This window comes from Apium graveolens, chromosome 9, assembly GCF_009905375.1.
Source record: "Apium graveolens cultivar Ventura chromosome 9, ASM990537v1, whole genome shotgun sequence".
NCBI lineage: Eukaryota > Viridiplantae > Streptophyta > Magnoliopsida > Apiales > Apiaceae > Apium > Apium graveolens.
The window spans coordinates 210,047,545-210,119,633 of NC_133655.1; the positions used below are offsets into that span (position 1 = coordinate 210,047,545).

Consider the following 72,089-nt stretch of genomic DNA (forward strand, 5'->3'; position numbering starts at 1 on the left):
ATGCGCTATCAAAGTTTGCTTCATCTGAGATTGAAGAAAGTTCAGGAAGTGTGTACTTCCGTGTTTTGAAGACACGAAGCATAGATGTTAAGCTTGTGGCTCCCGTAGGCTTGGGGATGTCATGGATTGATCCCATCAAGGCTCACATTCAGACCGGTTGGTTGCCAAGCGATACAATTGAGGCACGGAAGTTAACTGTTCGAGCACTAAGGTACTCTTTGATAGATGGGATTCTATATAAAAGATCTTTCGTGGTTCCTTACTTGAGGTGTCTCAGGCCCGATGAGGCACGCTTGGCTCTTGAGGAAGTGCATGAAGGCATTTGTGGGCAACACTTGGGGGGCAGGGCCTTGGCTCATAAGATAACTCGTTTAGGCTTCTATTGGCCAGAAATGATGGCTGATGCCAAAGAATATGTAAAGAAGTGTGATCGTTGTCAGAAGCATGCACCAGTCGCCAGACAACCCCCCGAGATGCTGACCTCCATCAACTCACCTATTCCCTTTGCTATGTGGGGGATGGATATTCTAGGGCCTTTTCCTATGGCCACAGCACAAAGGAAGTTTCTGATTGTAGCCATTGATTATTTCACCAAGTGGATCGAAGCCAAACCTTTGGCCAAAATCACAACTAAGCAGGTTGCACAATTCCTGTGGGAAAACATTATGTGCCGATATGGAATTCCCCGTATCCTCGTCACTGACAATGGAACGCAATTCAACAATGAGGAATTCAAGAAGTATTGTGAAGAAAATGAAATTGAGTTACGATTCACCTCTGTGGCTCACCCGCAAGCCAATGGGCAAGCGGAAGTAGCAAATCGGATAATCCTGGATGGACTAAAGAAGAGGATCGAAAAGTCGAGAAATAATTGGGTAGATGAGATACTTCCCATATTATGGGCTTATAGGACTACCTGTAGAGTCACGACAGATGCAACTCCTTTCATGTTGGCATATGGGGCGGAAGCAGTAGTTCCCGTGGAGATATCACATTCTTCTCCAAGGATTCAGGCTTTTGATGAAAAAGAAAATGAGGAAGGGCAGAAGTTAGCCCTGGATTTAATCGATGAAGTACGAGATAAAGCACACGCAAAGATAGTAGAATATCAGAAAAAGGCTTCGTTCTACTACAACCTAAGGGTTAAAGAGAGGTTTTTCAAACAAGGTGACCTAGTCTTGAGAAAAATAGAGGCTTCTGGTGTCGGACAGAAAGGAAAGCTTGCCCCAAACTGGGAAGGGCCGTATAGAGTCAAGAGCGTTCAGGGTAGAGGAACCTACAAGCTGGAGACTATGGATGGTTTTGAAGTCCCGAGAACCTGGCACGCACAAAACCTGAAGGTTTACTACGTGTAAGATGGTCGAAGTACGATTCTCACTCGTCAGGATGGCGAGTAGGTTAAAAAGCACCTTGAAGCTTTGCTTGCTTAGGATTTATATGTTTTAGTTTTATTACGAAATTTATTAAGACTTGTGTAAGGGACGAATCCCAGACAATTTTATGAAATTCATAAGTTCTTCAAAGTATGTTTGTGGCCTAACAAATAAAAATCAAATGCATGGATGCAAAGCATAAAAGGTGATAAATGAGATAGATCTGATAGATGTTACAAAAGTTTGATAAATAAAGTCTCGAAAATAAAAAAAGCCACGCAGGGCTGAAAAAGCTCTAAGGAGCTGAGGTGCCCTCGGCGTCCATATCATCGTCTTCTCCGCTCTCGCTAGATGTCTCCGTCGTCTCGGAGGAGGAAGAGCTGTCATCCTCAGCGGGTCTGGAAGAGGACTCGGGAGGAGGAAGAAGTGGATCCTGAGGAACATGATCCGAGACGACTACTCGGGTACGAAACCTCTGTAGCAAAGCCTCATCGTCAGGGCAGATATAGTCCGCCGGGTTAATATCAGGACAAGCCTCGTTCACGGTCCCAAGGGCCGTGTCCCAACCAGTCCTAAAAAACTCGGGAAAGACTGAATCATCCCTAATCCTCATGGATTGGGCAAACTCCTCCGAGTCCAGATAATTGTCTATAGCTTTATCCTTCTCCGCCCGAAGTACCACCAGCTCGGCGTTAGACTCTCCGAGTTCTTCCTCCTTGCGCTTGAGCTTCTTCTCCAGGGTAGCATACTTCTTCTGCTGCCTCCTGAGGGCGTTATCGGCCTTATCAGAAGCCCGCTTCCATGATTCGGCTTGCCTCACAGCGCCTTGAAAGTAGGCGTTAGACTGAAACAAAACAATTAACAAAGTGTAAGGCAAGAAAGTGCTACAAGAACGAGAAATAAGTTTAAAAAAAGAGAAGGCATACCGAAGCCAGAGATTGGGCTCCCATGAGCTTAATCCTCTCAAGGTCAGGAGTGGCCACTACATCAGTAAAGTCCTTTGGAGTCACGCTATGGTAGGACCAATCCCAAGCATGCTTCGTGGAACCAACCACGGTATCCCCTCGGCGGAATCCCCAGAGAGGCTGAAAGGCGCCTGTAGCAGCAGCAGCAGGGGCAGCAGCAGTGATAGGAGCATTATGGCCCTCGGCTCCTTCAGTTGAGGCCTCCCCCATAGGCTCCTTGTGCTTTCTCAAGAAGATAGGCTCTGTCGCCTTTCCTCGGGTGTCTAGGCCTGCTAACCGAGCTTTCTTCATCCTAGCTGTTTCCTCGACCAAGGGGACATTGTCCTCGTTAATCTCCTTAGCAGCTGAAACAAAGCAAAAGACAAAATAAGTGATGTTAATAATGCGTGAAAGAAAGAAAAATTGAGAAGGGAAGAGAAATACCCTGTTGAGAAACAGAGGATAGTCCCACATGAATCAGGGAAAACTCTTCTAAAAGAGTCCAGCTGGTGGTGGTGCCATCATCCTGAGTGAGCCCATTATAAATGATAGTTTCTTCAGGAGTTAAGTGAATGGATTTGAGGCTAACATCACTGACCTTCCCGAAGGAAGATCGAAAGAGCGTGCCCCAATCGCCATTCTCCCAACGTAACCCGACGAAACTATTCCTCCAATTTGGATTATTATCCGGAATAGAGGCGCTGTTAAAGATATGTTTGCTTTTGGGCCTTTGTTTGACATAAACCCAGCCACAAATATTGGAAGAACTATTGTAACATTGAAAGACTTTCCTAAAAACGGCTACAGAAAGAGGAAAGCCCTCCCTAAGACAACAAACCATAAAACATAGAATATTCCTCCAGGCGTTTGGAGGAAGCTGACACGGGTTAATTTGTAAGTCAGCCAAAAGATGAGGGATAAAAGGATGGAAAGGGAACCTAAGCCCAGCATTAAGGGCGTCGGTGTAGATGAAGAGAGTATCAGGCCTCCAGTGGCAAGTACGGTCACCACCAGAGACTGGAACTAGTCTAAAGGGAGGAGGGACGTTATAACGAGCATTTAGTTTATTGAAATCTATGTTATGCCAAGTATTACAGTGATTAAAGGAGTCGAGATGTGCAGTGGAAGGATATTCATCCCCCCTAGTGTTAATCATATCGATCAAAGACATATACGAAGAACGAATATCGATATCCTTACCTCGTTTTGAAGCCGAGGCTATCTTTGCCGCCCTCTCGGAATTCTTGTCAGCCATTAGAAAGCTAGAAAAAGCCTGAAGGAGAGGTTGGAAAACTAAAGGAGGGATTTGAGAGAGGAAAGGCTAGAAAGTTGGAGGAAGGATGAGAAGAAATTTGTTGGAAGATTGAAGAAATGAAATGAGAGGTGTGAGGAATCACACTCTCATCCCACCTCTTTATAGCCAAGAAGAAGGGGATTTGGGCCTCAAAAAAGCCCATATGGGCCCAAAAATGGAAGGATCTGGAATGTTCCAGAATATTTTAGAAAGTCTTAGAAAAGTATGGAAAAATCTGGAATGATATGGAAGATTCCAGAATATTCTGGAAGTCAGGCTTAAGAGTTCAAGCCCAACCCAAGTTTGAACGGGCTTTGGAATTAAAGCATGATAGAGGCCCAGTCCAAGAAAGCCCAGAAAGAGGGCCCGATTAGTTGACAAATAAGGCCCAGATTTAAGAAATAAGCCCGTGAGCTAAAAGCCCAGTTAAAAAACAATGGGCCCAAAGGATAGCCCCATAAAATCCAGGCCCAAATCAAGGGCCCAATAGAGTCCAGCCCAGACGTATGACCCTAAGAAAATATATGCATTAACATGTTCTTGACCCAATTCGATCAAGGCACAAACTGTATTTTTCCTTGAATGAGTTATGGTCGAAAGGGCATCGACCAGGGCTGAGAGAAAGATTAATTCGGTCAAAATATTATTTCCTGACCGAAAGGGTCAGGATTCTGATCGAGAAAGCCATGCCTGAAACCTTGTCGACTAGAAACCAAGGGAAAATCCTGGTCGAACTAGCCCTGCCCGAAATAGCTTCGACCAAGGCAAGGAAGATGGTTTATTCGGTCAGAAGAACAGGACTCCTGACCAAAAGGAACAAAATTTCTGGTCGAAAATTTTCTGGTCGAAAATTGTAAAAAAAAAAAAAAAAAAAAGAGAGGAAGGGGTGAAAATCCTGGCCGAAATTCGACCAGGATTCCTGATCGAATGAGCCCTGCCCGAATTTGCATCGACCTGGGCAACAAATGAAGGTTAATTCGGTCAAAAAACAGGACTCCTGACCGAAAGGAACAAAATTTCTGGTCGAAAATTGTAAAAAAAAAAAAAAAAAAAAAAAAAAAAAAAAGGGTTAAGAGAAAAATCCTGGCCGAAATTCGACCAGGATTCCTGATCGAAAGCATCCTGCCCGAAAAGTTGTCGACCAGGGCAATATGGGGGTTAATTCGACCAGGATCCTGGTCGAATGGATTCCTGGTCGAAAACTGTATTAAAAAAAAAAAAAAAAAAAAAAGGAAAATTCCTTAAATAATTTCTGAAAAATATTAATATTTTCAGAAATAAGGAATAAATCCAGAAAAATTAGGATAAATCCCAGAAATTAAGGGAAAATCCAGAAAAAATAAGGAAAATTCCTTAAATAATTTCTGAAAAATATTAATATTTTCAGAAATAAGGAATAAATCCAGAAAAATTAGGATAAATCCCAGAAATTAAGGGAAAATCTAGAAAAAATAAGAAAAATTCCTTAAATAATTTCTGAAAAATATTAATATTTTCAGAAATAAGGAATAAATCCAGAAAAATTAGGATAAATCCCAGAAATTAAGGGAAAATCCAAAAAAAATAAGGAAATTCCTTAAATAATTTCTGAAAAATATTAATATTTTCAGAAATAAGGAATAAATCCAGAAAAATTAGGATAAATCCCAGAAATTAAGGGAAAATCCAGAAAAAATAAGGAAATTCCTTAAATAATTTCTGAAAAATATTAATATTTTCAGAAATAAGGAATAAATCCAGAAAATTAGGATAAATCCCAGAAATTAAGGGAAAAATCCAGAAAAATTGGGATAAAACCCAGAAATTAAGGGAAAAATCCAGAAAAATTGGGATAAAACCCAGAAATTAAGGGAAAAATCCAGAAAATTAGGAAAAATCCCAGAAAATTAGGGAAAATTCCAGAAAATTAGGGAAAAATTCCTGGAAATTAAGATAATTTCTGAATAAAAGGAAGATTCGTTGTAAATGTGTAGGTCGCTCCACACTTTACGCAAAAACGAAACCCTGTAAGGGAACGAATAGATTTAACTTCTGCGAAACCTAATCAATGTTTCCCAAAAGTTGGGGGGCAAATGATAGGGATAAATAAGTCCTGATTTTATAATTAATGGGCTGCTAGGCCCAATAATAATAAGATGTATAATATTCAGACCAGAAAGGTTAAGTCTGACGGACCAGATTAGGCCTGGTGGAATAAAAAAGGCCCAAAAAGCCCTGATTATTAATTAATTTCGTAATTAATTAATAAGGGAGAAATCAGATGTTGAAAAGAGTCCCGATGAGGATATAAATCCTTAGAGATTAGCCTCAAGGGGACCTGAAAGGATAAGGAATCAGCTTCCTACTTCCTAGGACTCCTAAATCTATCCTAATTCAGAGGCTTATCCACCAAGCCTCCTATACCAAGTCCAATTCAAGGACTCCCACATCTATATAAGGGGTCTCCCCCCACCCATCAGAACTACGTTTTTTGACTTGATCCTTGGCAATCAGCAAGGTACGTAGGCATCTTGTTAAGGCAGATTGAGTCACGAAACACAAGAGCAGTCAAATCGAGCCTCGAAGCTCACGTTCCTTAGTATTAAATACAGCAATTATATATAGTAGTTTTAATCCATAACAATCACAAATCATTATCAGGATCTCATAGGATCTTTCACATGGAAAGCAAGAATCTATTCATCTCTGGGAATCAATTATATGATTAATAACAATATCAGAATAGAATCAGGATTCTCAAAACTGAAAATCAAATAATATCTCAATCAACTCATCATGAATCATTTTAAACATGGCATTATTAAAGAATCAATTTTTGAATAAAGAATTCAATTTCTCTTTATTAAATGGTATGGAACCCTTGATTGGACTATTTCAACTTTCAATTCATAATAATAATACGGGTGATCAGTCCGTACCGACCTCCATCTGGTCTTTAAGGTACCTATGACTTAATTTCAGCCTTAAATTGGACTAGCCCCGCTAGTCTCTTATATGACTAGACTAGTCCCCCTAGTCTCTTATGTCTCAATCCAATCCATCAGGAATTCATTTGGAAAACCTTTTGTTGGAAAAGAAAGGTTTTACTAAGTTCATTTTAACATTACCAAGAATATGAAATCATTCAGACTCTTTCAAGTCGAAACTTATTCTTAAGTTCAATTTCAAGAATTCAAAGATTCGAATGAATCAAAGGTAAACAAGGTTCAACACTAAGGATCTTGATCAAATGATCATAAGGTATATAAGTTAGGGAATCAAAACAGTTCCGAGGATTATCATGGAATAAGATAAACAAAGGAATGCAAGATCATTACGCAAGGGGGTTCTAATAGGGTTCACAAGAATTCAAGGTATCAACAGGTGAGCGAGATATGAATAAAAAAGGTTATTATAAAGGTTTGAACACTAATCATATCAATAATAGGTCCACAAGAACAATAACAGGGTATCTTAAGAATCAATAATAGGTTCACAAGGAACAAGTGCTATAAAAGTTCAATACTCTATCATGGCATGAACAATATCCTCTCTATAAATAATTTGTACAAGTAAGCAGAGTTACTTGCCTGAATTCACTTTCTTATTTCACAAGGGTTAAACTACTGCCACCTAGTACACTTCTCCCTTTCCTAGCCCGAATGCTTTCACGCTCGGAATCTACAATCCAACAATCAAAACCCTAATTAGATTCTCACTCGACGTTCCCAGAACGCTTAACAATTAACCCTTATCGAGAAACCCTAAGAGTATATATATATACTCAATTATAACACAAAGCACGCTATACCATGACCCGTATACTTTAACCAAATAGTCATCGAATCACATATAACGACACAATTACGGCACATAGCATATAATCCTTGTATCCAAACTCTATACTCGAGTTATAATGGCAAGTATACAATCTCATATCAAAACGACTCAATCCTTCCTTTTATATCATCTAAGTCGAACCAAAATAAACCAATAAATCACATAACTCTTAGAAATCTCACATGCAATCACTTGGCAAGGTATTGGAATCAAATCTATCACTTTTATACTTAAAAACCATTCAGATTTAACACAAAACACAATCAAACATCAAGCAATGACATGCAAGTAATAAAATCACATATAAACTTGAGATCAAGCCTTCATTCATCCTTTTACATCATTTTTAGCTCAAATCTTAACATGCAAAACTATAACTTAACATGCATTTTATACTTCTTCCAAAACCAAAATCAAAATTATATCTACAATCCATTTAAATACATAAATCAACTTAATTCCTTAAGAACCATCAAGTACATTCGAAAATTTTAAAAATCAAGACATGCATGCATCATTTGGGATTCTTAAACCACAATTCCATCTATTTATTCATTAATCTCCCCGATCAATCAACAATAACCCATTTACATCATCAAAAATCAACTTAATAATCAAGAACCACTCGGGTTTCAAGAAAAACAACATATGCAACTTTTAATTCGATTTTTTAAATCATCAACTAATCTAATTTCTCAATTATTTCTAAGAATAAACATCAACAAGTCATTTTCATCAATGAACAATCAATTTTATTTTCTCAAAATCAAGAACGCATTCGGGTTTTAGGAAATCAACACATGCATCTATATATCTAAATAGATGAAGCAAAATCTCACATAACTATGTTCTCACAATCGAAAAATGATGAAGAACAAGGGGAGGATCGAAGAGAGAGGGAATACCGAGAGTGAGAGAGAAGACCCGAGAGAGAGAGAAGGAAATGAGAGAATGAGAGAAAAGAGAGAGTTCGGGTGAGGAAAAGAAATAAAGGGAGTGGGGTGGGGTTTATATACTACCAAGGAAGGGTAGTTTAGTAATTAGGTAATTACATTCCCGAATCTTCTTTTATCCTTTTCCAAAAACGAATTTGATTAATAAATATCTCTCTCGGAAAAGATGGATATGATACGAATAATAATTTTGGGATGTAGATCTTTAAATTAGCTTTTCAGCAAAATTTTTAAAATAATTTTTGAGCGAACGGTTGATTTAATACGAATTTTACAAGATTATGCTGAAAATAGCATTTTAACTCCATAAAATCATTTTAAAATGCACTGATCACAAAATAAATCTGTCTATCATTTTTAGAAAGTCTCTAGGACTATTTTGAAGATAACAAAACAAATTTCACGCCTTGACCATACTCGGATAATTTTATAAAAACATATAAAGGTTCAATAAACCTCATTTAAATCAAATAAATCCCTTAAAATCATTGAAAAATCAACAAAGCACATAATCATGCATACAGACAAGCAAACACATATATTCACACATCACATATCACAAAATTTCCCTTTTCAATTATTATGATTATTTTCTTTTTTCGCGTAGCGGGTTGCGTTCTGCTTGACGGCCCGACCCTGAGCGTTTCAATTACGCTTCACAATCAATCCTTATACTAACTGACACACCACTGAAAGACTTACTTAAACATTTCCATTTCACATAACAAAATATAGTTCACATTAAATACTTTTATTCTCTTTTAAAATGAGTCCCGTTCTACATGACGGCCCGACAACACAACTTATCCCCTAAGCTGACTCATCAAACTGGAATGCGTCATTTTACGTTCCTAGTTACTAATATACAATAAGAAAATTAACCATCAAAATCACTTAATCCCTTTATTAAATCACATAAATTATAATTACACCACAGAATCATACGTTATTCACTTAATTACATCACGAAATTCCCAGTCGTTACAATCTACCCCCTTAAAAGGATTCCGTCCCCAGAATCTAGTCTAAGCAAATAGATGGGGATACTTTTCTTGCATTTTACTTTCTAATTCCCAAGTTGACTCCTCTACTAAAGGATTTCTCCACAACACTCTAACTAAAGTTACAACTTTATTTCTGAGCGTCCTCTCTTTTCGATCTAAGATTCGAACTGGTTGTTCCACATAAGACAAATCTTGTTGTATTTCCACTAGTTCTAATTCGATCACATGGCTGGCATCAGCATCATATTTCTTTAGAAGAGATACGTGAAACACGTTATGAAGATGTTGCATCTGCGGGGTAACGTTAATTCATAAGCCACTTTTCGAACTTGTCGTAGTATTTCGAATGGTCCAATATACCTAGGACTCAACTTCCCTTTCTTTCTGAATCTGGATAAACCATTCCACGGAGATATTTTTAACAACACTTTGTCCCCGGGCTCGAATTGTATATCCTTTCATTCTCGATCCGCATACTTCTTTTCTCGATCTTGAGCAGCAATTAACCTTTTACGAATCATTCTCACTTTCTCTTTCATTTATTGAACTAGCTCTGGGCCAATTAATTTTCCCTCACCAACTTCGTCCCAATATGTAGGGGATCTATATTTTCTTCCATACAATGCTTCATAAGGCGGCATGCCAATACTCGCGTGATAACTGTTGTTGTAGGAAAACTCAATCAATGGCAAATGATCGTCCCAATTTCCTTTGAAATCTATTACACAGGTTCGCAACATATCCTCAATCATCTGATTGTCCTTTTACTTTTTCCGTCAATTTGCGGATGATATGCCGTACTCATTTTTAGCTTAGTTCCCAAATGATCATGAAGTTATCGCCAAAATCTCGAGTTAAACCTCGGGTCTCTATCAGACACGATAGACACTGGAACTCCGTGACGCATCACGATCTCATCCAAGATACACTTTGACCAACTTTTCTAATGAAAATCTTTCGTTTATCGATAAGAAATGTGCTGATTTCATCAATTAATTGATTATTACCCAAATCGCATCATGATTAGTCTTGGTCTTTGGCAATCCTACCACGAAATCCATCGCGATATGTTCCCATTTCCATTGTGGTATGTCCAGTGGTTGAAGCAATCCACTTGGTCGTTGATGTTCCGCCTTTACTCTTTGGCACGTATAAGACTTACTTATCCATTCTGCGATTTCCTTTTTCATGTTTGGCCACCAAATAACTCTCTTTTAAGTCCCTGTACATTTTCATACTTCCAAGGTGAATTAAAAATCTTGAGTTATGCGCTTCATGCAAAATCTAATGCTTTAGCTCCACAATGTTAAGTATCCAAATACGCGAATCAACGCCATATATTACTTTTTCATCCTTTTGAGCTTTAACCTCCTCTCCTGACAACTTATCTTTCTCGCGGTTCATCACTTGCTCTTAACAACATCGAATCTTTTCCAAAATTTCGGGTTGAAATGACATCGCATACATTGCTTCACCTCCAAATTCCGGAGTCTGCACCTCTATTTCCATCTTTTCAAAATCCTTGATCAAAATCTCTGACGAAGTTGACATATTCAATCTTTGCTTGCAACTTAAAGCATCTGCTACCATATTCGCCTTTTCAGGATGATAATTTATCGCACAGTCGTAATCTTTGATCAATTCTAACCATCTTGTTTGTCTCATATTCAACTCCTTCTGAGTGAAAATATACTTTAAACTCTTATGATCTGTATAGATCTAGCACTTTTCCCCACACAAATAATGCCTCCAAATTTTAAGGGCAAAGATAATTGCTGCCAATTCCAAATCATGCGTGGGATACTTCTGTTCATGCGGCTTTAGCTGCCTTGACGCATACACTATTACTTTCCCGTGTTGCATTAATACGCATCCTAATCCTTATACGAAGCATCATTGAAGATCACAAACTTTCCTTTTTCATCTGGTAATACCAAGACTAGGGCGATTACCAATCACTTCTTCAATTCCTGAAAACTTTCCTCGCACTTATCCGTCCACACAAACTTCTCGTTCTTTCTTGTAGTCAATGGAACAACAATCTTAGAGAAATCTTGCACAAACTTTCTATAGTATCTTGCTAATTCCAGAAAACTTTTGACCTCCATAGGAGTCTTGGGCCTTTCCCAATTCATCACAGCTTCTATCTTGGCTGGATCTACTTTGATTCCTTCTTTATTGACTACATGTCCAACAAACTATACTTCCTTCAGCCAAAACTCACACTTTGAAAACTTGACATATAACTTTTCTTTTTCTCAATATTTCTAAGGAAATCCTTAAATGCTCCATATGGTCTTCCTCCGCCTTGGAATACATCGATATATCATCAATAAACACTATAATGAACTTATCCAAATATTGCTTGAACACTCTGTTCATAAGATCCATAAATGCGGCTAGCGCGTTCGTCAACCCAAACCCCATTACCAAAAACTCATAGTGTCCATATCTCGTTCGAAACGCTCTCTTGGGTGTATCTTCTGCTTTAATCTTTAGCTGATGATACCCAGATCTTAAATCAATCTTGGAAAAACAAGTAGCTCCTTTTAACTGATCAAAGAAGTCGTCAATCCGCGGTAGAGGGAACTTATTCTTAACCGTGAACTTATTCAATTTGCGATAGTCAATGCACAACCTCATACTTCCATCTTTCTTTTTCACAAATAACACTGGTGCACCTTACGGGGATACATTTGGGCATATTACTCCTTTTATCCAATAGTTCTTGCAATTACATTGTTAATTCCTTCATCTCAACCGGCGCCATTCGATAGAGAGCTTTCGATACTGGTTCTGTTCCAGGAGCCAAATCAATCGTAAACTCTATCTCTCTATCTGGAGGTAATCCAGGAAATTCATCTGGAAACACATCTACTACCGGTCAATTCTCATTGATTCTTTCTCCACATATTTAACTTGAGCCAAAAAAGCTTCGCATCCTTGTCGTAACAATCTCTTTGTCTGAATAGCCGTTAAAAAATTCCTCTCTTGTCTTTTCCCCTTGAATATCACTTCAATGCCATCCTTGGTCTTTAACTTCACCTTCTTTATTTTACACTCTATTTGTGCCTCGTGGTCTAACAACCAATCCATTCCTAATATAACGTCAAATTCTCCTAACTTATAAGGAATTAAGTCAGCTGAAAAGTTCCGGCCTCCTATAACCACATTACAATCGGGACAAACCCTATTAACAGTGACTTTCTCTTGATTTGCTACTTCTATAATTAAATTGGGTTCAAGAGGGTACGCAACACATTTTAATCCATCAAGAATACTTTCAGCAATGAAGGATCTATTTGCTCCAGAATCCATTAATACTTTTACTTCTACTGAGTTTATAACGAGCATACCTGCCACCACATCCACATCTTGCACAACATCTTTCATTTTCATGTTAATGGTTCTTCCTCTAGGTTGAGCTGATGGTGCTGGGAGGAGCGGTGGTCCAGCAATCCTAAGAACATTTGCCTTTTGAACAGGCTCCTTGCAGTTTCCGGCCATATGGCCCACTTTTCCAGACTTGTAAAAAGGTTAAGTCAGGCTTCTTTGCTCCACTTGGGCATTTGGATGAATAAAATTCAAAGTATAATATATATAATTACTTTCTCAATAACACAGACCACCCTCCCTCCCCCCCAGTAAAAACATTTAGAATTATAATAATTACCCAATTCAATTAAAAGTGGAATCCACAAAAACCATAAAATTGAAAGGCTTTACATTCTGTGAAGCTAAACCCTTCCCCCTCTCGAACCAACAAAAGAAAAAAATGAATTAACAAATTGACAAGCTTTGGAAAAAAATAAATCAAATATCCAATTCAGGAAGAACACAAACAAGTAATTAAGTTATTAGTAGCTATTGTCCACAAGTTTGAGGAACCCCTGAACGACCTTAACAAGGTATATGTTTGGAAGACAGAATACTTAATCAGAAATGTGGCATGTATACGATACAGGGTTAGAATTTTTTTTATAACAAAATGGTTTAACGATTTCATGCAGGAAAAAGTTCATCTCAAGCAAGCAAAATTATTGGAATTGGCACTAACCTGAAGGGTAATAAATTCAAGGTTATGCAAACAATGGTGCAACGTGAGGCAGTAAAGGAAAAACGAATGTTTGGTTTTAAAATAAGGAATGGCTTGCACTTACATCAGAATAACAAAACAAATAGAAGAGATAAACACCGTGGGCAAATTCAATTTGTTTTGTAAAAGAGCCATTGAATGCTGCTGAGGTGGTACCTTTCAGAAATTACTATACTGGCGAATCTTAGAGGTGAGATTAAAGAGTAATGTACACTTGAGATATGTAGAGTGAGGGAGAAAAAGTCAAGAACCTAGAGATTAGATTATGTATTACATCTTCTGCTGAGTTGGAAATTTGGTAATATCTAAGATGATGTCGTAAACGAAAAACCGAAAAAGAAGACACTGTAAACAAAAACTCATAGAGAATAAACAAACTACAAAAACCAAAGGCGCACACATAAACCAGATCAGATGTTCAGTCGTATCAAAACTATAATTTACATTGTTACATATTACCTAAAGCTAAACTTCTGTTGCCAATTTTTTTTGAAAATAACATAAAAACATTTCACCGGGAACACATAGACATTAAAGTTCTTTTTGGATGCTAAAGTTAGACATTTTTCTAGTTTCTTTTTTCAAATAAATAAAGATATTATTTAATTATGTGGCGAAAATAATTTGGATTTTGAGTTGTTATTGTCAAATGCCAATTTGAACTTAAAATTCAATATGAGTACCCAGCTAATATATTCACGAAATAAAATCATAAACCTCCAAATTTTCAAAAGTAATCAAGTTATTCAAAAGTATATATGCTATAAATGACATGATATTGAAATTTATTTTGTTGATAACATTTCATTATTAAGTGAAAAAGTTATTGGGCCACCTTTATTAGTGATATTCAAATCTTATAGTAGATAATATTAAAGTAAAAGAATATTCTAATAAGAATACGATGCCAAGATTCCACTAAAAAAATCATATTTCCTAAAAAGAATGGCATACTTAAAAATTTAATTGCTATTTAAATCAAACTTAACTTGATTGAATATATATATATAGATATTTTAGGATGTCATATTTATAATATAATATCATTAATTCGATATTATTACATAGAGTTTAGTGATTTATGACGGGAAACAAATAATCCCCGAATTTATATGAATTTGAGCTTATTTGGACTTAAATCATAATAAACTCGGATTTATTGGGAAGCAGATGCATACATCATTGTTTGGACACTAATTTGAGTTCTACAAATCAGATTTGGGTGATTTTACAGCCCATACAAAGAAAACCGAATTACCTACAATCCTGAAGTGGTCCAACATCAAGATTCCAACTGAACCCGCCCATAATTAGGCCTGGAAGACAGATTACAAATTTCACATTCAGGATCCAATTTATATTGGGAAAATCATTAAAACTCTTTGATATATTAGGTTTTACATATATGGTAACTATAAATTATTGATATAAGTATTTATGTTTTGATTTGTTCTAAATTTTTAACAAAAATTATTTATATTGGAATTCTTTGTCTTTGTTATTCTGTTTCTTTTAGATAATTGGAATAATATATTAAAAACTCATATCATTACAATTTATTCGAAAATTATGCAAGAACACAAACTAATGAAATCGATAAATAGTTTAGCTTGAAACATAACAAAGAAATAAAACAAGACACTAAATAAAAATCCATAAAATGCTAGGAATTTCTTCCAGGCTTCATCATGCAAAAACTTAACACATCACTCATACTTTTTTGCGGGCTTAACATCAAAATTCTCCCCCTACACTTGATCAAAGTCTTTGTTAATATATTCGAAACCAAAATTTTCAATATTAGACCTTATTGCTCGTAATTAAATTTTGTAATGTAAATATTCCATATTAATATGTCGATGAGAGTTGAAAATTAAATATATATTTGTATTTTAGAAGTTATGAATATTATATATTAATATATTATTAATAAAATTCAAACTTTTAATCTTTGTTGATATGATGTTATACATATTAGATTTAAATGTGTTAGTACTGAGTATCCAACCTTTGACCTTCGGTAATACTTTCATATATCCCTCTTACACTTATGATAAATATGATATAATATAATTAAACGTTTTTAAAATTTTGAAAAATTATTGAGATGTAGATTAAAAAATAAAAAACTAGTTTATATTAAATATATATTTAATAAGTAGTACATATATGCAATTATACTAAATAAGTTTTTACTCTAAATAATCCAGCTTTTTTTTCATTAAACTGTATACTTTTTTAATCTAAACATGTTTATATAGTATTCATGATCTTATTTTTACCACGACTTTTTTTAAGTAGATTATATAATTATTATAATCAAAAGTTCATACATATATCATTTCAATCCATTATAAAATAATGATTAATCCATATTATTACTACTAAAAATTAAATTATTAGAACTTTAACTGGGCCCAAAAGGCCAACATATCCACCCTTTAGTTATTTAAACCCGGTCTGAAAGCCAACATATATCATTTCATTTTAATTCGCCAAATTATTATGAATTAATCAATCATGGTTGGTTAATTAAACACCCAACTTTTTATGACCTAATTGTCATTTTGAAGGTTGTCTTTAAATCATTTAACTATGATGCTATCACTACTTCATCTATTTTTTATCTTATCTTAAATATGGCCCGCGTCAAAAAGGGCATTGGCCCAATTTAGATCTCCCTCTCGTGATCATACAAGTTGAGGGTTCAGGACTCCCTAATAGTTAAAAGCAAAAATATACGACTATACATTGCACCAAAAAAAGATCCAAAATTCAAGTCACATTAATGGCGATGACCAAGGTGCATGATTATTAGAAATATGTGAGATCTAGAATTGTTCCTTTTTCTTATCATCAAGAACCAAGTATTGTACCTCTTCCGGTAATATAAATTAATCGCATAATCCAGTAATCTAATATAATTTGTTATAGTACCATATATCAAATGTACAATTTGATAGTTCATTTGTACGTCATAGATGAATTAAAGGGTAAGCTTTCATTGTGAAAATTAGGTAATTGTCAACATATACTTTCTTGCAATTATATACTATTTTCCTTGAAGGACTACCAAAATTATGTCGTTCCAAATTACTATTTATTTTAAGTCCCTTTAACTTTCATTTAATCACATCAGTATGATTACCAATGAATACTTGTTTAAAATACTCTCTTTTAATTCTCACATTCAGCTTATACACATGTAAAGTCTAAGAATAATACACTGACTATACATAAATTTTAAAAAATATAACAAATAGTCGAACACCCAAACTACGTATTCTTTCATTGGTAAACTAAGGCAACACACTGATTAAGAAAGATATATGGAGCTGAATATACATACAAAATTATTTAACCACCGCAAAAACTATCAAATAAATGTTTTCAATTTACGTGTGACTTAAAGAACTATTAAGATAATACTAAGTTTATTGAAAAAAGAGGACTAAAGTAAACTCTAATAACAAACGCCAAAAATTAGCATGAAAGAGCAAAATTGCATAAATGAAACTTTGTAAAATTAACCACAAATTTGAAAAATGTATGCTTACCGGTGTATCACAGTTTTAACATCAAGTCCACCATCTATAAATACTAATCACCAAATTGTACATGAAGTACTAAATTATCGAAACCTCAACTTTTACAATAAGCCCGTCGAATTAAGTATTCAAAAAAAGACGAAATTCCTACTCTGTCAATTATTAGTTTTTAACTTAATATACAGAGAATACAATAGAAAAAAATAATTTAAAAAAATTGATGAAATTAAGGAGGATGGAAGAAAATTTCACCTTTGCTAAATTAGGGCATGATTTCTCAAACAGTCGCTCCTAATGGCAACTTCAGCTTAGAAACATAAAAGTGTTTGATTGCATTTAAGAATAGCAACTGTAAAAAATTTACTACCTGAATGAGATTTCTATTTTCTTGACCATCATTAGTTAATCAACAAACAATACGATATCCGACCAACCTAAGTGGCTACTCTTCGACATTTAGGAGGATAGAGAAAAAGGAACTAAATGAGAACATTTGCGAATATCATGAGACACAAATTTTATTCACCGTAAGTTTGTATATTGAAATCCCACTCGGCAGCGTATATCTATGCCCTTCTGAAGCACAAAACACCCATATAGTTTATTGACACACTTGTGGCATTAGATTGATCTGACCCACTCGGAGCTGTTAAACCCAGAACTACTAGATCCATTTCTAGCACATCCACAAAAGCCATTAAACCCATTACAAGACCAATCATTCTCGTAGTAAAATATGCCTATTATATTAATTTACACTTTTTAAAGTACATTCTTTTATTGAAAGGCATATGTCATAGCCTACTCGTTTATTCGAGTATTTAACTCAACTCAAATAAGAATGTAATAAGTAAATAGTGGATTAATCATCAGAGAGATCTCACAAAGTAACATCTGTCAAAGAATAAAGAAACATTGTTCATCTGCAGACTTGAAGATTCACTGGAAGAAGTTCAAGAATTTGATCATGCCTCAGTGATATAAATCAAGATCGTGGATTTAATCAAGTGACAGAGATCTCGTCAAGGTATCATTTATTACAAGGATTCAATCAGAATATCAAAGTCAAGACATGAAGAAACGTCACCAAAGTTAGTCACTCATGAACCAGACAGTACATCGAGTGTCAGCATTGAAGTGGCGGAATTGATTCATAAGTCTCAGTAACTTTCAGAAGATTGTCAGAAGAATGAATGCTGCTCAGGGTTAGTATTAATTTTCTATTAATTAATTAAGTCATATAATTTAATTAAGAAAATAAATTATATCTGCAAGGATTAATTTATTGATTAATTGAATTAAATTGATTAATTAATTTAGAATTAATATTAAGGATTTACAGAATTTTAATTGGTTAAAATCTGTTTTAATTCTAAAAAGACAACTAATTGTACTAGTATGACAATCGGTATGACAATTGATAGTCATACCGAAAGTCATGCTAATTCAGTTGACTGTCTTGATGGAATTATTATTTAGATTAAAATCACTTATTAATTCAGTAAGACAATTTCATTTGTACTACTATGACAATCGGTATGACAATTGATTGTCATACCGAAAGTCTTGCTAGTTCATTTTAATTGTCTTGCTAGCTCTAAAGATTGTCACACCGAAAGTCTTATTGGACAAAGGATTGTCATACCAGTTCATTAATCTCAGCTGTGTTGATTAAAAGAAGTAGAAGCATCCAATTCATAAACACTTACAAAAAGCAATCAAACAGAACATACTCAAGAACAAAAAAGAAAAAGGAGCAGAAAAATATTATATCTCTTCTGCAACTTCAAGATCAATTTCTAGATTGTAAAGTTAAATCCAATCAACTAGAAATACTTATCTTGTTCTTGTGTATCAATCTAGCGGATTAAAATCCCTAGAACTTAATCTCAAATCGCATTTAGCATTTGATCTTTTTATTACAAAAATAGAAAAAGTTCATGTCGAATTTATTCTAAATTTGTAATAATTGATTTGAGATTAATCCCTTGTAACCGATACCGTAGTTGTAACACCTTTCAAGTTTAATAAAAGTTTTATTTAACTTGAATTTTGTTTCACAATTTTATTCCGCATTTTATTTGATTAAACGGTATTGTTTGCATTCAACCCCCCCTTCTACAAACAAATTGGGACCTAACAATTGGTATCAGAGCCTTCTGATTAACGTACAAATCTAGATCCTAGACTTTTGTGTTTCTTTCACTTCTTGAATTTTTTATTCACTCAAAAAATTCATAATGACTACACAAAAAGTTGGAACCGTTAAAATTCCACTTTTCGATAAAGAAAATTATGTTATGTGGAAGAAGAAGATGCTACTGTTTTTACAGGTTGCTAATCCCAAATATTTGCAAGTGTTGAAGAAGGGTCCAAAAATTCCTATGGTTATGGAACCAGAGGTAATAGAAAATGATGTGGTGATCACCAAAGCAAGAACTTATGTGAAGGATCCTGAGGACTTCTCTCCTGCTGAAATAGAAGAAGCTTCCCTGGATGCTAGCCTTCAATTAATCTTAGTAGATTCCCTTAATCCCCTGATGAATAGACATGTGATGAATTGTAAAGATTCCAAACATATCTGGGAAACTATTGAGATTATTAATGAAGGCACAGAGGAAGTTAGGGAGAACAAACTAGAAATCCTAACCTCTGAGTATGAATACTTTAAATCCAATCCAGGAGAAGGAATCACTGAAGTGTTTGAGAGGTACAATGCATTGATCAACAACCTGAACATTAATGGTAAATTCTATTCCATCAGGGAGGTCAACAAAAAGTTCCTTTTAACACTGCCAACTCATCTCGAACATAGAATCACTGCCATAAGAGAAGCAAGAGATCTGAGTGAGATTTCCTTGGAAAGGCTCTATGGTGTGTTAAAGACTTATGAGTTGGAGCAGATTCAGCAGAAGGAAGTTTACGGGAAAGGAAGAGTGGTCAGCACGTCTACTGCTCTAGTAGCTGATGAACAACAACAACAACCACAATATCAACATCAATCTCAACAGTCAGAAAGAATGGTACAGTCTTCCAAGGTTGAAGATAATGTGATAGTAGCAGAATTTGATTCTCCTACTACAAATCAATCAGGAGATGATTATTATTCCTTGGAAGAACTGGAGCAATTGGAGGATGAGTCAATGGCCCTGATTGTCAAGAGATTCTCAAATGTCAGATTCAAAAGGAATCCCAAATTCAAGTACAAGTCCAACTACAACAGATTCCAGAAAGGTGGATCTTCATCCTCTAACACCAGCAGTGGTGGGTATAAAATAGGGATGGTTGATCGAAGCACCATTCGATGCTTCAACTATAATGAGTTGGGACACTTTGCCACAGAATGCAGGAAGCCAAAACAAGCTAGGAAGAACTCTTACGATTCTAATCAAAAGAGTAAATCTGAAAGGGCGTACCTAGCAAAGGGAAGAAGCTGGGATGATACTGACAGTGAAGATGAAGAAGTTGAGAATCTTGCTCTCATGGCTAGTAATGCAAGCACCTCATCGTCAAGAAAAGAGGGCATTAAACAGGTACAACCGGTAGTGTGGATTCTTGACAGCGGATCGTCAAGACATATGACCGGAGATAGAGCCCTGCTATCAAATGTGGTTGAGAAAGCTGGCCCAGTGGTTACCTTTGGAGATAACAGCAAAGGTTTAACGGAGGGATATGGCTGTTTGCTAGCTGGAAATGTTATCATTGAAAATGTATATGTTGTGCAAGGACTTGAACACAATCTGCTTAGCATTAGTCAGTTCTGTGACAACGGCTACAATGTTTTATTCGACAAGCTGAAGTGTCAGATTTTGCACAAGAAAAGTGAAAAACCCTCCTTAATGGGAATCCGGAAAGGAAATCTGTTCGTAGCTGACATGAACTCTGGAAGCAATCTTGAAGTCAATTGTTTCTATGCAAAGGCATCGTCAGATGAGAGTTGGCTATGGCACAAGAGACTTTCTCATCTCAATTTCAAAACAATGAATTCTCTTGTCAAAAGAGAATTGGTAAGAGGTCTGCCTCAGCTGGAATTCTCTCCAGAAGGACTATGTGAGGCTTGCCAGAAAGGAAAGTCAAAGAAAGCAAGTCACAAAGGCACTGACACATCTTCCATAACTAGTGTTCTGCAATTATTGCACATGGATTTATTTGGTCCAGTTAATATCCTTTCTATGTCAAAGAAGTGTTACTGTCTTGTGATAGTTGATGACTATTCCAAGTATACGTGGGTTTTATTTCTTCACTCTAAGGATGAAACACCACAAGTTGTGATTGATCATATCAAGATGATTGAGTTAGATTCTAACGTCCCTGTTAGAGCAATAAGGTCAGATAATGGGACAGAATTCAAGAATGCTCTTCTCAATGGATTCTGTACAGACAAAGGGATTACCAGACAATTTTCAGCTCCTAGAACCCCTCAGCAAAATAGAGTGGTAGAAAGGAAGAATCGTACATTGATTGAAGCTGCAAGAACGATGTTAAGTGAATCAGGTCTTCCAATGTACTTTTGGGCTGAAGCTGTCAATACTGCATGTTATACTCAGAATCGAACTCTAATCAACAAAGACTTCATGAAAACTCCTTATGAGATTTTGATTGAACAGAAACCTTCTATCAAATACTTTCATGTATTTGGTGCCAGATGCTTCGTGCTTAAGGATGGAGATGATCGTCGTGGTAAGTTCGAGGCAAAGGCATATGAGGGTATTTTTGTTGGATATGGAAGAAGATCATATAGAGTGTATATCATTGATCAACACAAAGTAACTGAAAGTGTCAATGTTACATTTGATGACACTAAACTCCCTAGTATCCAAACTGAAGATCCTTCTGAGAAACTGAAGTTTGATGAGACATCAGATTCAGAATCAGAACATGGTCAAGAACCTGAGGTTGTTGCTGGTGAAGAACCTGTTAATCCTGATGATACTCAAGGTAATAGTGATGGAAACTTTGGCAACAATGGAGATACCACTGCTACTGACGGAGAATCTTCAAGTCAATATGGCAACAACTCAGGGGGAGATGCTGAAGGATCATCTAGTAGGACACAACATCACAATGAATTTCAAGGCGAATCATCAAGATCAAATCTTCCAAGACAGACTGTCTGGAATAAAGCTCACCCTTTTGAGTTGATTATTGGTGATCCAGATGTTGGAGTCAGAACTAGACGTGCTACTCAAAATGAGTGTCTGTTCTCGGGATTTCTTTCTGAGATGGAACCTAAGAAAATTGAAGAAGCACTGACTGATCCAGATTGGGTGATTGCTATGCAAGATGAACTCAATCAGTTTGAAAGTCAACAAGTCTGGAAACTGGTACCTAGGCCTGTACACAAGAAAGTTGTTGGTACTAGGTGGGTATTCAGGAATAAACTAGATGAAGATGGTGTGGTTACAAGAAACAAGGCAAGACTGGTAGCTAAAGGGTATTCTCAAGCTGAAGGCATTGATTATGATGAAACCTATGCTCCAGTGGCTAGACTTGAGGCCATCAGGATATTTCTGGCATTCGCAGCATTTTCAAACTTTAAAGTTTATCAAATGGATGTCAAGAGCGCCTTTCTGAATGGAAAGCTGGATGAAGAGGTATATGTAGAGCAACCTCCTGGTTTTGAAGATCCAGATCATTTGGATTTTGTCTTCTTTCTTTTCAAGGCTATCTATGGGCTAAAACAGTCTCCAAGAAAATGGTATGACACTCTCTCTGAATTTCTTATTGAAAATAGCTTTATTAGAGGTGTCATAGACAAAACTCTCTTTTCTAAAAAACATAAGAATGATACTATATTAGTCCAAGTCTATGTGGATGATATAATATTTGGGTCTACTAATGATAATCTCTGTAAGAGATTTGCTAAGTTAATGCACAGCAAGTTTGAAATGAGCATGATGGGAGAGCTGAAGTTCTTTCTTGGATTACAAGTAAATCAAAGGTTAGATGGAACATTTATTTGTCAATCCAAGTATCTCAAGGAACTCCTCAAAAAGTACAATCTAGAGGATTCTGCATCAGCAAGGACTCCATCAACTACAGCTGTCAAGCTTGGACCATGTGAAAACTCCATTAAGGTAGATGTCACAAGCTACAGAGGTATGATTGGCTCGTTACTCTATCTTACTGCAAGTAGACCAGATATTATGTATGCTACATGTTTATATGCAAGGTTCCAAGCGGATCCTAGAGATATTCATCTCGTTGCTGTTAAATGAATCTTAAGATATCTTAAGGGAACACCAAATCTAGGTATTTGGTACCCTAAAGAATCTGGTTTTAACCTTGTCGGATATACAGATTCAGATTATGCAGGAAGTGTTGTTGATAGGAAAAGCACCTCAGGAAGTTGTCAATTCCTAGGAAGCAGGCTAGTCTCTTGGTACAGCAAGAAACAGCAAACAGTTTCCAACTCAACGGCCGAGGCTGAATATATTGCTGCTGGAAGCTGCTGTGCTCAGATCTTGTGGATTAGGAACCAACTACGAGACTATGGCTCTGTATTGAACAAGATTCCTATTTTATGTGACAACACAAGTGCAATAGCCATCACCAACAACCCTGTGCAGCACTCGAGGACAAAGCACATTGACATCAGGTATCATTTTATTAGAGAGCACGTCATGAATGGTACTGTTGAACTATGTTTTGTTCCAACAGAAGAACAAATAGCAGATATTTTCACTAAACCACTTGACGAATCCACATTTACCAGATTAGTTGGTAAATTGGGCATGTTGAATAGTTTTAGTGATTAATTTAGGTAATATCTGTGATCTGTTCTTGAATGAATTTACAAATGAATTTTTCATAAATAAAAAAAATTCATTAGCAAATTTATGTTATCATTTTATCATATTTCTTGCTTATTTCTATGTAATAAATATTATCTTAACTATTTTTATTTTCCCTACTTGTTAATTTAAAATATCTCAGAATATTTTATTTCCTCTAAACATATTTTACTATGAATTTTATTTGCTAAAATTCAATAGAAATCTATTTTTGGAATAAAAAATAATAAATTCTGATATATTGTCTTTGGTTCTGTAAATATTATAGGTCTGTATTTCAGTTTTGATATTTTGTTATATAATTTCTGTACATATTTGAGTGTCTTTCTACTGAAATGACAATCGGCAAGACAATTGAACTTGTCTTGCTGAAAATCATTTCAGTACTTATATATATATACTTATTTTCATATTAATTCTGTGTGAAATCCTTTTATTTCCAGAATGACAATCGGCAAGACAATTGAAATTGTCTTGCTGAAAGTCATTTGCGAATATAATTGTCATTTCAGTGTTTTTCAGTATAGTTTTATACATATTTTATTTTATTTTATACTGGTATGACAATCGGTATGACTATCAGATTGTCATACCAGTTATATATTATCACTTGTTTTATTCTTATTCTTTTCGGTTATTTTCTTTCTTTTGCCTGGTATGACAATCGGTATGACAATCCAGGATTGTCATACCAGCTGTTATATAAAGGCGTTTGTTTTTTTTACCATCACAACAGTTTTTCTTTTCTTTCAAAAATTCGAACAGTTTCCTCATTCTCTCTCTTCGATCAAAAACATCTACAAATCTGTTTTGATTCTCCTTTGCTCGAGTTTTTACTCAGCTTACTAATTCATCACTTTGTGGTATATACATACAAGTATATACATACAAAGGTGCTGTTGAATTTTTGTTAAATCTATATTTTATTTTGATTTGTGTTTATTGATTTTGAGCATTTTTATTTCCTATTTTAATTTCTGATTTGTGTCGTTTGGTCTTTCAAAACTGTGTTTATGAGTTAGGAATTTTAACGAGATACATTTCTGTCTAAATTTTTCGATTATAATTAATTTAATTCGAATTATTAAATAAATTTAATTAATTCGAATTTTCTTAATATTATTCTTAAAATTCTGAAAGCGTGTGTCTTATTATTATTTTAAATGGCTCTCAATTTCCAAATTGTCGCGCATAATCAGGTTGGTTATTTTAATCCGGAAAAATGTGATGTGGAAAAATTTAAGCCATGGATTAGATTTTTAAATGACCATTCGATTGTTAGCTCTGCTATTAAATCAAATGTGATTTTAAACGTCGATCTACTTAGACTGATTTGCACAACCTCTACTGTGGCCGATGATTCAAAATCTTTTTCATTCACCGTCGCAAACACACAGTATGTAGTTGATGAAACAGTCGTCAATCGTGCGTTAAATTTTCCACTAGACAATTTCTGTAATTTACCCTCTGAAAATGATATCACAAATTTTTTCAATGCTATTCACTATCAGGGGGTGATCAATTTAACCAAACTTTCTAAATCAAATTTGGTGTCTGAATGGGATATTTTCTTCGATACACTTTCCAAAGTGTTTGCCAACTGCACAAAATCCAATTTTCATAACATCACTTCCACTCTGCAGTATATTGGTCTTGCGGTTGTTTTCAATCAAAGGATCAATTTTGGCAAACTACTTTTTCCCATTCTCTTGAGACGTCTAACTTTTGCTTTACGTGATCATTCTACAAATCGTAGGGTATCATGTTACCATGCTCGTTTTCTCATGCTTATAGCAGATCATCTTCTCACACCTGAACACAAAGCCCTTTTTGCTAACTCTGCAGTAACCGAACCCCCTCCAGTTAGCAAAAAGATTTACACTCGCCAAGACACAACCTTCAAATTTATGCAAGTTCCAGTACTTGTATCTGCTTTCATGGCCACTTATATTCCCTTACCTATTTTCATTCTTCCCAGCCATGAACAGCAACCTCAACCTCCAGTGGTTCAAGCCACCCAGGCTCTTCCATTACAGGTAGTAATTCCTCACTCTCACTCTCTTCCTACTTCTGTTGAAAGACCCCCAGTGGTTGATAGGGCTGACCATGAAGTTGTAGAACCACAGCTTCAATCCCAGGTCATAGAGCCAAACACAGAGTCACATTCTATCTCAACCTCTCCCCCACTGTCTAAAATGTTACCCAGGAGATTACTAGGAAGTAGTACATTGTTAAATATGAGTGAACCCTCAGCTCTGCCTCCTCCTAAGAAAAGAAGAACATATTCTGAGGCATCTGAAAGCCCATCCTTGTCCTCCCAACAGGACATGGACTTTGAAATGGCCAATGAACAGTTACTAGAGGCATTCTCTCAACAGGATGCATCTATTGAAATTCGCCATAGGGCCATGGCATCTTGTACTGAGTCAAGCACAATTCCATTACTCACAATGGAACCATACACTTCCCCAGATCATACTCAGGACACACAGCGAGGAGTGCACGTAGAGTCGGTTACAGTGCCTGCCATAGTAACGGCAGAAGAGCAGTCACATGCTTCAGAGGGAAAATCTGACTCTCCGCCATCTTTAATAGAGTCATTTTCTCCCCTCCCAGATCCAACACCTCTGGCTCCCTTATGGGATTCTCCACTCGCAGATTTATCTGGAGAAAGTGGAGGGCAACTCGGTCAATCTATCCCTGAAGCAATTCAGACATCTATTCCAAAAGATTTGATAGTATTGACTGAGGCTCGGGACTCGCGAATTCCCATTGCACCACCACTGACCTCTCTTGAAGAGGCTAGGGTGATTTTTAATGCAGGTACAGAAGAACAGCAACAGGAAGACTCCTCACGAGCAATTATATTGAGAGAAACACATGCACGTGAGATGAGTGAACCAAACACGAGTGAAATTCAGGTGAGAGCACACACAGACACTGATACTGTAAACCTGTTAGCTCAGATTGCTGCCCTAAAAGAAGAACTTGCTAAAAGCCAAGCTGAAGCTCAAGCATTCAAAGCACAAGTGGTTGAACGGTCTTCTTCTTCCACCTCTGTCAACAATCAGCTTGCAATCATAAGGAACGACATCTCAGATCTAAAGACCACTGTAATACCAAAGCTCAATTCTATTCAGGACACTCCAACTTTATCAGCTGATGACATATCCAACTTCTGCTCTTTACATACAAGAATGACTTCTCTTGAAGACCTCGTTGAGATGAATCATTCACTGGACTCCTCAAGATTTCTAAAGATAGAGACGGGCATGGAACATCTCAATGAAGGGATGAAGCACCTATATTACATGATCAAGAATTCTCATTGCCCTAATGAAGAACAAAGAACTTATTTTGAAGGACCGTCTGGTGGAGGATCAGGCTCTGGAGGTGATGGAGGTTCCAAAGGAAGATCAGAAGAGGATCCCTCAACTAAGGGGGAGAAGAAAGGAAGTAGTGCCAAAGGGAAAGAAAAAGATACCTCTGCTGGAAACAAAGGAAAGGCTGATGATGTCTACTACAGTGGAGAACAGGATGACTTTGATATTTTTGACATTCCCACTGAACCAGTTCAGGAAGATAAAGATGGGTTATTTGAAGCTGAAGAGGAAAGTGATTTTGAAGATTGGGAAGAGGAAGATACAGTGGATCCTATGTTTGAGAAAGAATTTTAGAAGGAGCAGTCAGAGATGAAAAGAAAAGAAGCTGAACTCAAGAAGGTCTCTCAGATCATTGACAGAAGGAAAGACATACAAAGAACAGAAACTCTTCAAAAGCAACGTCTTCATGACATTAAGGCTCAAGAAAGGAGAAGAGATGTCAGACTAAAGATTGGTGAAAAATGGGATGAAGCTAGGAGAGTACTTGATATGCCTCAGCTAAGCACTAACAATGATAGGCAGTTCTTACATCTTCTTGACAAGCTGGAAATCTCAAATCCTAACAATGACATGTACATGAATGCTATCAAGACTGAAGTCTCAAGGATCACAGCTGCTTTTGATAGATCCCTAAATGAGATGAGCATTTTTGTATATTGTCAGAGTGAAGGATCATTCAAGGTGTCACTTCATCTATTTGAGAATCGTTCTTTGTCAGAGATTTGGGTTCTTTTAAACAAAGTCAAAAGAAGCTCAGAATTGAATGAAGTTCTTCGAGAAAGGCTTAAAGAGTTTGCCAGCAGGGCTAGTCCTCAAGTGGTCAACAATCCTCATCAGGTGAGATTCTTTAAGTCTGATTGTCTTCAAATCTGTCAGCTAGATGTACAATCTCTTAAAGACTACTCAGCTAAGCATCTGGTCTGGATGGAACATCATTTGAGAACTGCTGGATATTTATCCATGTTGAAGACTCAAGCTGCTGACTTGATTCAAGCTTATTGTGAAAAGAATGTTAAAAGGTACAATCAACTCAAGAATAAGCTGAAGTCAGTTGGAGTTCAACCAGTCAGACCTGCAAGCTTCACTTCAGAAAAGGATCGTGTCTTTGACAAGGAATTGCTTCAAGATTTAGAAGAAGGTGAAGTCAGAAGAGAAGACAACTGAAGTCAATTAGCTCAAACTCAATGTAATATGATTAGAGCTTTATGAATCAAGATAGTCTAATGTAGTTATATGTTCAGGCTAGAGGAACATCTATCTTGTATTCACTTGTAAATTTCATTTGGAATCTGGAAAATGTTAAATATAATCCAGAACTTTTCTGCTATTTACTTTACATTACTGTTTATATCTTTTTCTTATTTGTTAGTTGAGTTATCCTCTAGGTATTTGTTGTTATTGTCTAACAAGCAAATAGGGGGAGATTGAAAGGCATATGTCATAGCCTACTCGTTTATTCGAGTATTTAACTCAACTCAAATAAGAATGTAATAAGTAAATAGTGGATTAATCATCAGAGAGATCTCACAAAGTAACATCTGTCAAAGAATAAAGAAACATTGTTCATCTGCAGACTTGAAGATTCACTGGAAGAAGTTCAAGAATTTGATCATGCCTCAGTGATATAAATCAAGATCGTGGATTTAATCAAGTGACAGAGATCTCGTCAAGGTATCATTTATTACAAGGATTCAATCAGAATATCAAAGTCAAGACATGAAGAAACGTCACCAAAGTTAGTCACTCATGAACCAGACAGTACATCGAGTGTCAGCATTGAAGTGGCGGAATTGATTCATAAGTCTCAGTGACTTTCAGAAGATTGTCAAAAGAATGGATGCTGCTCAGGGTTAGTATTAATTCTCTATTAATTAATTAAGTCATATAATTTAATTAAGAAAATAAATTATATCTGCAAGGATTAATTTATTGATTAATTGAATTAAATTGATTAATTAATTTAGAATTAATATTAAGGATTTACAGAATTTTAATTGGTTAAAATCTGTTTTAATTCTAAAAAGACAACTAATTGTACTAGTATGACAATCGGTATGACAATTGATAGTCATACCGAAAGTCATGCTAATTCAGTTGACTGTCTTGATGGAATTATTATTTAGATTAAAATCACTTATTAATTCAGCAAGACAATTTCATTTGTACTACTATGACAATCGGTATGACAATTGATTGTCATACCGAAAGTCTTGCTAGTTCATTTTAATTGTCTTGCTAGCTCTAAAGATTGTCACACCGAAAGTCTTATTGGACAAAGGATTGTCATACCAGTTCATTAATCTCGGCTGTGTTGATTAAAAGAAGCAGAAGCATCCAATTCATAAACACTTACAAAAAGCAATCAAACAGAACATACTCAAGAATAAATAAGAAAAAGGAGCAGAAAAATATTATATCTCTTCTGCAACTTCAAGATCAATTTCTAGATTGTAAAGTTAAATCCAATCAACTAGAAATACTTATCTTGTTCTTGTGTATCAATCTAGCGGATTAAAATCCCTAGAACTTAATCTCAAATCACATTTAGCATTTGATCTTTTTATTACAAAAATAGAAAAAGTTCATGTCGAATTTATTCTAAATTTGTAATAATTGATTTGAGATTAATCCCTTGTAACCGATACCGTAGTTGTAACACCTTTCAAGTTTAATAAAAGTTTTATTTAACTTGAATTTTGTTTCACAATTTTATTCCGCATTTTATTTGATTAAACGGTATTGTTTGCATTCAACCCCCCCTTCTACAAACAAATTGGGACCTAACATTTATATTAGCCCAACCATGTTTTTGTAAATCATTATAAAATCCTATCCAAATCTATTAGCTTAAAACTCTACATCTTATTTTAACTCGACTAAATCGTTAATTATTAGGTATAAAAGTCCATACTATTAAACACATTATGCATAGAGTATTTGGCCTACAATCTGACCCTACTTGCGTACTACAGACAACGAAAGATCTCCAGTTCGGCTATAACAATAATAAAGTACATATGCACATTTTGTGGTATCTATATTCTGAATCAAAACTAGTAAGAACTTGCATAAGATATGTATAAAGTCAATCAACAAAATAATGAAAATGAATCAAGTATGGTACATTGGATAAAGTGGTGTAAAATATTATTAGAAGAGAGTAATTACGATAGTTAATTATGTAAGAGAGTAATTAAGATAGTTAAGTACTTACATGGAAATGACACACAAGCCAAGACCAGTAGTTTCCTAGCAGGAACAGAAGTCCGATTAACCTGCACATGCTGACCTCCACTCTTGAGTGCCAACACCAACTGCAACATCAAAGTAGCGCTTATCATTACTAAATACAGATATTAAACCATTTTCATTTTTAACTGTGAGTTCAACATCATACATTTGCAATTATAAACTTATAAATATTTACATACACACAGCCCGCAGGGGCAGGGGCAAGGTTCTATATACAGAGATATGCACATGGTGTTATGCCATATAACCAGATGACCTGGTGCATTTTCCACTTGAACAAGGTAAACACATGATAAATGTCAAATACAAAATCTATAACATGACTAAAATCATTCATTGTCCAATTGAAAAACTCATATTGTTTAACCTAGAGAGATTAACATCGCCCACACTGAAAATACCCAAACACCATAAGCAGCAGAGAGAGGGAAGGGGGAGGGGGGCGAATCCATAGACCAATACACGCAATAGCGAAAAGAACAAAATTCTTATCACTATTCTCATAGCTGCTATAGCTTCAAAGTGGGGCTAATTAGAAAAAAATATAAAAACAATATTGAATATTTTTAATGTATTAATGTCAGAAATTCAAGTCCCGAAGAATTAAGCGTGAAAATAAAGCATCATTATTATATTAGGATTGTCATCTTTTAAGTAGGGTTAAATATCAAAGTGGTCCCTCAACTGAACGCCATATATCACTTTAATCATCAAAGTTAACGGGATATCATTTGAATCACTAAAATCACAATAAATATCATACATATACCTCAAAATATGTGTTCGAGAATTAAAATTTATTTTATGGAGTTCTATATATTTTTTTTGAATCCTATTACAACAAATGAAAATGTATGAATTCTAGTATTTTCTATAGTATAATAATATTTTTTAAAATTTATCTACTATTTATTTTTAATTTTGTAGTCATTTTCTTTATTTAAATAAAAATAATTAGTAGTTAAATTTTTAAAAATCTCAAAAAATCATCTAAAATACTATGAATTCATAACTTTTCATTTGGTTGTAATAAGATTTAAAAAAAATGTTTAGAATTCCAGAAAATAAATTTTAATTCTCGAGCACATATTTTGAGGTATCTGTTTGATTTTTATTATTATTTTAATGATTCAAATGATATCCTCGTTAAGTTTGATGATTAAATTGATATATGACCTTCGGTTGAATGACCATTTTGATGTTTAACCCATTTTAAGTATCTTCACAATAATAAATTGGGTTGGACATTGGTTATCTACCTATATACTCGGTTGCACTAAACATTGGTGTGTACAAAATTTATCAAAAAAGTCTTGTGCAAGAGAAATTCTCTTGTTTTGCTTATTTCTCTGTCTTAACTCAAACAAACCCGATTTAGGCTCTGTTTGGGATTGCTGTTAAAAATTACTGTGCTGTTAGAAAAAGTGTTGTTTTAAATCAGATGATTGTGTTGGTAATATTTTTGATACGTATATGTTTTGATGCAAAAAATTAAAAATAATGATGCTTTTGGTAAGGTTTGATGGTGAAATCAGCATATGCTTCCCGCAACAGCTAAAAAGCAGCTTTTTCTAAAAGCATGGGAGGACTTGCTTTCTCTAACGGCAGCTTTTAGGCCAAAAGCACTTTTCCGAAAAGCAGCTTTTAAATTTTACCAAACTGTATTTTCACTGCTTTTCAGCGAAATGCTGTTGTTGCTGTCTACAACAGCAATACCACACACCCTTAAATGATGTGTGAAACAATTGACTCACGCCTTTAGGAGTTAGAGAAGACGGTGACATCACTTCAAGAACGAGCATCTCTTTCCACTAAACAAAAGGATAGAAAGTTGACCCAAGCATCCATAGCAGAGCTATAAGTCTTCGTCAAAGAACTAGATGCCAAAAAACTATAATTAATCGAATCGAAGAAGGTTCTACGTATAGAACCCAACACACAAAATGAGACAGTAAACCCACTCCATTAACCAATTGTTATGCCCGCTTTCGGTCATGGGCCCTAAACAGGTCCCCATGGATGCATTGAGGAGCTGGGCTCTCACATATGAGTTAGAATTGAGAATTTATGTGACTTGGGCCAGCACATGCGAGTTGGGCTCGTGGCGTGCATGTTGGGCTCACACATGTGAGCTAGGCTCTCACATGAGGGCTGAGCTCAGAGGCCCAAGCTGGTTCCCATACGTGAGCTGGGCCCATGAGCCCACATCTTGTGGAAAATAAAGAGAACATCATATTTATTTATTGAGAGGAAAGGCGGTGTGGGCCAAGGTGACCGGGCCGACCCGCATTAAAGGACTTTGTGTGTAGCATGGAAAGTAACTCATAGATGACTGAGTTGCTCGTAAATTTTGGGGCCGACACGGGGTATTCCTGCAATCATGGGAAGAAATGCGGAGATGCTGCGAGATTATAGGAAGCGTGTGGAGCCAGTCTAAATTTACGTGACTAATTGGCTGAAGGCCTGACTTCATCATGGGCTTGGGCTAAGTGACCATGACCTCAGGCTCAAATTGGAGAATAGCAAGAAAAAGAGAGAAGAGAAGGAGCCCGAAGATCAGAGAACCCTAAAAAGGGGGCGTGCAACATGTCAGGTCACACACACTGTAGAAGGGGGTTGAATATAGTGTATTGCACAATCAAATCTAATTCAAATAACACAGATAACAGAAAACAGACTTTATTCAATGCAATAAACTCTGTTACAATATAGAACTGTCCTCTCTCAGTGATGGACAAATATCACGAGAGCTGCTAGGGTTACAATGAATAATATTCTCGATAATGATAACACTTATAGTGTAAACTCTATGTCTGTGTTTATATACTACACGGTTACAAGATAATCACTAATTGATATGGAATATAATTATGCTTCTTAAAATATATCAATCAGTTATCTTTTCTTCCAAGTATTCTATTCTTCATAGAATTCCTTCTTCAAGCACATCTCGTCTTGCATTTGTCTTGATCTTCTTTCCTTTCAATCAACCGCCTTCCTTATCTGAAAGTTTCCTTAAGTCCTGATATTATCTCCTGATAAATATCTCCTGAACCTTAAGTACTGATAACTTAAGTTCTGACTTGAGTATAAGTGCTGATTTCAGTTAAGTACTGATTCGTCTTGTTTAAGTAAGATCTGAAAACTAAACACAAATCATATTAGTCATGACATTATCAAATATATCTAACAATCTCCCCCAACTTGTAAATTAGCATAATATACAAGTTCAACGAATATTTGATGATGTCAAAAACATTAAGTACAAATGCATGAAAATTTGACTAGATAACCACAACTTACAGTCCTTAAAGCTTTACCAACTTTAACTTCTGATAACAACTCCAGTCTGTATACACATCAGAATTTATGCCGTTGTAGAACTTTGACTTGGCTTCAATTTCTGATCTCTTCAATATCAGGAGTTTTTCTGAGATAGTTCTTCAACAAACATCTCTCAGCATATCTGAGTTCATCAATCATTCTCCTTTTAGCATCTTTAAGCTCTTCAATATCTTCACCAGTTTGGAAGATAGCATATCTGAGATCATTAATTTTTGCTTTTCTCAACTCCTGATCTAGTCTAATGACATAGGCTTTGTCAGAATATAGATTGAATTCAAGTCCCTTAATACCAAGATATGTTCTAATCTTTGCAATATTAGGCTTCATTTCAACAATATCACCCTTGTGATCTCTGTACTTGGGACAATATATGCTGTCATACTTTACAGAAAAGAGCTTCTTCTGTCTCTGAATTTGAGTCTTCAAATAATTTGCAACACCATCTGTTAATCTGTTCTTCACTTGAATTAGGAATAAAACATGTTCTAATTCCTCATAGTACTTCAGTGGTATAGCATTATGCCTTATGTGGTAAACCCTTCCATTTATCATGAAGTATAACAAGATGTGTTCTTTCAAGTTGGTATGGTAAACCATCTGTACAGATTCTAGTCGATTCAATCTTTCAGGAGTTGCTCCAACACCTGGATCACTTAAGAAAGTTGGATCATTTGTTGTGTTCTGTACTCTTCTTTCATCATCACTACCCAATCCAGATTTATCTCTTGCTTCCTTTCCAGTAACCACTCTTGTTTCAAAACCACTTGCTGCAGTCTTCAAAGGTTGAGTCTGTTTGGCTTTAGTGAATCCTGGTAGGAGTAACTTTGAGGATTTAACATGAGCAATGTCAGAGGTTTCCTTTGACTTATCTTCTGATATCAAGCCAACTTGAGCTATGTCAGAGGTTGCTTGCTTCTTTGTTATATCAGAACTAACTACATCTTGACTCTGAACAACTTGAGCCATGTTAGAGATTGTCTTAGAAATCTTCTTTGAATCCAGAGTAAGATTAGCATCTTCAACATAAATTTCTTTATTCACAGGAGGCACATAAACCTTTACAGGTTCACTAACTTTTTCTTTGCCCTTGGACCTTGGATTTATCTGCAGTTGTGATTTGGCCTTGGTTGCCACATGATTTGTCCTTTCTTTTATCACAATGCCTTTAGCCTTAGGAAGTTTCTTTTTACCAACAGAAGCTTCATATTTGGAGTTGACTTTTTCTAGCTTAAGTCTAGCTTCTTCTTCCTTTAGACTCTCAAAGTCCATTCTTGGATTTTCTTTCAGAAATAACTGTCTTGAAATTTCTTCATCAAGATCGAAAAGTTCATCAGAACTTATCCTTTTACCAGTATCAGAAATTATTCTTCTCCTAGTATCAGAACTTGTTTTATGACTTGTAGTTCCAGCTCTACTTGATGAATGATCTTTACCTTGACTATGACCTCCACCCATTCCAGAGTTTCCCGAGTCATTACCATCATCCTTTTTCTTCAGTGTCTTAACTGGTGGTTTGCATTTGGACTTAATTACGTTCTCCCCCTTTTTGGCATCAGCAGTTAAAAGAAGAGAGACAAGCAATTCTACTGAGGATTGGATCTCATTGAGTTGATTTTGCTGAGAAGCTTGATTTTTAAGAATATCAGTAATCTGAGACTGTTGCTTCTCTTGTGTTTTCTCAATGTCAGCAACTTGAAAAAGTTTTTCTTTTCAAGTTTCATAGTCATTTCTTGCTTGAATAAGGCTTCTTGAATTTTATGCACCTCGGCATGAGTTGTTAAGTGTTGACCTTGAAGGTGTCTTGTACTCAATGCAGTAACTCGTAGCTGTGTCTTGAAATTATCATTAAGTAGCATCTCATCAGCTTTTGCCAAGTGCTCAGCAAGAGTTCTTTCATTTGGAACAAAGGTAACTATGTTCCACTCCTTAGTCCACTCATGTCCTCTAGGAGTTTCAATCCAAGGTACTGGTGCATCTCCTCTAACAACCTTTTTAACTAATTTAGCTTTTGAAGGAGCTTGTAGAGGTGCATGTCCAGAAGGACCAGCTGCATCATCATCAGCAGTTGTAGCATCGTTACCAGTAGTATCAACATTTGTAGCATCAGAACTTACAGAGTCAACAGCTTCAGCATCTTCTGATAAAAGAACAGTATGAGAAGCTATGGAGGCTTCAACATCATCTTCTAAGGGCTGATCTGCTTCCAAGTTCTGATCAATAGCCATATTCTGATGCTCACCTAAAATCTGATCTTCAGTATTTAGATGCAGAGAAGGTGTATGAGGCAATTCTGAATGAAGAGTAGCATCAAGAATTGATGTTGTTGGTGGAGTGATTGGAGCTGGTGGAGCTTCTAAGTACAAAACTGCAGGCATAACCAGGTTGTGAATATCAATTTTAGCACTTGTGCCTGGGTTTGCAGTAAGCACTGGTTCATCTACAGGAGACATAGGTGGTGTATATTCTTTCTCTTGAGCAGTTTCCTGAGTTGGTGACAATGGAGGTGGAGATGCAGTAGCTTCAGCAAGTTCTGGCTCCTTTGAGATCAGAGATTCCTGATCTCCTTCCTTAACTACTGCTTCCTCATCCTCTGAAACTGGCTTGGCCCTGTCCCTGTGAGCTCTCTGTTTCTTTCTTTTCTTTGAAGGTGAAGATACCTTGGGAGTTTCATCAGAATACATCCTTCTAAGCCTTTTGAGAAGCTGAGAACCCCCAATTCCAGTATCCTTCTGAGAAGAGACCTTCTCAGCTTCTGTAACAATAGGTTCTGATGCAGGAACCTATTCCTCAACATCTGATTCATCTCTCAGAGTAAATCTCCTTCTCTTCTGTTGTTGCTGAGGTACTTTCCTAGTCCTCTTAGATTTGGAAGATGAAGGCTGCACTATAGGTTCTGAAGGTTGAGGTTGAGAAGTTGTATCAGGATTTAAAAAATTATCAGAATATCAAATTACTCAGAGACAAAACTTGCATAAATATAAAATTTCATTAATATATTGAGCAAATACATTTCATGAAATTAAAATTACATGCTGAAAAGTACAAGATTGTCCTAAGCTACAAATCCTAACATCAACAGCTTTTGTCCTAAGCTAAGAAGCCAGCCAAAGCTGACGGTGAAGAGAAACAGGGAGCAAAAATTATTTCTTCTTCCTACTCTCAACAAAAAGAACAGCAAGACGAATAATACGCTCCTGCTGTCGGAGAGCTTCCAGCCATTCCTCTTCCAGTCGCTCAAGATGGCGATGGTAGTCCATGTAGAAGAACAAGAGGTCCGTCATAACCTCTTGGGGAACTGAGTCCCCGATTTCATCAGGAATGGCAGTAACATGCCATTCCTGCTGCCATTGAGTACATCTCAAAGTGATAGTGAAAGTGTCATAGTTCAGAACTAAGTTAAAGTGAACCATGTTTGTGATGAGAGAAAAGAATGAGGTTGAGAAAAAATGAGAGATGTATTGGCTGAACTGAGGTGTTGGTTTATATAGGCAATAGAATGCCAAGAGATGCAAGGAAAATTGAATGGTTATAGGTAGAAATAATTCTACCTCGTCTCCCTAGACTGATGAGAATAAAAACAGCCATTGGAAGTTTAAAACAGGATTTAATGCGCACATGAAACAAGTAAAAATTACTGTGCATAGATGTGTACCACTAACCCAAATTATATTGACTCATAATATCTCACCTAAACATATTCTGATTTCAAATAAGACTGTTTCAGATTTTGACCACAAATAAGTCAAGTAAAGAATCAGGTTTTAATATCAGAACTTAGACTTCTATCATAACTTAACAGTCATCAGAACATGATGTCTTAACTCAAAAAATGAATGTCTATTTCTGTAATTCTTCACACAAATTCTGATTTCGTTTCTTCAGAACTTAATCATCAGAACTGGTCCTCAGAAGTTGTGCAGTATGACACATGAACTGTTCATCTTAAATAACATTTATCACCACAGTAATTTTCATCATTCATATGGAGTGTATGTGTGTGCAGTAAGCTTAATATCAGATAAAGATTAAAGTCTGATTCACTTCTGTACATCTTAGAAATAAGGCATAACTAAGAACTTTGCTCAAAATCTGTCATGATTCTGAAGTCTACTTTAGAATGAGTTCATGCATGAGTCTACCTCAACTGTTTTATGCTCATTTTATGCATCTTTTGAAATTCCATTTTATAGTGGCTTCTCAGTGTAAGTGATTCACGACTGCTTATCAGAATTTATGCTAGTATCAGAGTATTTCTCCAGTAATCATAGAGTGTGAAAAGTCACCAAGAAAATTTTTATTTGCTTTTCTGATGCATATTACTTAATACCAATAATGCACTTGGGTCGTCCCTTCCATATTTTTACTCTAGATCTCAAAGGAGTACCTGATTTTTATTCCTTTTTCTTTTCCTTTTTCTTTTGATAAGTGAGGTTTATCAGCACTTAGTACATCCATCAGATTTACTAACTTCAGAACTTAACAGATAAGAAGCACTATTCTAGTTTTTGACTTAGTAATAAGATACACAAAGTAAATTTAACTAAGCTCAATATCATAATTTGCTTGTGTTAACAGATTTCCACATAAACAACTACTTCAAATATGGGATCTTTAGTATGTTAAAAACTACTAGGTCAGCATCTAGCACAGTTATCCTCATTGGATTGAATAGTCACAGAAACATTCATATCACTATTAGAGTTTAGAAATACACATCAGATAACAATCAGTACTTAAGCAATTTTCAATTTAAGCACAGAATACACAAAAATAGTAATATCTGTAAATACTGATCATAATGTCTGATGAAACAGAACATAAACTAAGCATACTTGGAGAAAGAACCTGAAACCATTCCAAGTTCATTTACTAATCTTGTAAAAGTAGCTTCACACAGTGGTTTTGTGAAGATATCTGCTAGTTGTTGATCTGTGGGAACAAAGTGCAATTACATTGTACCTTTATCCATATATTCCCTTATGAAGTGGTACCTAATGCTGATGTGCTTTGTCATTAAGTGTTGAACTGGATTACTAGTCATAGCAATAGCACTTTGATTATCACTGTAAATAGGGATTTTAAAGTAAGTTAACCCATAATCCAGTAACTGATTCTTCATCCAAAGAATCTGTACACAACAGCTTCCTGCAGCAATGTACTCTGCTTCTGCAGTTGATGTGGAAATTGACTTTTGTTTCTTGCTAAACCAAGAAACCAATCTACCTCCAAGAAATTGGCAGCTTCCATTTGTGCTTTTCCTGTCAATTTTGCATCCTGCAAGATCTGCATCTGAGTAACCTATTAGTTTAAAGTCTGACTCTCTAGGATACCACAATCCCAGATCAGCTATTCTCTTAAGATACTTGAAAATTCTTTTCACAGCTGTTAAGTGAGGTTCTCTTGGATCTGCTTGAAATATTTCACTAAAGACAGGTAGCATACATGATATCAGGTCTACTAGCAGTTAAATAGAGTAGAGAGCCAATCATACCTCTGTAATCAGTAACATCTACTGATATACAAGTATCCTTATCCAATTTTGTTGCAGTGGCCATGAGAGTGGATGCACTTGAACAATCTTGCATTCTAAATTTCTTCAGCAAATTTCTGGTATACTTGGATTGACAGATAAAAGTGCCTTCTTCATTCTGCTTGACTTGAAGGCCCAGAAAATAGCTAAATTCCCCCATCATACTTATTTGATATCTTGACTGCATCAGTTTGGCAAACTTCTTGCAATGTTTGTCATTTGCAGAACCAAAAATGATATCATCAACATATATCTGGACAAAAAGTAAGTCATTTCCATGGTTGAGGTAGAACAGTGTTTTGTCAATAGTTCCTCTGGTAAATCCACTTTCCAGAAAAAACTGAGCTAGAGTCTCATACCATGCTCTCGGAGCTTGCTTAAGGCCATAAAGTGCTTTATCAAGCCTGCAGACATGATTTGGAAGTTTAGAATCTACAAAGCCTGGAGGTTGTTCAACATATACTTCCTCTTCCAATTCTCCATTGAGAAAAGCACTTTTCACATCCATTTGAAAGACTGTAAACTTTTTGTGAGCAGCATAAGCCAAAAATATCCTTATGGCTTCTAATCTAGCAACTGGTGCAAATGTTTCATCATAATCAATTCCCTCTTGTTGAGAATATCCTTTTGCAACCAACCTTGCTTTATTCCTTTTAATTATGCCATTACTATCAATTTTGTTTCTGAACACCTACTTTGTACCAACAACAGATATGTTCTTTGGTCTTGGCACTAGGGTCCAGACTTTATTTCTTTCAAATTCATTTAACTCTTCCTGCATTGCTTGCACCCAATCAGCATCTTGAAGAGCTTCTTCCACTTTCTTTGGTTCAATCTGAGAGAGAAAAGAACTGTAGATACATTCGTTTGAAGTAACTGTTCTAGTTCTGACACCTGCATCAGGATTTCCAATAATTAAGTCAGGTGTATGTGATTTAGTCCACTTCCTTGCAGATGGAAGGTTTTCTCTAGAACTGGATGCTCCCCCATGATCCATGCTGTCTTCATCAATATTTTCTGATGCTCCCCCTGAAATTATGCTCTATGATTTTGATTCTTCAGAATTTGAGTTATCAGAACTATCAGAACTTGGCTTATCAGAACTTGATGAATCAGAACTTGAAGAACCAGTTGTATGTTCTGATGCTTCTTGAGATGTGGTTGTATCTTTAGTATGCTCCCCCTGCACAGGTTCATCTTTCTTTGGCGTAGTCACCACAGTTTCAATAACATCAGAGTTTAATCCTTCAGAGTTTGCAGTATCAGGATTTAGACTGTCAGGATTTTCAGTATCAAAATTTAGGTCTTCATTTTCAAATCTCAGTTGATCATGTTCATTGAAATCTTCAAGTCCAGTAATCTTCTTATCATCAAAAGAGACATTGATAGATTCCATGACCACCCTTGTTCTCAAGTTGTAGATTCTGAAGGCTTTTGTGGAAAGTGGATTTCCAATAAAAATGCCTTCATCAGCTTTTAGATCAAATTTAGATAGCTGTTCAGGGTGACTCTTAAGAACAAAACACTTGCATCCAAATACATGAAAATACTTTAGATTTGGCTTCTTTTTCTTAACCATCGCATATGGTGTTTTTCCATGCTTGTTAATGAGTGTTTCATTCTGAGTAAAACAAGCAGTCTGCTCAGCTTCAGCCCAAAAATAGGTTGGTAGCTTTGCTTCTTCAAGCATAGTTCGTGCAGCTTCAATAAGAGTTCTATTCTTTCTTTCAATAACTCCATTTTGCTGTGGAGTTCCAGGAGCAGAAAATTCCTGCTTGATTCCATGGTTTTTACAGAACTCTTCCATGATCAAATTCTTGAACTCAGTTCCATTATCACTTCTTAATATCTTCACAGAATCTTTGACCAGTTTATCCAGTTGCTTGATATGATCAATCAAGATAGATGCAGTTTCACTTTTTGTGTGCAAGAAATACACCCATGTGTATCTAGTGAACTCATCCACCATGACCATAGCATATTTCTTCTTTGCAATAGACATGACATTTACTGGACCAAATATATCAACATGTAGTAGGTGATAAGGCTCAAGAATTGATGATTCAGTCTTGCTCTTGAATGAAGATTTCCTTTATTTTGCCTTCTGACTTGAATCACAAAGGCCATCAGGAGCAAATACTGATTTTGGCAGTCCTCCCACAAGATCTTTCTTGACTAATTCATTTATATTGTTGAAATTTAAATGAGAGAGTTTCTTGTGCCAATTCCAGCTTTCCTCAATTGATGCTCTACTTAACTGAAAGATTGCAGAACCATCAGTACTTGTTGAAAGCTTGGCTTCATAAATGTTACCATGCCTGTATCCTTTCAGAATAACTTTTTCTGTCGATTTGCTTACAACTTCACAGTGTTCTTCAAAGAAATCCACATGATAACCACTGTCACAGATTTGACTAACACTTAGCAGATTGTGTTTAAGTCCTGAGACCAGAGCTACTTCCTTAACGATGACATTCCCAAGATTGATATTGCCATATCCCAGTGTTCTTCCAATGTTGCCATCTCCATAAGAAACACTTGGGCCAGCTCTCTCCACAAAGTCTGATAGCAGGGCTTTATTTCCAGTCATATGTCCTGAACATCCACTGTCCAGAATTAGGATATTTTTCCTGTTGCCCTGCAATCACAAAGACCACTAATGATTAGTTTTAAGGACCCAGACTTGCTTGGATCCTTTGGCTTTATTAAGTTTGTTAACATTTGCAGCAGATTTAGCATCAGAGTTTATGTTAACATTTTTCTTATAAGCATTTACACTATCAGACTTTGAATCGAGACTTACACTAGAAGAAACAATGCTAACTTTCTTTAAAGAATGTTTTATTTCATAATAATCATAGTAAAAACTATGATATTCCTTACAAGTATAAATGGAATGCGATAAACTACCACAATGAAAACAAGGATTTTGTGGCCTATATCTAATAGACTAACTCTTAACTCCTGACTTTGAAGGTAATGAGTTTAAGTTCTTATTCTTCCTGCAAAAAGAAGCCAGATGGTTAGAACTTCCACAGTTATGACATGTTTTTCTAGGAGCATCATGAACAGGCTTATAATCATTGCTTTTATTCACACCTTCCTTTCCATTCCTATTTTTCCTAGGTGACTTTACCTTGTTTACATTCTTAACATCTTTCAGCTTATACTTAAGCTGCTTCTTGGTCATTAAGCCTACGTTAACTTCAGTTGTCTTTTCCTATTTTAGTTTGTCAGAAGTTAATTCATTTTTAACTTCTGATTTCTCAATATCAGACTTTACGGCTACAAACTTAACAGGTTTTAACTTTGGCTTTTGTTTAACAACTATAGGCTTAATTTTTATAGTTCCTTTATCATTCTTATCATCTGCATAACCTAAGCCCTCTTTCCAGTTTCCACTACTTAACAAATTCTGAGTTGTTCTGCCAGAGTTAGTCCAAGTCCTGATAATCTCTCTTTCCTTTTCTAACTCAGTTTTTAGAGATTCATTCATTTTAAGTACTTCATCCCTAACATAGAAATCATCATCTCTATCTTTCTGAGTTTGATGGAACATGACTAACTCTTTTTCTAAATAATCATTCCTCTTTTTACAAGCAAGATTTTCAGAAGTTAATCTTTCATATGTTAAAGTTTGATCTCTATAACTAATGAACATGGTTTTAAGATATCTTCTCAACTCATTAATATCATCAGTATGAAAGGCATAAGTAGTTTGAGGTACCACTACTAGAAAAAGTAGAATAGACATCACCTCTTAGATATCAGTTGCTTTTTTGACCGATGTAAAAGGTGTTTTCTACATCGGTTTTTGGCAACCGATGTCTTTTGTTGTTATAAACATCAGTTTTTTAGCCCAACTGATGTTATATGTCTGTTTTAAAAAAATTAATCAACGCACCTTCCCCGTTCCCCCCTTAACCAAATTATTCATTCCCTCCAAGTGTTTCCCCCCTTGTTTTTTGACTTAGTAAAATTTTCCCCCTTTTTTCACCCACATCTTCCCCCTCTTTTTTATTAAAAAAAATAAAAATTAAAATCAAAAACTGAAAACAAAAACAAACAAAAACAAAAAACGTATGCATCATTTCATCACTCTCTCATCTCTCAGTTCATCACTCTCTCATCTCCCATTTTATCCCTCAATCAGCTCTCATTTCACCTTCCTCTCGTTTCTCTTTCTCACTCACTGAAACTCACCCCTCTATGAAGAACCCTAAATATCACCTCTGGCTCTCAGTCATCTCTCCCGACTATTTTTATGTGCTTTGTGTGCTCTCTGTGCTCGCTCTCTGTGCTCTCTCACCTCTCTCTTTTGGACAGAGTTTGAATTGGGTAAGGTCAAGTCTGAGTTTAAAGGTTAAAGATGTGAGATTAAAGCTTGGAGGTCGAGCATAAATTGGGTAAGATTAACCCTAATTTTTCACTTAGAGGTTTCATTTTAAAACCCTATTTATTAAATGATTAGTTAAATGTTTGAATTGAGCATGTTAATCTTTTATGCTTTTAGTTGAGTAATTGCTTGAATTATGTATGTGGGTATCAATTCTGATGTATATGTGGGTATATGTTTTTGTTTTGATTTTTGATTTATAAGTATTTATATTATTCTGTCACCCTTTATACAATACTGAGGAATCACGAAATTAGTTTAATTTATATAGTTGATCCGAACATTCATATTATATTTCCAATTAATCGAGTTCTTTCCTGTTGGAGCATAACGATGCTTCTGATTTTCTTACTTATACAAAATGGCGACTGGTTGATTTTTAGTATCCATATATAATGATAGTGAGAACACATATATGTTTGAGTTTGTATTAGAAGGCTTCACTACTTGTAATATGTACTTACTTATCCCTTTCCTGTTATTGATGTCTTCTTTGTCATTGCAGGTGTTTGTTAAGGGAGTGGACAAGGACGATGTAGTACTAATGGCTGCAAGAGCATCGAGGTTAGAGAATCAAGATGCAATTGATGTTGCTATCGTTACAATGTTGGCAGACCCTAAACAAGTATTTTTAGATGTTTTTAGATAATAGAGATGTTCCTCTTGTGATACGAAGCAGCTAAATTATACTTGAATTCATGTTTTACTGAAGGCACGAGCTGGAATAACTGAGATCCATTTTCTGCCATTTAATCCAACTGACAAAAGAACAGCACTGACATACATTGACAAAGCTGGTACAATGCATAGAGTTAGTAAATGTGCACCAGAGCAGGTAAAACTAGTTCTTGTAGTCTAAAGGTATCGGAGAAATTTCAGAGAATGCATTTGATAAGTTTGTTTGGTCTGGTGTTATGTAGATTCTTGACCTGGCACACAACAAAATCCAAAATTGAAAAGAAGGTACATTCAGTAATTGACAATTTTACAGAACATGGACTTCGATCACTGGGGGTTGCTCGTCAGGTAACTGATAAAGATCTCATAGACAATAGCTTAAGTACTTTTGATGCAAATGTTTATGTTAGTGTACTTAATTTTTTTTTCGGTTTCTTTCTACAGGAAGTGCCTGAGCGCAACAAAGACAGTTCTGGCGGGCCTTGGGAGTTCATTGCACTTCTTCCTCTCTTTGATCCACCGCGTCATGATAGTGCTGAAACAATTAGAAGAGCTCTGGAACTTGGTGTCAGTGATATTCTCCATTAGTAGTTGCAATTTCAAAAATCAGGTACTATGATATCGTATTTGTTTAAGTAAATATTTTATGTGCTTATCTATACAGTGGTAAAAGCATGGAGAACGCTATGCCTGCTTGTTGCAAAGGAATAAAGATTGGGAAAATTCTAATCCATCGTGATGGTGATAATGGTAAACAGGTATAGTGTTCTAATTTCTAAATTTATTTCTTTGAGTGTGTTTAACACTTTTTGCTGTTGAATTTTTTGCTCCTTGGTTTCTGAATAACATTCATTTGTATATTTACAGCTTATATATGAAAAATTTCCAAAAGATATCTCAGAACGACATGTCTTGCTCTTGGATCTAGTTCTTGGAACTGGTAATATTTGTTGCATATCAAGAGAGTGAGGGAGGGGGATTCCTTTTACTTTCACTTGTTTTTTGAAGTTATTACAAAATAACAAACTTCATTCTTTTATTGAAGGCAACTCAGCCCACCAGGCGATTGAATTACTCATACAGAAGGGAGTACCGGAATCCCATATTATATTTCTTAATCTTATATCTGTAAGTGTTATAAGTAAATTGTTTGCATTTACAGTTATGCCTTAGAGTTCCCTTGTCACTGATTCATTTGTCATTGATTCGTATAGGCTCCTGAAGGAATACATTGTGTCAGCAAGAGGTTCCCAACGCTTAAAATAGTTACTTCATAGATTGATGTAGCATTAAATGAAGAGTTTCATGTAATACCGGGTATGGGGGAGTTTGGAGATCGTTACTTTGGTACCGATGATTGATTACTCAGAAGAGTGATATAAAATCGATATATCTGAAAACCATAAATTTATGTTATAATTTCTTTAATTATTTGTATCACATTGGACTTGTTCTAATTTAAGAATCATTTGTGGCGAGGTTATTTTGTTGGGAAGGCAATTTGAAGTCATTTTAAATGTCAAAACTAAGACTTTTGGGACATCACTTGTTTATAATAAAGTATCAGGGCGTTTCACGAGAGATGATGTGAACTCTGAACTTTGAAGTATTTAGTTTTTCACTTTTTTAGGGTGCCAAGATATTTTCTTTTCATATAGAGCTTTCTACTTGTGTAATATAAATATTGCCTGTGTCATCAGACAGTTGGTATTTCTTTCACCATATTAATCCGATGTAGGATGGATATATCCGCTACTGACTTGCATACATTTTAAAAGGCATTTACCTACAGTTTTTAGGATCTAAAAATGATACAATTTATCTGTTGTATTCATAAGTTGTTTGCTTCATTTATATTTCAGTTTTCTGTAATATAATTTCAGGATCGGTATATGCTGGAGTTGATTTCTGCAAGAAATTGTGTGGAGTCTCGATTGTTCGAAGGTGAGCGCTGAGGAATCTTTAAAACAAAAGAGTATTATGTTTAAGACTTCTGTTTTGTTAGTCATGCTATGAAGGAGTTAATTACATATTTCAGCATTCCCTTCTTTTAAACATATATGAAACTCCAATATTATGTTACACCAGCAGGGAAGGGATTCACTACTGCACCAGGCGATTGAATTACTCATACAGAAGGGAGTACCGGAATCCCATATTATATTTCTTAATCTTATATCTGTAAGTGTTATAAGTAAATTGTTTGCATTTACAGTTATGCCTTAGAGTTCCCTTGTCACTGATTCATTTGTCATTGATTCGTATAGGCTCCTGAAGGAATACATTGTGTCAGCAAGAGGTTCCCAACGCTTAAAATAGTTACTTCAGAGATTGATGTAGCATTAAATGAAGAGTTTCGTGTAATACCGGGTATGGGGGAGTTTGGAGATCGTTACTTTGGTACCGATGATTGATTACTCAGAAGAGTGATATCAGCAATTATCTTGGTGTTTACTCTCGAAGGACGTACCACACCAACCTATGTAACATAGAGTTAGAGAGTGTAAATGTAGATCAACTCGTGCACACAAGTGAGTTTGTATTTTGTCTTTTATCTAGCAATTATGTTGGAGGAAGCTTTGAGTTTTGCATATATATATAAAATCTTTGGCTACTGCATGAGGAATGTGATGTATAATATTCTTAATTATTTAATGGTATTATTAACCCAGAAACCTGACAGTTTAAGTTTGATTCTGGCATTCAAGTGTTTGGGACCCGTACATATGATTATTGTCATCATACGGGACGAGGCTACATGAGCTTTACTAAGGAGTGGGAAGATGCAAAAGAACGAGGGCGTTCCTCAAATGATATTTTACATGCTATTGTCGGTACCAAGTCAAATTCTTTGTATAGACAGTAGTAGAATATATGAATGGATATGTGTAGTACTTGATATTTGGATTAGACGAATCTGTTGTACCTGATGTTTGAATATTGATTGTTAGATTTATAGATGACTGGTATTATGCAGCAATTGGTTTTGGTACTTCATTGGTTTTTGGAATCTATAGTTTTAAAATATGCATTAATAAAACAGGTACAAACATCATTACAATGGAAAATGATGTCTGTCAAAGCTTAATACATCAGTTCTAGTGGACCATTAACATCAGTAAAAACTGATGTTAAATACTACAACAAAAAAAATTATTAAAACAAAAAACTGATGTTATTAAGTATTATAGACATCAGTTTGTTACAAATAGACATCGGTTACCAATTAAGAACCGATGTTAAAGGTATTGTTAACATCGCTTTTTGATGAAAACTGTTGTTACTGGTACTAGTAACATCAGTTTATTGGTATATTTAAATTGATAAAAATATCATATTCTGATGATATATGAAGATTAGATATGTATGAGAAATTTAATATCAAGATATAGAAATCGGTTTTAAACAAAGAACTGATGTTATATGTTGTATTTAACATCAGTTTAAAACCGATGTTAAATGGGGGGTCTTTAACATCACCCACGAAGACATCGGATTTTTGCATTCATAGACATCGGTTTTTAGCCGATGTCTATTGACATATTTCTAGTAGTGTACCTTTAACTCAGCAGCATCAGAACTGCTATCAACATTTGCCATCAAGGCATAGTTCACCTCACTTTCAGAATCTGAAGTGTCTGTCCAGCTTTTCTTCTTTGTGACAAGAGCCTTGCCTTTGTCGTTCTTCACTTTCTTGCAATCTGGAGATATGTGGCCTTTCTCACCAAATTTGTAGCATTTGACATTTGTGTAATCTCCCCTGTTAGACTTCCCTCCTTTGCCTTCAGATTTTCTGAAATTCTTCTTATCAGAACTTACACCTTTCCTGGAAAACTTCTTTCCCTTCTTGAACTTTTTGTATGCAATCCTCGTGATTCCTTTCACTATAAGAGCACACAGCTTTATCATCTCTTCATTAGGATCTATCTCAGGCAAGCTTTCAGTTTCTGAGTCATCATCACTATCAGAACTTGATGACTCAGTATCAGACTTTGTGATGAGCGCTTTTCCCTTGCCTTTCTTTGAGGTAGCTGCTTTGGGGGATTCTTCCTCAGCCTTAAGAGCAACTGTCCTTGACTTTCCTCCTTTCCTCTTGCTTCTTTATTCCATCTCAAGTTCATGAGTCTTGAGCATCTCATAGATTTCATCAAAAGTTGTTTCTTCAAGATTATAGTTGTCTCTTATAATTGTGGCCTTTAAATCCCAACTTTCAGAAAGAGCTAACAGGAATTTAAGGTTTGAATCTTCAAGATCATACTCCTTATCAACTAGTGACAAATCATTCAAGAGTTTGACAAATCTGTCATATAGATCAGTCAATGACTCATTAGGCTTTGAGTCAAAGTGTTCATACTCTTGAGTGAGTATTGTCTTCCTGTTCTTCTTAATCGAATCAGTTCCCTGGCATCTTGTCTCCAAGGCATCCCATATCTCCTTTGCCGTCTTGCAGTTAATTACCCTGTTTGACATTACATTATCAATGGCACTATGCAGCAAGTGTCGTACCTTAGCATCCTTAGCAATTGAAGCGATATCTTCAGCAGTGTAATCACTTTTCTCTTTTGGTACTGACTTTGCTGCTTCACCTGCAACTACAACAGCGAGTTTTGTTGGCTTGTGAGGTCCTTCATTGATTCTATCAAGATATTCTTAATCTGTAGCTTCCAGAAACATAGTCATCCTCACCTTCCATATGGGATATTCAGATGGTTTCAGTATGGGAACTCTAATAGCCTCATATCGACTATGGATTTGAGTCTTTGGAGGTTCTTCAGTTTTGGTGGGCTTGGTTGGAGTTTCTGCTTCAAACATGATTATTTTTGGATCTTAAATTGTTTGTGTGTTAACAGATAAGCTCTGATACCACTTGTCAGGTCACACACACTGTAGAAGGGGGTTGAATACAGTGTATTGCACAATCAAATCGAATTCAAATAACACGGATAACAGAAAACATACTTTATTCAATGCAATAAACTCTGTTACAATATGGAACTGTCCTCTCTCAGTGATGAACAAATATCACAAGAGCTGCTAGGGTTATAATGAATAATATTCTCGATAATGATAACACTTATAGTGTAAACCCTATGTCTGCGTTTATATACTACACAGTTACAAGATAATCGCTAATTGATATGGAATATAATTCTGCTTCCTAAAATATATCAATCAGTTATCTTTTCTTCCAAGTATTCTATTCTTCATATAATTCCTTCTTCATGCACATCTCTTCTTGCGTTTGTCTTGATCTTCTTTCCTTTCAATCAGCCGCCTTCCTTATCTGAAAGTTTCCTTAAGTCCTGATATTATCTTCTGATAAATATCTCCTGAACCTTAAGTACTGATAACTTAAGTTCTGACTTGAGTATAAGTGCTGATTTCAGTTAAGTACTGATTCGTCCTGTTTAAGTAAGATCTGAAAACTAAACACAAATCATATTAGTCATGACATTATCAAATATATCTAACACAACCTGTAATATCTGGATATACAGTGTAATTATTTTGCTAATAAATAATTATTATGTATGTTCAGTATCTATTCTGTGAATTAATTGTTAAGTGTTAAATGTGTTTGGATGTTTAAAACTAATATTAATTGAGTATTTTAATTTTTATATGTCCAAAATAAAATATAGATAATTGTCATATCTTCCTAATTATTTTATGTTGAACCGATTGAAGCAAATGTTTGGTTAAAGGAAATAGAGAAGTCATTTGCCTTAGTAAAAGTGAAGGAAGAACAGAAGGTTGAGTTTGCAAGTTATTACTTGAAGAATGAGGCCACCTATTGGTGGGAGACTGTGAAGACATTGGAAGGTACAAATGTTATTACTTGGGAGAGGTTTAAGGAATTATTTTTAGAAAAGTATTTTCCTCAGTTTGTCCAGAATCAGATGGAGCTGAAGTTTTTAGAGTTAAAGCAAGGAAATATGTCGGTGGCGAATTATGAAAGTAAGTTTGACGAGTTGTCAAGGTATGTGCCGTCATATGTGGATACTGACAGGAAGAAGGCTAAGAGATTCCAGCAAGGTCTGAAGCCATGGATCAAAGGGAAGGTAGCCATTTTTGAATTGGATACCTATGCAGGAGTTGTACAGAAGGCCATGATTGTAAAGACAGAGTGTGAGATGTCATAGAAGGAAAAAGAAAGTAAGAAAAGGAAATTTGAAGGGAATGAAGGTCAGTCACAACAGGGAAGTTTCCAAATCTTAAGAAGGGCAAGTTTCAGCCAGGGAGAAATTTTAATTTCAAGAGACCAGGTGACGGAGGCCAGGGCAACCGTCCAGTCAATATGAATCAGTCGAATCAGTTAAGGTTAACTCTTCCAGATTGTCAGGTATGTGGGAAGAAACATGGAGGAGTTTGTAACAAGTTGAATGTAGTTTGTTTCAAGTGTAACCAGAAAGGGCACTATTCGAGGGAGTGCCGAAATCAGCCAGCGAGAGAGCCAACAAACAAGGATCAGCCTATCCGGAATCCAGCAGTTAAGGTTCCAACTATTGGATTTACGTGCTTTCAGTGTGGGAATCCAGAACATATAGCCAGGGATTGCAAGACACCCGCCCCAGTCAGTAATGCATTGAGAATTATGGGATCTACTCCAGCAGTGAATGAGACTCCAAGGGCTAGATTTTTCGATATGTCTATGAAGGACGTTATCCATGATACTGACATCGTGGCAGGTACGCTTAATGTGAATTCTGTATGTGCCAAAGTGTTAATAGATTCGGGGGCAACTCGATCATTTATTTCTCAAGATATTGTTAGTAAGTTAAATTGTCCAGTTGAGTATTTAAATGAAATAATGACTGTGGAATTAGCAAATCAAGAACGTGTATCTGTTAATCAAGTTTGTGGGAAATGTGAGATTGAAATTTCTGGTAGTAAGTTTTGTGTAGATTTGATACCATTTAAGTTAGGAGAATTTGATGTTATCTTAGGAATGGATTGGTTATCTAAGCACGATGCCCAGATAGATTGTCGAAATAAGAAGGTAATGGTGAAGACGCCAGACGAGAGGATAGTCACGTTTAAGGGCCAGAAGCAAGTAAAGAAATTCTTAACGATGATTCAAGCCAAGAAGTTACTACGACAAGGATGAGAGCATTTCGTTGCATATGTGATTAATAAAAGTCAGGAGCCAGCAAAACTTGAAGATATTCCAGTAGTTAATGAATTTTCAGACGTGTTTCCCGATGAGCTACCAGGACTTCCTCCAGATAGAGAAATTGAGTTTGCAATCGACTTAACACCTGGAACGGAACCAGTATCCAAGGCCCCGTATAGAATGGCACATGTTGAGATGAAGGAACTAGCAAAGCAATTGCAAGAGTTGTTAGAGAAAGGAGTAATCAGACCAAGTGTATCCCCGTGGGGTGCACCGGTACTATTTGTCATGAAGAAGGATGGAAGCATGAGACTGTGCATCGACTATAGGGAGCTCAACAAGCTTACAATCAAGAACAAGTATCCGTTACCCAGAATTGATGATTTATTTGACCAATTAAAAGGAGTCAAGTACTTCTCCAAGATAGATTTGAGATCAGGATATCATCAACTAAAGATTAAGCCAGAAGATATACCAAAGACAGCTTTCAGAATAAGGTATGGACATTATGAATTTTTAGTGATATCTTTTGGATTGACCAATGCCCCGACAACATTTATGGACCTGATGAACATAATTTTCAAGGAATACTTGGACAAGTTTGTTATTGTGTTTATAGACGATATTTCAATTTATTCAAAGACAGAAGAGGATCATGCAGCACATTTGAGAACAACTTTGGAAATTTTAAGGAAAAAGAAGTTATCTGCTAAATTCTCAAAGTGTGAGTTTTGGCTACAGGAAGTTCAGTTCTTAGGACACATAGTTAGTATTGAAGGAATCAAAGTGGACCCAGCGAAGATTGAAGCAATTACAAATTGGGAAAGACTGAGAACACCAACAGAGGTAAGAAGTTTCTTAGGATTAGCGGGATATTATCGCCGATTCATTCAAAATTTCTCAAGGATTGCAACACCATTGACAAATTACACGGAAGAATGAAAAGTTTATATGGAACGATAAATGTGAAGAAAGTTTTCGGGAATACAAGCGAAGATTAATCACGACACCTGTTTTATCACTTCCAGATGATCAAGGAAATTTCGTAATCTATAGCGATGCTTCTAATAAAGGACTCGGATGCGTTCTGATATAGCACGATAAGGTGATTGCGTATGCGTCAAGGCAATTGAAACCACACGAACAGAAATATCCTACTCATGATTTGGAGCTAGTAGCCATAGTTTTCGCTTTGATGATTTGGAGACATTATCTATATGGAGAAAAATGCGAGATTTACACGGATCATAAAAGCTTGAAGTACATATTCACACAGAAGGAACTTAATATGAGGAAGAGGAGATGATTAGAATTGATTAAGGATTACGACTGCACGATAAACTATCATCCCGGTAAAGCAAACGTTATAGCGGATGCGTTAAGTCAGAAAGAAAAGTTAAATGTGTTATCAGTACCCGAAGAAATATATAAGGAATTTCAGAAATTAGAATTGGAAATTAGAATTTGCAAGCCTGATGAAGCAAAAGTGTATAGTATGACTTTCCAGCCGGAGTTGTTAGAGAAGATAAAGAAGTGTCGAGAAAAAGTAATGGATCTGGACATTAATCGTTTGGTAGGTGAAGAATTGTGCACGCAAAAGGACGATCAAGGTATTCTTAGGTTTTCTTCTAGAATTTGGATTCCACCAGTAACGGAGTTGAAGAATGAAATTTCACAGGAAGCTCATAGTTCAAGGTATTCCATCCATCCAGGGAGTACCAAGATGTACATAAATTTAAAGGAAAATTATTGGTGGCCAGATATGAAGAGGGAAATTGCGGAATGGGTTAGCAGATGTTATACATGTCAGAGAGTTAAAGCAGAGCATCAGAGACCAAGTGGATTGCTACAGCCATTGGAGATTCCAGAGTGGATTTGGGAGCATATTGGATTTCATAGTTGGATTACCAAGGACAAAGGCTAATCATGATACCATCTGGATTACAGTGGATAGACTTACCAAGTCAGCTCATTTTCTGCCTATAAATGAAAGATTTTCACTAGACAAGTTAGTCCATATGTACCTTGAAGAAATTGTAGTTCGTCATGGAGTTCCTGTGTCTATCGTATCGGATCGAGATCCAAGATTTAATTCAAGATTTTGGAAGAGTTTTCAAGAATGTTTGGGAACGAAACTGAATATGAGTACAGCTTACCATCCACAGACGAACGGCCAAAGTGAAAGAACGATCCAGAAAATCGAAGACATGTTACGTGTTTGTGCTATTAATTTCAAAGGAAGTTGGGATGGGCATTTACCCCTGGTAGAATTTGCTTACAATAATAGTTATCATACCAGTATTGGGATGCCACCCTATGAAGCCCTTTATGGACGCAAATGTAGATCTCCAGTGTATTGGAATGAAGTAGGAGAACGCAAAATACTTGGACCTGAATTAGTGTAGCAGACGAAGGAAGTTGTTGAGGTTATCAAAAAGAGATTGATAGCAGCACAAGACCGTCAAAGGAAGTATGCAGATCAATCAAGGAAAGATATGGAATTCGAAGAAGAGAATTTGGTATTACTGAAAGTATCACCGTGGAAGGGATTGACGAGATTTGGAAAGAAAGGAAAACTGAGCCCAAGATATGTTGGACCTTTTGAGATCTTAAAGCGCGTTGGCAAAGTAGCGTACGAATTGGTGTTACCTCCGCACATGGAGCACATTCACAATGTTTTTCACGTATCGATGATTAAGAAGTATAATCCAGACTCCAGGCATGTAGTAGAATATGAGCCAATAGAGCTTTAGGCAGATTTGTCATATATAGAAAGTCCGATAGAGATTCTATAAGAAAGAGAGAAAGTATTGAGAAATAAAGTGGTAAAGTTAGTAAGAGTATTGTGGAGAAACCCAAAGGTTGAAGAGTCAACCTAGGAGTTAGAAAGTGATATGAGAGAAAAGTACCCTCATTTGTTTTCTTAGGAGATTTTGAGGACAGAATCCTTTTAAGGGGGAAGGATGTAATATTTGGGATATACCGTGTAATTATTTTGCTAATAAATAATTATTATGTATGTTCAGTATCTATTCTGTGAATTAATTGTTAAATGTTAAATGTGTTTGGATGTTTAAAACTAATATTAATTGAGTATTTTAATTTTTATATGTCCAAAATAAAATATAGATAATTGTTATATCTTTCTAATTATTTTTATGTTGATTTATGATTTTATAGGAAATATATGAATTTTATAAAATCTTTTTCCGAGTATTTAAAAACTATTTTTTACAATCGGGTACCAACCGACGTCATCCGTTTTTATGTTTTTATAACCCGAAACTCTTCTGAGAACTCCTTCCTAACCTAATTGCAATATTCCGAGCATTTTCCATGTTTTGACTTTTTCGATTCGGAGTACAGTTTGTCCTGTGCGGGTCCCGGCGCAACATTTTCGATACATTATTCGTTTCGGTAAATCAATAAAACTCGTATTTTTCATAAACAAGATCTTTTTATTAAACTATCACAATTATCACCTCGTAATACGTGTAACCAGGCGCTGAGACCAAGACCGCAATACAAATTGTACTGATTTGAATAATTAGCCTGAAAACTGGTACCGTTTGGATTAATTTTTATAAATAAACGTACCATTTTATATCCGGAATGATCCAACGGGATACTAATTTTTCGTAATTATAAATAGACTCTACCGTATTTTATTTTGTACCAGAAATCATTTGCAAACAGTATTTACAGAGTTTTACAGAGAAAACACTATAGTTATATTTTGTTCTTCGTAATCAAATACAAATTCGGAGGCGTTATCGATATCTAATTTTGGCGTACATATACTCAAAACGAAGCCACCGAAATCTAGAATCCAAATCTTTCATCAATTTCAACCCAGAAACATCAGATGATTTTCTATTTAATTATTTATATTCGAATTTCTTGATAATGAAATTATGAATTTTTGTTCGAGAGATTGTTTGTATGATTTGATGATTGTATGTTGTAGAGCTTGTTTCCTGATCATTTTATTATATTATACTCTTGATTTGGAGTTCAATAACATGTTTAATCTTAGGTTTAATTATCGGAATTTAGGAATTAGGGTTTATATTACTTTGAATGTTTTCAATTCGATTTGGGGGTTTCTTATTTCAGGATTTTTAGATGTTCTAGAGGGGTGGGTTGTGTTCCTTATGCAATTTGCAATCGATTCATATAAGTTTTGCAAATCGACGAGGCCTATAGAGGAGTGAGTTGTGATTTAAAGTTTTCGCCGGTTTTTAATCGAGTTAACGGGAATTCTGTTGAGTTTTAATCGGATTTCTATTTCCAGTCGTTGGTTGGTTCGATTGATGCTTGATTTTAACTCTCGGAACGATTTGGAATGCAAACCCCATCTGAATCACACAGAACCGTGCTGATTTTGCTCAGTTCAGGGCTCGCCGGAGTTGTTTTCAGGTCATCGGAAACTAGGTTCTTTGCGACCGTTTCTGTTCTTGGTGACCCGGATTCCTGACCCGGTTTGACCCGGTTTTAATCCGTTTTTATTCTAAAAATCTTCTAAAATCCTGTTTTTGCACTTTAACCCCTGAAGTTTCCAGAACTTTACAAATTTTGGATTCCTGTTTTGAATTCTTTTAAAATTCGGATTTCTTTTTATAAATTATTTTCAAAATTGTTTTTAATTTCCAAAAATTCCGAAAATGATTATTTTAATTCCAAAAATCATTATTTTAATTCCAAAAATTATTTTTAATACAAAAATAAATCTGAATTAATTAGTTAATTAATTTTAGTTAATAATTAATTGATTAATTAGTCAATTAATTCGAAAATAATTGATTAATTGATTTTAATTAATTACTTAATTAAATTTAATTATTTAAAAGTGATTTAAAAATTCCGAAAAATAGTTTCGAGTTTTAAAATATTATTTTAAATTGTTTTCAAGGCTCGATAATTATTATAAAATTGTTTTGAAGCCAGATTTGGCCAACCGAACCCTGGTTATTACTTTAAAATTGATCCAACGACCTGTTTTAATTCCGAAAAATGTTTTAAAAATCATTTCAAATACTCGAAAGCCTGTTTACGACCCGAGACTCCTTTATAAACAATATATCATTGATTGTTTGACGTGTTATGTGCTATATGTGACTTGTTGGTTGACTGTCGGTCTATATGTTCGGTGTTTATTTGTTTATAGCATAACTTTCAATCCGTTAATCAGATTCGGGTCAAACGATGGTTTATTGTTGTGTACTTGATGATCACTTAAACAAAACATCTAAGTAGATTTTACTTAGTGAAGTTATGTAGCACTCGACGGATAAGAATTATAGTCCCGATGGATAACTCATTATAGTCCCGACGGATGATTAACTTATTATCCATCGGGTGAGTCGCTTATGTAATAATAAGTTTATAGCACAGTTATGTATGCACCTTTGTATAGAATCTGTAGTAGCATATAAGTCATGTTGACTTTAACTAGATATGCAGAATAGGTTGATTAATTATACATAATTGATGTCTTGTAATTCTGCATAAGTGATATAGAGTCAAGGGCCAAAATAGCTACCGGCGAATGATTAACAAAGCCATCGACGGATGATCAAATGACTATCAACGGATGTTTAATATAGCAGTCGACGGATGATCAATTAAACCATTAATGGATGTTCTGAAAGTCGACGGATGATCATATGAAGAATTCAAACAGCAGTTGAACAGTAAAAGCTGAAACACACTGTGGAAGCCCATTAACTGGGTAATAGAGGACGAAAAGCAGCAAAGCTTAAGACTGTTAGATTTTATATTTGTTCAGTCTTTTTGACTTTGTAATCTTGGTATTATATAAACCAAAAGAGTAGCAAATAGAAAAATAACTGAGCTAACTGAGAGAAACACAAAAACAGAGACATCTTTGTAAGCAGAACCTTTAACATTTCCTGTAAACTCAGTATTTCATTTATAAGCAGCTGTGAGCATTCTTGCACACAGAGTCCTCTCGATATATTATATATATCTCTGGTGGAATTGTTTAAATCCACCAGAAAGTTTTTAAAGACTCTTGTTTTTAATTACTTATGTTTTGATTCATTATATTTCTATTCCGCATTGTGCCAATCAAAACATTATATCTATATTCGAGTTGAACATTTTTATTTCAAGAAAAAGGTTCAAGAATTCCATTCAACCCCCCTTCTGTAATTCTTGCTATATTGTTAAGGGACTAACAATTGGTATCAGAGCAAGCTCTTAATCTACAAAGAGTTTAAAGATCAAAACAATTCAGCAAGATGAACAAGAAAGATGTTGGAGTCAAGATTTCTTTTCTTGATAAAGATAATTACCATCATTGGAAGGTAAAGATGCATCTTCATATGTTTTCTCAAGATGAGGCCTATGTGGACTGCATAGAAAGAGGCCCTCATGTTCCAATGAGAGCTGCTACAGGAAACCAGCCATCTGTTCCAAAACTAAGACATGAATGGTCTGATCCTGACATTGATTGAACAAGCCAGGAAAGATAAAAAGGCCATGAACATTCTATTCAATGGTGTTGATGCAGACATGTTTGATAACATCATCAACTGCAAAACTGCCAAGGAAGCTTGGGACACAATACAGATAATTTGTGATGGCACTGAGCAAGTTAGAGAAAATAAAATGCAGCTCCTGATTCAGCAATATGAGCATTTTCACAATGAAGAAAGTGAGTCACTCACTGACATTTTTAGTAGATTCCAAAAACTGCTAAATGCTCTTAAGTTGCATGGAAGAGTCTATCAGACTAAAGACTCCAATCTGAAATTTCTCAGATCTCTTCCAAAGGAATGGAAACCAATGACAGTCTCATTGAGAAACTCACAAGATTATAAGGAGTTTACTTTGGAGAGACTGTATGGCATTCTGAAGACCTATGAGTTTGAGATAGAGCAGGATGAAAGAATGGAAAGAGGAAAGAAGAAAGGAGGATCCATTGCACTAGTTGCTGATCTGGAAAAGGAGAAGGAAGTGAAGATGGAAGCTGTAGAATCAACTTCAAAGGTCTGTGAGAATAAGGGTAAGGGGCTAGCTGCCAAAAGTGAAGAATCATTGAGCCAAGATGACATGGAGGACATTGATGAGCACCTAGCATTTCTTTCAAGGAGATTTGCCAAGCTCAAGTTCAAAAAGAACTTTGGAGCAGCCAAGCCAAATAGAAACATGGTGGATAAGTCAAAATTCAAATGTTTCAAATGTGGCTTGGCAGGGCATTTTGTAAATGAGTGTAGAAAGTCAGATTCCAGTAAGAAAAGGTTTGAGTCTGTAGATTACAAGCAAAAATACTTTGATCTACTTAAACAAAAGGAAAGGGCTTTTATTACACAAGAGAATGACTGGCAGCTGATGGTTTGGATGAAGATGAAGATGTCAGCTATGTCAATCTAGCCCTTATGGCCAAGTCTGATGAAACAGAGACAAGTTCCTCAAGCAATCAGGTAATCACTACAAACCTTGCACATTTATCTAAAGCTGAATGTAATGATGCATTAAATGACATGTCTACAGAATTATATCATTTGCGTGTTACACTTAAGTCTCTCACTAAAGAAAATGCTAAAATCAAAGAAAACAACTTATTTTTAAGTGAGAGGAATAATGTGCTTGAGTCTCAATATGTTGAGTTTGAGAAATTAAAAATTGAGTGTAAGATTGCCAAGGAGGAATTAACTGAGTCCTTGAAAAAGGAAGAAATTTTGAAGAAGCAGCTCGATCGTGAACAAGAGGTGATTAAAGCATGGAAAACAACCAGAGATGTTCATGCTCAAATCACCAAGGTTCAAGGAATTGAGTCTTTTTGTGATCAAGTCTGGAAAAAGAATAAGGAGAAACTAGAACCTATTTTGGTAGATGGGTTGCTGACAGATGTAGACTCGACGGATGATGAGGACTATCCGTCGGATAACAAAAAATGTTATCCATCGAATGATAAAAATCCTCATCCGTCGGCTGTAAGCAAACCCATTAGCAAAGCCAAATTAATCAAGCTAAATGAAAAGTATGGGTCTGTTTCCAAGAACTTTGTTTCAGGAGAGTCAAGTCAAGCTAAGAAAGGGAAAAAGGCTAATGTTGGTCACATGACTGTCAAACAGTTAAGTGACAGACTTGAGAAGATAGAGGTAAAAATAGAGACTAAAAAGAAAAACAATAGGAATGGTAAAGTAGGGATTAACAAACACAATAACTACACACCTGATAAATATGCCCCCAGAAAAATCTGTGTCAAGTGTGGTAGTGTAAATCATTTGTCTGTTAATTGAAAATCTACCATGCCTACTCCCATGTCTGTTCAACCTCAATTTCCTAACATGAATGCCATGCCTCCCATGCCTGTTAATGCTATACCTACACAGAATATGAATGCACAGTTTGCTAATATGCCATTTGCACCTAATCCATACTATGCTGCATACAATATGCCTCAAATGCCATTTAGCATGCCTTACTGGAATAACATGTTTACACCAAGAATGCCATTTCCTGTTAGCCATAACATGCATGTAATTCTGTTGCATTTAGTGGTTTTAAAGGTACAACCCAATTGACTAAGGAAGAATCTGAAATTCCTAAGTCAAATGAGATAAGACCTAAGAAATAGAAGAAGAAAGCTAACAAGGCAGGACCCAAGGAAACTTGGGTACCAAAATCAACTTGATTTGATTTTGATGTGTGCAGGGAAACAGAAAGAATCTTTGGTACTTGGATAGTGGCTGTTCAAGACACATGACTGGTGATTCTACCCCGCTCACAGAGTTTAAGGAGAGAGCTGGCCCAAGTATTACTTTCGGAGATGACAGCAAAGGTTATCCTGTGGGATATAGCTTGATTTCAAAGGACAATGTCATCATTGAAGAGGTTGCCTTAGTGGATGGTCTCAAACACAATCTGTTGAGTATCAGCCAGCTTTGTGACAAAGGCAACTCAGTAACCTTCAACAAAGAAGCCTGTGTTGTGACTAATAATCAAAACAACAAAGTGGTTCTCACTGGTGTGAGAAGAGGAAATGTGTACCTAGCTGACTTCAACTCAACTACAGCAGAATCTGTAACTTGTCTTCTCAGTAAAGCAAGTCAAGATGAAAGTTGGCTATGGCACAAGAAGCTATCCCATTTAAACTTCAAGACCATGAATGAGCTGGTAAAGAAAGAACTAATAAGAGGCATTCCTCTAGTGGAGTTTACAAAGGATGGACTGTGTGATGCCTGCCAAAAAGGAAAGCAGATCAAAGCATCATTCAGGAAGAAACTTGATTCAACAATTGAAGAGCCTCTGCAACTGCTTCACATGGATCTGTTTGGACCAGTCAATGTATTATCTATTTCAAAGAAAAGATTTTGCCTAGTAATTGTAGATGATTTTTCAAAGTTCTCTTGGACATATTTCCTAAAGTCTAAAGATGAGGCTAGTGAAATCATCATCAATCACATAAGGCAAGTTAACAATCATCCTGATTTCAAAGTTAGAAGAATCAGGAGTGACAATGGAACTGAGTTCAAGAACTATGTCATGAGAGCATTTTGTGAGGAAAATGGGATCTTGCATGAGTTTTCAGCAGCAAGGACTCCATAACAGAATGGAGTAGTGGAAAGAAAGAACAGATCTCTTATTGAAGCTGCAAGGACAATGCTTGAAGAATCAAAATTACCAACATATTTCTGGGCTGAAGCTGTAAACACTGCATGCTACACTCAGAACATCTCTCTGATTAATCAAGCAAGATGCATGACTCCTTATCAATTGTTCAAGAACAAGAAGCCAACTCTAAACTTTCTTCGTGTCTTTGGCTGTAAATGCTATATTCTGAGAAATCAAACTGATCAAAATGGGAAGTTTGATGCTAAAGCAGATGAATGAATTTTTGTTGGATATGCTGTTGGTAAAGCATATAGAGTCTACAATCTAAGAACCAACACTATTGTGGAATCTATACATGTTGTGTTTGATGATAAAAAGATTGAAGGACTGAGAGATGGAGATTACCATGAGAGCCTCAAATTCGACAATGTTGAGATGGTCAGTGATGGAAGTGATGATGAAAGTGATCAAGAAACAGTGTCTAAGGATAATGCAGACAAATCTACCACCAATAAAGCACAAAACTCAACATCCGTCGAGTTGCAAAATACTTCATTCGACGACGGAAGGCAATCTGTGTTATCCGTCGGTAGAAAACCTGCCTCATCCGTCGGTACTCAAAATTCACCATCCGTCGGGTTATCAAAAGGAGCAGGAAGACAAGGCAGATCACCCATAGAAAGTACCCCTTTCTCAAATCAAAGATCCACAAACTCAGGGGGAGTTTCTAGCAATCATAACTCAACCACACATCAAGACGACATTGAGGTCTCTTCATCTAGAGCTAATCTACCTCAACCAAGGAAATGGATAAAAGATCACCCCTTTGAACTGATTATTGGTGATGTTTCTTCTAGAGTTCAAACCAGAAGAGCATCTCAAGAAGAATGTCTATACAACAGCTTTCTGTCAAAGGAAGAACCAAAGAAGGTAGAAGAAGCCCTATTAGATCCTGATTAGATTTTAGCTATGCAGGAGGAGCTAAACCAATTTGAAAGGAATAAAGTGTGGAAGCTGGTACCCAAGCCTAAAGGAAAGAATCCAATAGACACCAAATGGGTATTCAGAAACAAGATGGATGAAAATGGCATAGTAGTAAGGAACAAAGCCAGATTGGTTGCTAAAGACTATTGCCAGCAAGAAGGAATGGATTTTGATGAAACTTTTGCTCATGTTGCAAGACTTGAAGCCATCAGAATCTTCTTAGCCTATGCAGCCCATGCCAATTTCAAGGTCTATCAAATGGATGTCAAAAGTGCCTTTCTGAATGGAGATTTGGAGGAAGAAGTGTATGTTAGTCAACCTCCTGGCTTTGAAGATCCAAATTTTCCAGAGTATGTCTATTATCTACTGAAAGCACTTTATGGACTGAAGCAAGCACCTAGAGCCTGGTATGACACTTTATCAAAGTTCCTTTTGGAATTCACTTCACAAGAGGTACTGTAGATAAAACTTTATTTTTCAGAAATGTTAATGGCTCTAGCATACTTGTTCAAATTTATGTAGATGATATTATCTTTGGCTCTACAGATGAGAAACTTTGTAAAAAGTTTGCCAAACTGATGCAAAGTAAGTATGAAATGAGTATGATGGGAGAACTAACTTACTTTCTTGGTTTACAAGTTAAGCAAGTTAGTGATGGAATATTCATTAGTCAAACTAAATATATTTTTGACCTTTTAAAGAAGTTTGATTTAATGGATTGCACATCTGCAAAAACTCCCATGGCCACTACAACTGAGCTTGAACTAAACACTACTGAAAAGGCTGTGGAAATTTCAAGCTATAGAGGCATGGTTGACTCACTTCTGTACTTAACAGCTAGTAGGCTAGATATAATATTTGCTACATGTTTATGTGCTAGATTTCAGGATGATCCTAGAGAGTCTCACTTGATAGCTATTAAGAGAATTTTCAGATATCTCAAGGGAACACCAAAACTTGGCATTTGGTATCCTAGAGATTCTGGTTTTGATCTAACTGGTTATTCAGATGCAGATTATGCAGGTTGCAGAATTGACAGAAAAAGCACAATAGGAACTTGTCAATTTCTAGGAAACAAGCTTGTGTCCTGGTTCAGTAAAAAGCAAAATTCAGTTTCTACCTCTACAGCCGAAGCTGAATATATTGCTGCTGGCAGTTGCTGTGCACAGATTTTAAGGATGAAAAATCAATTGCTAGACTATGGTTTGTAAGTTGAGAGGATTCCTATTTTCTGTGATAATACAAGTGCAATTGCCATCACTGAGAATCCAGTGCAACATTCAAGGACAAAGCACATAGACATCAAGTACCATTTCATAAGGGAACATGTAATGAATGGTACTGTAGAGTTACATTTTGTTCCAAGTGAGAAGCAACTTGCAGATATATTTACTAAGCCACTGGATGAATCCACCTTTTCTAGGTTGGTAAGTGAGTTAGGTATGCTTAATTACTCTTGAATCTATCTGAGTTATTTTGCAAAATGAAATGTAGCCAGAAATTTAACTGATTTTTTTAGTCATGGATGAAATTTTGGCTAAGTCAAAATTTGCATCTCGACAGATGACCATTATCCATCGAGTTAAGTCATCCGTCGATATACAATGTGCAAATAAAAGTCAATTACTTTTCTGGAATCTTTTAAAACTCGATGGATAACAGTTTATCCTCATTCGTTGAATTGTCTAAATCTTAACCGTTAATTCCCTGAACATTATCCATCGAGTATACTTACAGTTTGTAAGTATTACACGACGGATAATGGGTGGAATTTTTACAGTTTATTTTTAAACGACTATTTTAGGCAATTTCTATTGGGTAATTTACTTTTCTTTATTATTTTCATCCGTTGTTTTTGAGGGAGTATAAAACCTTATTTCATTCCAATTATTTTCTTTTATCATTCTCAAATTCATCTGCTTTTATTTTATTCTCTCTCAAGCAAATATCCTCTTTCTCTTCAAGCTTTCATTCTCTAATAATGGCACCTGTAGTAAAGATCATGCCTCAGAATGGGTTCATTTATGAGAAGCACAACTTCACTGCTTTGGTCAATAAAGGTATTCAGCAATCAGAAGACTATCACAAGATGATGGACTTCATGAAGAACTGCAAGTTAAGTTATGCCATGCTTAAATCACCCACAGTTTGCTGTGAAGTTGTTGAAGTGATGTGGACCACTGCAAACTACAACTCTACTGACAAAACCATCACTCTAACTATCAAAGGTAATGAGTTCTGTATCAATAGTGATGTGATAAAAGCATGTTTCAAAATTCCTGATGATAATGTAACTTTACCACACACTGACACTGATATTATCAATATGCTTAATTCCATGCATTATGCACTTCCTACTAATAAGCTAAGTGAGATTAGAAGATTAGGTCTTAGGAAGGAATGGAGTTTCATGTGTGATGTTGTGACTAAAGTTTTCTCTGGAAAAGTCAGTAATTTTGATTCTGTGAACATTTCCATGCTTAACATGCTATACATGCTAGTTACAGATAAATTTTACAATTTCAGTGACCTTGTCTTGTATGAGTTAGGCTTTAAACTAGGTGAGTTAGCCAAAAGGGGAAAGAATGTATATTATGCAAGATTTTTCATGATATTGGCTAACCATCTTTGTTAAGAGATTGTACTTGAGAACCCAAACAACAAATTAGCTTGTTGGGTTCAAGAGAGAAGAATCATTGCAGATTTGAATAGAGCCAACCATCATAGGGATGTGCCAATGTTCTACTTTCCTGTAATGCAGACACCTCAGGTAAGTGAGGTAAGTTCATCCATACCCTCAACTATTCCAATCTTCTTAATTTCTTTGAGTTCGGGAGTAGCTATGGCAACTGTGACAATGACCAAACAGTTGCCTACCAAAGCTGCCAAATCAACTACAATTTCTAAATCCAAGTTAAAGAAAACCCCCTCTGGTATCTCTCTTAAGGTACCATTTGAAAAATATACCAAAGCCAAAGAGGGAAGTGTGAAGGAGGGTCAGTTAGGTGAGGGAAGGGGTGAATATCAAAGAAACCCCAAGGATAAGATTGGAGAGTTGAGTGAATCCCAGCCTAGCCACACTGCAGGTTCCCAACAAACTGCAGTGCTTAAAAAGGACAGAAGCTCACTTCTAGCTGCATCCTCACAAAAGGATGTGGCTATTGAACAAAACTCTCAGCCAAGAGCACAGGCCAAAAGGGTTAGGGACACAAGCTCACCCCAAACTTACACAAGAAAGAAGAAAGCCAAAACAACTGGGGATGCACAGAGCACACATACAGTGCAAACTGGTGCTAAAGACACAGTCCCTGCACTTTCTCAAATTCAGATTGATGTGGCTCCAATAAATGTGGAGTCACAGCCAAAATCTCGTATAATAGAAGCCACTGAAACACCATACTCACCAACTAACTCACTGGAAGTGGATATGATAAACACTTCAATTCCTGATTCCCCTTCTTTAACTCTGTTGGGGAAGCCAAAATCTAGTGCAAGTGAGCATCATCTTTTAGATGATTTGTTGGCTCACTTACCAATTCTTTCAGATACTATTGTGACATCTGTGCCTTAAATAACTTCAATCAATACAGAGTTAACAATAGTTTCTCTTCCCACCTCATTCATTTCTACTATCTCGATGGATATTGCTCATCCATCGAGTAGTGATTGTATCCCGACGGATAAGCTTAACAGTAGTTATCCATCGGATAGCTTTACCACTCACCCGACGGATATCACTTATCCGTCGAGTGTCTCTGCACAACTTCAAACTTCAATTATTTCAAGTGCAGAAGATTTAGTGGTAATACAGTCACTCTTAGGACTGAGAGAGGAGAGTGCATTGAGTGAGAGGCTGGGTTGCTCCCAGGAAAAAGGAGAGGAAAAGAGTAAATCTCAGCAATCCATCTCTTCAGGATTGTCAAAAGTGGTGAGAGGAGTCCCACCTTAGTAGGTGAAGGTGAGGGTGTGAGGGTGGGGAGCCAGGGTGAGACCCTGATGCAACAAAAGAGAGAATATGGGAGAAAGGCAGATAAAGGAGAAATAAGGGTGAATCCAGCCATTGCTAATGAGTTAATGACTGTGGATGATGCTGAAAAGGAAAGACAATTTCAGCAACATTACAAAGCTGAAATTGATAACATTTCCTTGGATGCTGACACTTTTATTCATCCTGTGTCAGCCTATCAATTGTTGGCTGCTCAGGGCAATGTGGAGGCAGACCAGGCTTTGAATTTAGTGCACATCACAGAATCTCTTCAAAGAGATAAAGCTGCTGTTAACAGAATGTCTTCTCAAGCTGGAGAGCCATCTGAAGAATTTGGAGTAAATTCTAATGATGATGACTCTGGTTCTTTGGATGGAAGCATGAACTTAGGGGGAGCTGAAGGCCCAAGTTCTGCTTTAAGTTTACCTGAATGGGCATCGGCAAAGGAATCTACACCAGGACAATTTGAGGTGTCTTTGGTCAAACAAGTAATGGCTGTTCAACAGGCCCTTCAGGAAACTTCAGATGCTGGTACCAAGGTTGTTCTTCAAGCTCACCTAGACTCTCTACATCTAATGAAGATCCAGCACTTAAGACAAAATCTCAGTGTGGATGAATTGAAAAGAGATATAGCTGACTTGAAGACCTATAACTCTGAGAAGCTGGATTCAGTAATGCCATATGGTACCATGCAAGATCTACTACTAAGATTGAGGAGATAATCAGACTCTGAAAAGAAGCTAGCCAAGCTGGAAAACAGAGTTCAAGTAATTGAAGATTCAGTGGCTATTCTTCTTCAAAATCAACAGACTCAGACAAATCTTCTCATGCAACTGGCTAAAGCACAAGGCCTAACTCCTCAACTTGATGATAACAAAAAGAGGGAGAGAGAATCAAGTAAGGGGGAGAAAGGACCAACAGAGGGGGAGAAAATTCAAGTACAAATCAGCAAAGTAATTGTACCTTCAATTACTATCTAAGCCACCAGTTGCAGATGGTATAGATCTAATTGAAGCAGCAACAGCAAATTTGAAAGTTGTTGAAAAAGGAAAGTTGAGTTTAATCAACTGGGAAAAGATTGATGAGGAAATTCAGAGAAAGTTTAAACTAGTCAAGGAGCCAGTTCAGTCAGCCATCCATCACTCTCATGTCAAGCCAATCAGTGTGAATGAGATGAGCATGAACTATCTGGAAAAAGGATAATCTTCCTGCATCAAGTCTACAAAGGCTGAAACAATTCTTAAACCAAGGGCAAATTATCCAAAGTCATCTTGGAAGAACCCTATGGACACTGTGTATGAGACACCCAAGCCTGATGAAAAGAAGCTTCTGTCAAGATCTATTGTCTTCTATAAAGATCCAGCTGATTCAGCCTAAAAAAGGAGAATTGCTAAGATATTCAGAAATGGAAAGGAAATTTGTGTGGTAGCTGGACATCCATAATTTGCTCAAGCAAAGAAAGAAGAGAAAGCAAGATTAAAGAAGCAAAAGAGGCAAGCTGCTCTAGATGCAAAGAAATCTAAACAAAAGAAAGAGCAGATTGTCATCTTGGCCAAGCTACAGGCTGTAAACTCTTCTCAACAAATTCCCTCTCATCCATCTGAAGCTGCTGAATCAAAGAAGAAGATTGAAGAACAGAAGAAATCCCCAAGAAAGAAAGAATTGGCTAGAAGAACAAAAAGGAAACTGGATGTTGTTGACAAGGAATTGGAAAATCAATTTCCTAAGGAATCCACACCAGCTAAAACTCAAGCATCAAAGCCCTCTGTTGTATTTGAAGACATAAGGGTGGTGGACCCCTACAGGAACATACATGGAGAGTCTATTGTGCCAAAGGATGAGCCAATAGAGTGGGATAAATTACCAATTCCTGACTTCAACTTGCCAATCCTTACCAAGCCAAAAAGGACAAAATCAAGGGCAGTCAAGAAAGTGAAGCTGTCACCTCTCAAATCCATGTCAGTAGTTAAAGCTCAACCCAAGGTCAACAGGGAGACTACTTGTACTTGTGTGACATCAAAGAATTCTCATATCTAAAACTTTATCTGGATAAACTGGATGAAGTAAGGGCAATTGATGTGTAACACCCCCAGATCCGGGGTCAGGGATCCGGGTCATCACGGTCTTTCTTTCCACAATATCACTTCACTTAATTAATAATAATTAACCTTATGCTGTGACCCCACACTAACACACACCACAACCCGTTATAGTCTCAGAGATGAAATTGAAATAAGTACAAGTCTTTGAATCCACAATTTAAAAGTTATTACAACCCAAAATGATTACTTGATAAGTTTATAATTAATTGCCATTATCTGCCACAAGTTATAATTATACATAATTGATTCTCAAAAGTAGAAGGTCTGATCTACAGATAGATCTACCTCTGCAGCTATAGCAGCTATGATCTCAACGGGAAGGCGCGGGGCACTTCCCACGCTCTTGCGCTGGGTCTGCTTGAGTCTGGCCATCTTTCCTAACTGTTGTTGTGTGATGAAGAAATAAAGCAAGAGTGAGCATTACAGCTCGCAAGATAATATATAGTGTAAACAATAATGCAAGTATCTAAATGGATAACTTACTAGAATCCTTTATCAAGTGTAAGATAATTACTTACTGGATATAAGCAAAAACAAGGGATGAAGTTACCAAATGCTTTACTATACTTATATCATTTATAAAGCTACTTGAACTACCACTGTTCAAAGTATAATGAGCTTTCAACAGTTCATCACATAGATGAGACTACGAGACAAGATTTGAATAGATTAAATCTTTGCAGTATTATTGAAGGAAATGAAGCTATGATATACTTCATTAAGTTCCGATATATATATCCACATATATATCTGCTTTATACAGTTCCTGAAAACCTCTGTCATGTAAAGTATGAACAAAGTTTGTAACATCCAATGAATTTTTGGAAGGGAAAAGAATTTTGGCATAAACCCGATATCTTGCTGATCAGGAAAAGATACCAATAAGTAACCTTTTCTACTAGTAGATGGATGAATTCCCCACTGGTCATCACCCTGGTCGCAATAGGACCTTATGCTGGACTGCCACTCAGCCACTTACACATTTGATGGACTCCCACTGAGCCACTTACACTTTCATGGACGCCCACTGAGCCCATGTTGCTTATGCCGACTCAAATAGATGGACTTACTTCCCGAACGTTGGGTAAGTAATAAATTCATTTATCAAAACAGCAACCTCGTTGCGAATATAAAATACACCACAGAGCCGGATCCTTTAGATTTTTGAACGAGTATTCAAGTCCCCTTCAAAAAGGAAGATCTTAAATTTGAAAACGAGTTTTGGGATCCGCTCTAAACTTTAAAAATCATTTTGAAGACTCGAAAACATTTTTAAGAATGTTTGGAGTACTGCTGATTTATTAAAATAAATCAGTCCCAATATATTAGAAAATATCTGAATATTATTATTTAAATAATATTCCCATAAAGAATAGTCTTTATACAAATAATTGAAGTAGAAGTTGTAAAACTTATACTTGAAATGAGTATTAAATAACCAAAGATATACTTATACGAAAGTACTATCTTTATTTGAATAATCAAAGATAAGTTTGATTATCGACACCTTATTCTTTAATAAAATAAAGAATATATCTCAGCAAATAATCGAAGTCATAGATCCTCAAATGAATATTCAAATAATATTCATTAAATAATATAAACTGAGTCACAAGCCCTCGAATGAATATTCAAAATAATATTCATTTAATAAAATAAAAGGAGTCATAAGCCCTCGAATGAATATTCGTAATAATATTCATTAAATAAAATAAAAGTTATCGAATAAACCTTATCCGATTAATAGTTTTGAAAACTATATCAATATATAGATATATATATTTAATATATATATATATATATATATATATATATAATATACTTGGGAACATCGACTCCCGGTTTTAGAAATATGTTCACCTTTGGGTCCCCTATACTAAGGGTATACGCAACTACTGCTTATTTCTAGCATAGGTATTATGCAACTATAAGCATTGAAATCAACAGATAGATAACCAGATTACGAAACAGACATGCATATATACCATATCAGCATGTTCCAATATATCGCAAATTTGCTAATAACAATCATGCACTTATCACAAGATAATGCATATACATATATTTACATCACAACAACAGTTATACGGGTAGAAAACTTGCCTGAGTGACTGGGGGTTACAAATGGCTCGGGATGAGTCTGGTAACCTATAAACAACATGTAAGTTGGAATTAAACCAAAGTCACTTATAAATCTATACTTTAACTCACTTGTAAATCTATACTTTAACCAAATTAGACTCTAACGCTCGCTTTGCGCTTACTGATTCTCTTAAGTCGCTCGAGTACCCTCGGCTCCACCATTTTTAATAAATTAACCATTACGAGTTTTAAGGTGATTCTTTCGCGAGTACCTTACCAACTGCCTAATCCACTTAACATAATTGTTTCATACTCCAATTAGTCCTTTAAGGTCTTTAACCTATGTTTCAAAGTAAGGCGAGGGGTAATGGTTCGTTCGCGAAACGCCGTTACTTAAAATGGCCGTTTCTCCTAAACCGTACATCGGAATCAAACGAACCACATATCAAAACGAAGCTCATAACATGAACTATCTAAAAATGGCAATGGTCAAAATCTAGCAGGAAGTTCTCGGGTCCTAATGTTATGAACAAAAGCAGTCTAAAGTAAATCGGACATTACGACGGCTATGTTTACGCGATTTCCCAAATTTATACCATTCCAAATCAACCACCAATAAACCCCAATTCACAACCCAATCAAAACTCCATCCATACTACATTATAACAGCCCCAACAACTCAACATTAACAATTTTTACTTATTCTTAAACTTGAATTTAAAACTATACTTAAGTCCTTTACTAATCAACAAGATTCAACATCCAATTTACTACAACTCCGACCCAAACTCTAAACATGCAAGCATCAAGCTACTCTTTTACCATAACAATCAAAATCATCCTAATATACAAAGTAAAGCTAGGGTTTGGAGATGTTATACCTTCCTTGAAGTGATTGGAGTAGCTAGGAAGCCTTAAGAAGCCTTGAGATGTCTTAGGGATGCTTGGATCTTAAAGGAAAAATAAGAAAAATCAAGTTAAAAATATTGAAATCACTATTCATTATCTTCTTCATTGATTTCTTGGAGAAGATTGTGAATGATTTGGAGGCTTAAACTTATAGGATAGCTATATCTATGCATAAGGAGTACTAGATAATTATCTTACCAATTAAGGAAGCTTGGAACTTGATTTTTGAAATTCTTCTTCTTGAAATGAAGAAAAAGCCGAGAGCTCCTTGGTTGAAGAAAGAAATGATTTTGTGTTTTGCTTTGATTTGTTTTGGTTGGTTGATTTTTTGATTTGTTTTGTTTTGATTTCTTCCCTTTTTACCATGGTAATTATTGTGTGGTTCACAATCATCCAACAATTCCTTCCCTTATGTTATGCTTATGTCATCATGTGATGTCACCCTCCCTCCTTTGTCCTCTTCTCATTGGTTGGATGACATCATCCCCTCTAATCTCTTTGATTAGCTTCTAATTACTTGGCTAATGACCGATGATCTGTTATACGGTTCGCTTAACTTTCGTTTTCGTTTATCATTTGAGGGATCATACCCGGGATCTTATTACTTAGGTTCCCTTAACCTTTCTCAATACATTATATTCCTTTTTATGATCCTCTAATAAAATCCTTGAATTTAAATCCTTTTTATCCTGTTACCTTATACTCAATTCTTTCGATATCTGGTGGATTTTCGGGAAAAATCAAAAGGTTCAAATTTGGATTCTGACGATCTTTACATACACTTATATATCATATAGAGTACCCATAAAATCTCAGAATATCCATAAAAGAAACCCTACATAGTGTGGCATGAAAAGTTTTCTTGTTCAGAAATATCAGCAAAAACACTATTCATAAGGGTTACAAAAAGTTCAAAATT

The 72,089-nt window shown here is 35.9% G+C and overlaps 2 protein-coding genes and 1 pseudogene across 2 annotated transcripts in view; 2 read left to right on the plus strand and 1 right to left on the minus strand.

Annotated features, from left to right (window-relative positions):
• Window positions 1-2,794, minus strand: part of LOC141685910 (uncharacterized) — a 7,906-nt gene extending 5,112 nt beyond the window's left edge. The window contains exons 1-2 of the mRNA XM_074490987.1: window positions 2,300-2,794; window positions 1,847-2,217 (exon numbers count right to left, since the gene is read on the minus strand). Of these exons, the coding sequence (XP_074347088.1) occupies window positions 1,847-2,217; window positions 2,300-2,791 (863 nt within the window). The 5' untranslated portion in view covers window positions 2,792-2,794. The remainder of the gene's footprint in view (window positions 1-1,846; window positions 2,218-2,299) is intronic.
• Window positions 2,795-32,454: 29,660 nt separating this feature from the next.
• On the plus strand, window positions 32,455-44,997 carry LOC141685911 (plasma membrane ATPase 2-like; annotated as a pseudogene).
• Window positions 44,998-45,024: 27 nt separating this feature from the next.
• LOC141685912 (uridine/cytidine kinase UKL1, chloroplastic-like) lies at window positions 45,025-47,035 on the plus strand. The gene is made up of 5 exons (XM_074490988.1): window positions 45,025-45,032; window positions 45,074-45,167; window positions 45,277-45,349; window positions 45,455-45,537; window positions 46,677-47,035. The coding sequence occupies exons 1-5, from the start codon at window positions 45,025-45,027 to the stop codon at window positions 46,821-46,823; spliced, it is 405 nt and encodes a 134-aa protein (XP_074347089.1). The 3' UTR covers window positions 46,824-47,035.
• Window positions 47,036-72,089: the final 25,054 nt, after the last annotated feature.

Coding starts and splice junctions, on each gene's coding strand:
- LOC141685912 (XM_074490988.1), top strand. Junction 45,350..45,454: donor GGATCTAGTTCTTGGAACTG/GTAATATTTGTT, acceptor CTTTTATTGAAG/GCAACTCAGCCCACCAGGCG. Junction 45,538..46,676: donor TATTTCTTAATCTTATATCT/GTAAGTGTTATA, acceptor TGATTCGTATAG/GCTCCTGAAGGAATACATTG.